We start from the raw sequence: 72,089 nt of genomic DNA, 5'->3' as shown, positions 1-72,089 counted from the left end.
GAAATTGTGTGGAGTACCTACCTCCTGTATTTGCACATAACTTCACAATAGAACGTGGTACATCATCTTTACTGATGTCTAGCACAGGTGTCGAATTTTCTAAATATTGTGAGAAGCACTAACATTATGGCTAACGACAACTTTCAGATAAATTATTCAGAATAAAAAATTAATTGATCTGAACATTTTGGTCCTGGTCATCTTAGAATTAATGAAAACCCCAAGTCTATAAGTCGCAGCAAGTTGTCTGTCGAGAGACGTTGAATCGTGTAATTTAAACTTTACGGTAGGAACGGTACTGTAACATCACATCAATAATGGACCATAAATTGTTTCAAGACCCCTAGACTGAAAAGTTGCTTCGGTTTATAGCATTATGTTAATTCATTTACAGTGATCTCCTAAGGGCAGGTCTTTCACTGCAAACCAAGCATTCTCCAATCTTTCCTATTTAATAATAAGTAAAAATTGTCTTCTTCTCTAAGTCTTGTTTCTGTAGCAAAAACTAACTCGGTCACATTTCTTTTTTCTTGACGAATTGCTTCTATTTTTCGTAATTTACCTCTATCACAGCTTTCATAAAAAATTGAATTATGGCGTCCTCGTTTAACCTCTTCTGAACCTGAAAATTCCTCTAGGATTCTACCACTGGAAACACTCAAAAACTCGTTGAACCAACTTGCATAATTTAATGAAAAATTCTTCATGTTTTCTGCGTCAATTTTCAAGTTTATAAAATAATAATTTCCAAAAATCATCACTTATGTCCTTATTTTCTTTTCATCTTCAGGTGAAGAGTGGTTCTTAAACAATTTAATACCTAACTAATGAAATGTGTTCGTTGTTCATTTCTATCTTCAGCACATTTTTGTCGAAAAATTTCGTTCATTTCTCTCCGAAATTTTCGACATTCCATTGTGAACTCGCAAAGTTTAAAATAAAGTATGCACACTCGAAACTGCAGCATACCTCACTATTTGAATAACCAATATAAGCTAAAAAAAAATCTGCAGAAATTTACGCGTTGCCGTAGAGCCAGTGTGGGGTGCTGATTGAGGAAGTGTGGTGCCTACCTGCCTCGCAGGCCCTTGCGCTCCTGCAGACTCTCACAAAATACATCACTACACTCATGACCAAAAGTTTTTCATTTTGTCACATTCTACACACTATAAGCTTTCATTGAAACATAAGCTTATTGCTACGTTCAGTTACAATTTTTTTTTAGCTCGACGAGAATTTATTTCATCACATTTTTTGTGGAATATGTAAAAATTAAACAAAGATTATATTTACATTTTTACTATTTCTTTATGATCTAGAACGGTCATTCTTCAGAATAAAATGCATTAGTAATTAAACAACGCGTGTTAAAGTTTAGAAAAAAGTATTGTTTTCATTAGCGTGAAAATTGAAATTTTGAAACATTGAAGACGAGTTGCCTGGGTGAGGTTTTTTCGGGGATTTTCCCTCACTTCTATGGATGAATATTAGGTAACTTTATCAGGCGATTGGAATCCCACTCATCTTCGCCACTTCTTTCCCTCCCCCATCATCCCGTTTCTGGTTTTTCAGATCACTCTACAGGCGACCTCCCGGAACTACTGACTCTCTCGACCGGCCTCCGTGGAATGTAGCTAAACGACGTTGGATGCCTTCTGCAACGAGCAACTGAGGCGGACCTACTCGGGGGAGGAGTTTCGCCTCGGACCGACAGGGGGGCCTTGGGGGAATTTGCCAAAGCAGGAATGGTATATGGATTTTGTCGGCTGTAGGGACCGGTCGTTACAGAGTCATGTGGTTGGGTTGGTGCGCGTAGAGGATCTGTGGCACGCAACTCATTCCATATCGAGGGTTAGCTCAATAGATCTCAACAGGTCGCAGTGCTGGGCCATCCGTGCCCCCCTCACTTAAATTCCATTCCATTCCAATTCCAAGCTGTTCTTACCGTCATATTTATTAAATTATAAATATTTTAGTATCAAATTCAAATGGTCCAATATTTTGTTAATCAAGTAGCGTAAGCGAAAATTGTCAGTAAAAAAGTAAAAAATGAAAATGAATTCTCGCGAGGATTTTCAATTTTCGAATCATTGTGCATCGGTCCCTATCCTGAGAAAGATTAATCTAATCCCTACCATCATATCCCAACCTCTCAAATCCATTTTAATATTATCCTCCCATCTATGTCTCGGCCGCTCCAAAGATCTTTAGTCTTCATGTCTTCAAACTAACACCCTATAGGGCCTATGCATTTTTGTATTCACCCATATGTGCTACATGCCCTGCCCATCTCTAACGTCTGGATTAAATGTTCTTAATTATGTTAGGTGAAGAATAGAATGCCTGGAGTTCTGCGTTGTGTAATTTTCTCCACTCTCCTGTAACTTCATCCCTCTTACCCCAAATATTTTATAAACACCCTTATTCTCGAACATTCTTAATCTCTGCTCATGTCTGAAAATGAGAGTCCAAGTTTTACAACATACTGAAAAACCTGTATAACTGTTTTATAACTTCCAACTTTCAGCTTTTTTGAGAGCAGACTGGATGACAAAAGCTTCTCAACCGGATAGTTAATAGCAGGCATTTTCCATATTTATTCTACGTTTAATTTCCTCTAGAGTGTCATTTCTATTTGTTACTGTTGTTTCAAGGTATTCGGATATTTTCATGTTTTCAAAGGATAAATTTCCATTTTTTGTATTTCCATTTCGTACTGCGTTCTGGTCACGAGACATAATCATATACTTTGTTTTTTTTTCTGGGTTTAGTTCCAAATATATAACCTTACTTGCTTCAAGTAAAATTATCGTGTTTTTCGTAATCGTTTGTGGATTTCTCCTTGCTTTAGCCCGCAGTGATTTGGAAAAGCGTCAGACAGAAACTAACCTATACGAATTCCGCGGTACGTTTCACTGGGACACATTTTAATTAAACGAACTAGTAGTTTCTTGGGAATACCAAATTCAATAAGAATATTTTATAAAACTTGTCTCTTAACCGAGTCATATGCCTTTTTTAAATCTATGAATAACTGATGATGATGATAATGATAATAATAATAATAATAATAATAATAATAATAATAATAATAATACTTATTGGCTTTAAGGAACCCGGAGGTTCATTACCGCCCTCACATAAGCCCACCATTGGTCCCTATCCTGAGCAAGATTAATCCAGTCTCAATCATCATATTCCACCTCCCTCAAATCCATTTTAATATTATCTTCCCATCTACGTCTCGGCCTTCCCAAAGGTATTTTTCCTTCCTGCCTCCCAATTAACATTCTATATGCATTTCTGAATTCGCCCATGCGTGCTACATGCCCTGCCCATCTCAAACGTCTGGATTTAATGTTCCTAATTGTGTTAGGTGAAGAATACAATGTGTGCAGTTCTGTGTTGTGTAACTTTCTCCATTCTCCTGTAATTTCATCCCTCTTAGCCCCAAATATTTTCCTAAGCACCTTTTTCCAAGTACCAAATCTCAAAACCTTATTCCTTTGCTGTGGTCGTGCCAGAGTATCACTCCATTCCGATGCTTATTTTAAGGTTTCGTTACAAGCTGTTTTTTTTACAGTGATGGGTTGTTAGCCCTTCGCCCAACCCCCAAGCTGGAGGACCACCCCTCATCGGCTGTCCGCGACTGCTTATTCAACATATTCAGAGCTACCCTCCATATCTGGAGGCCGTCTCCTTCATCCGCAACCTGAGGACGCGCCATGCCGTGGTGATAGGGACCCACAATACATGGATAATAATAATAATAATAATAATAATAATAATAATAATAATAATAATAGTGTACAATATTACATATTATAATTCCTATTATCTATTATTTTGGTACCAAATGTGATTTTTCAGGAAAAACGAAAAACTAGTGCAGTTAGATTCCAAACGGTGATTTTACTATTAAAGTGAAGGCAGTTTAGCTCCAAACGAGCAGTTTATCACATTCCCTGCAAAATTATTAATTGAAACATGTTTTAAATCCATATATCATAATTTGGAGAAAGTGGAGTTCGATTCTAGGCGACTCATATAGGCTACACTACAATGAAACTAGTTGATGGTGGTCTTATAACTACTACTTCATAGCCTACTCTTAATACCTTGTTAAATTAAAAATATATAGGCTATGCTATTCTGTTGTTTAGTTTCAAAAATTTATTTTTTATAAATAATAAACGATTTTCTGAAATATTGACCTCCTTTACATTTATTTTATATTGGTATGGACTTTTACAAACTAAAATTTGAGAGTGTATGTCACGTTATTAGGTAGGTACTGATTTCCTAACAATCCGGAAAAATTCCCGGACGATTGGTAACCCTACTGTAAAATAATATTAAAGATAAATGAAAACTTTGCTTTTTGTATAATTACGGTAAAGACTAATATTAAAATTTAAATCTACGAATATTTTACCAAAATATTTAAGGGTAGTATTTTAAATAACCAGATGTTAGGAAAGTGTTCATTGTGTGTTACCCATTATTACGAGACCTGATGATGGCATTTCATGGCGAAAACATTCGACTCTTGCAAGTTCAAAAATATATTCAATTTTATGTCATAATTTAATGGCTTGATTGTTTATAATAAAAGATAAATAATTAGACGGAAATAAATAAATATAGATATATTCATTTGCAATATTTATACTCATCGGACCAAATATGTCTTTGAAATCTGCTTTTATAGTTACCGTATTTTACTTTTATTTTACCATTTCTGGACCATAATTTTTAACAATTTTTTTTATTTTACTTAATATAAAAGCAAAATAAATAACTAAATAAATATATATATATATATATATACACTGGGTGTTCAGTTCAAAATGTGTCATGGCTCGCTGTATGCCGTCATGTGGCTAGCCGATGAGCTTAGAGAATTCAATCTTCCTACACTTCCGCAGAGGTGTATAACCTAAGAGGCAGAGAAGTTGCCTAGCAAGTACGGCGTTCATTCTGAAGAGTACGTACCGATACGTACGGTAACGCCGGTAGTGGCAGGAATGTGAACTGTTTGGATATACGTACTGTCGGGATATGGGGAGAGGGTTAAGACGATTACTTACGTATTTGTTGACATTAACTTCGATGGTCAACATGGACACGGAGCATTTGATTTGTGTTATGGAATGTTACCGTATGCAACCGATGATAACAAATACCCTGCGTACGACTTGCCGGCGCAAAACACAGTTCGAAAGAGGTTATGGTAGCACACAGACCGTACAGACCGCCATCTGTTGCTACGACGTTCAAGTTATACCGTACACGTTCTCAAGTTCAGATTGAAGAACGCCTTAAATAATAGGCAACTTCTCTAACACATAAGCTGAAACTCGCTTCAAATCGGTGACCCAACAACAGTGACGTCATGACACACTTTGAAATGAACACCAAGTATATATATATATATATATATATATATATATATATATATATATACTGTATATGAATTTATGTTAAAAATAATTTATTTTATGATACATTTCTTGTATACCAGGATGCTGTGTTACAATATTGTATCATCTTGTTCTCATATTAGTCGGTCCAGGATGCATGTTCCAAATGATCAATTCATCTTTCCCAATGTAGAAAGGTGACTGATTGCAGTCCACTTATATTGCCGTAGAATTTGTCTTGTAACTGATCGTCATCGGCATTCTCAGCCTCATCCGCAATGATCTGAAGTAGCTACTGCATTACTCCCACGTGAAAAACTCGCGGATTGCAGGTGAGAGTTAAGAATATGTCAGGTTTGTTCTGGCAGAATCGGGAGGTGGTATGTTAGACGTAAAATGACTGGGAGGATGTCGTTCTTCGAGTGTAGCCGAGGAGCAGAGGCGGTTCTAGCCTGGGGCCCGCCCCTAGTTTTAATAAAATGATTTTAAAATTCCTTAATTATTGCTGAATAAATTGCTCATTTATTTGATACAAAATAACCTAATAAATTTAATTTCACATTAATTTTAAAGTTTTATTAGTCTATTTATAGTCCCGTCGCTCTAATTTCCGGCAGCCAATCACATTGCAGGTCGGCTACATTTAAACGTGTGCTTCTTGTGATTCGCTGATCAAGACGTTATGCATTTCCTAAGGCTCGATAAATACTTAATATAATCGCCCGCCATTTTGGCTCTTTCGTTGGCGTTCACAGAAAGCACACGAGGACGTTATTTGCCGCGCAATTTATTTGCTGAGTTACAGTGGGTTTGATTTATTATCGTAGGAGGTACGGCGAACGAGACTACCTACCTAGACTTTATAGAGCCTTCACTTCCTAAGATGTAAGCAGAGAGGAGGAGTCACGCCGGGAATAACAGCGTCGCGACTATAGTTTTCGGTCCCTTCAATTTTCATATGTTCATAATGTTATATATAAACCTCGCATTTACGTTAGCTTAATTTCAAATTTCCCGCAATTTACACTGCTATGTGCGGACACAAAATGGCGTCTCAAATGGTAGGAAGTTACATGGCACGTTTATTATCTAGCAGATGCACTTGGGTCATAAATATCAATGATACTTTTACAGCCAACGGTAATACTGATCTCATTCTATGTATGTTTTAGCGAATTTGTTATATATATGCGTTTCTGAACCTGCGTTTTTATAAGTACATATAAAAAGTTTCTGATACACTTGCGTCGTCGTACTTTTACCAGTCTAGTATATACAGCATTTCCTAAGGCTGGATAAATACTTAATATAATCGCCAGCCATTTTGGCTCTTTCGTTGGCGTTCGCAGAAAGCACACGAGGGCGTTATTTGCCGCTCAATTATTTGCTGAATTACAATGCGTTTGATTTATTATCATAGGAGCTACGACATGATAATATTTAACGGTGTGGCAAATAGATCCCTCGTCTGGTAGCTCGGCAACGAAAGAACAAAAATGGCGAACGATACTACCTACCTAGACTTTATAGAGCCTTGACTCCCTAAGACGTAAGCAAAGAGGAGGTGTCACGCCAGGAATAACAGCGTCGCGACTATAGGATCGCCACCTTAACACCAAAACCTCGCAACTCGCTCCGATATCGATCTCCACTTTTTGCGCGTTTTGAAAGTGTATTCACAGAGAAAAATTAAGTGGTTTCATAGTTGCCCAATATTAACGGTAGTATTTTAAATTAAGCTTCACGGCTTTGTCAGTAGATGATCTGTGGATATGCTATTAAAAAACGCGCAAAAAGTGAAAATCGACATTCGAGGTAGTTACGAGGTTTTGAAAATAAAATAGCGATATGCTGCTTTTAACATAGTTTATTTATTGTTTAAAAAATATAACAATTAATTAAATAAAGTTTAAACGTAATATTTTTAACATGCATAATACATCCAGTACATGCACACCACAATCAACATTTTTCAGACAGTTCTATATTCCTAACCAACAATGCTGTCTGCATTCAAAATATGGTATATCTGACAGTGTCGACTGTCGGTTATTCTAACAATCACAGAAAGAATTCGTCGTTTCGCAACAGTTTTTATAGTCCCGATGCTGTTATTTCCGGCGTGACTCCTCCTCTTTGCTTACGTCTTAGAAAGTGAAGGCTCTATAAAGTCTAGGTAGGTAGTAGGCTATCGTTCGTCATTTTTGTTCTTACGTTGCCGAGCTACCATACGAAGAATCTATTTGCCACACCGTTAAACATTATCATGTCGTAGCTCCTATGATAATAAATCAAACGCAGTGTAATTCAGCAAATAATTGAGCGGCAAATAAAGTCGTGTGCTTTCTGCGAACGCCAACGAAAGAGCTAAAATGGCGGGCGATTATATTAAGTATTTATCGAGCCTTAAGAAATTAATAACGTCTTCCTCAGCGAATCACAAGACGCACACGTTTCAATGTAGCCGACCTGCAACGCGATTGGCTGCCGGAAATTAGAGCGACGGGACTTATTGTATTGTATTGTATTTATTAATATTCCATGGTATTCATACATGCTTACAGCTAGAATATGGAACAAGTCAAAAAACTTAATAGACCTACTAATATAAAATCTTAATTTATAGTCACAGTCTAGATGAAATATATACAGACAGGATTTACAATATAGTCTACTAGTACAACACAAAGTTTTATAGTAGCAAAGGATTAATCGCTGATGCTAGTAGTAGTATATCCTTTCACTCCTTATGTGGAGCATAGAGCCTCAGTGAGAACCTTCCAACAGACACGATTTGCTGCCGTAGCCTTCACTTCTCTCCAGACTTTCCCACCTCTTCATTAACCGTTCTTCTCCATGTCCCTCTTGGTCGCCCCACCTTCCTAGCTCCTTGGGGATTCCATTCCAATGCTTGTCTTTCTATAGCCTCATTAGGTTTTCTCAGAGTATGTGCTATCCACCTCCATTTCCGTCGTTTAATTTGAATCTCTATTGGTTCTTCTTCTGTTAGTCTCCATAAATTTTCGTTACTTATCATTGGCCAGTAGATATTTAAAATCTTCCTCAGACACCTGTTCATAAAGGATTGCAACTTTATTATAATTGTACTGTTTGATAGCCAGGTTTCAAATCCAAATAGGACAGCTTTAATATTACTCCTGAAGATTTTCAATTTTATGTGGTTAGAAATGTTATTTCTCCAAACCGGATACAATTGAGTGAATATCGAATTTGCTTCCTTAATCCTGGATCTGATATCGTCAATGGCCCCTCCAGTTGTGGAGACTAGACTTCCCAGATAGTTACATGTTTCAATTTGTTCTATAATTTGATTTTCCATCATCAGAGATCTCAGTGTTTTAGAGCTTATGCGTAATTCTTTAGTTTTCTTTATATTTACTGTTAAACCTGCAGGTTTACGCTGATGCTAGTAGTGTTCTTACTGTATATTAGTTGCGTTTTGTCTAAATAATGTAATATTTTGAAGTTTTCCCCCCGTGATAAGCACAAGTACGATGAAAGTGTTTTTGAACCCAGTGAACCGAAATATCTTAAAACTCTCCCTCCAACTTTGTGACTTAAATGCAAGTTCAAATGTTTTTAATATAGACAAACTTCCATGTGGTATAAAATTATAAATGCATCGATATCTCAACTCCGTGAAGTAAAGTTGAGTGAAAATGTTTCTAATATAGACGAACCATTTGATATCAGTGTACAGTGCAATTACAGTCTACTATAAACAGTCACGAAGCTTGAGATTTGAGGGTGCTATAAACAATAGACTGTGACGGTACTATTTTGCATTGCCTGTAATGAGGCGATATTAGCGACCCTAGTGGTGAGCAACTACCTAATGTTTGCATATTTACTACGTATTGAGCTTCGCGACTGTATATACTAGACTGTGGTACAATGGTCCATGCAAACCACGTAAATCAGTTTACAAACAAACGTTATTGTACAGGGTGCGTCAGAAATACCTCACGGTTTTTGCAATGCAATACAAATCACACTCGCTGAATGCCGCTGCTGTAGGCTTAATGTGTGTCCTTGCGTTGTGTACGTTTTGGAGTTTAGTTGAGATGGAACGTTGGTCTACTGAACACCGTATTGCTGCGGTAGAGTTGTTCATAAAAAAAGTCCGTTACTGCTACGCAGCATGGGTTTCGATTTCAGTTTCATACACGCCCAGGGCTGGGCAAAATACTGACATCCAAGTATTTCAAATACAAATACAAAATACTTCAAATAATTGTATTTGAAATACAAATACAAAATACTTTAAAAAAATTAACCAAAATACATTTGTATTTCAAATACTCGATACAATATATAGCCCTAAAGAAATAAGAATATTACTGAAAATCTAAAATATTATATTAACGTTAAAAGTATTTTTACCTCGAAGTTTTATATAAACACTGTAACTGAACTTCTTCCTTTTCCCAGTCAGCAATGAAATTATGCTACATATAAATAATTACTGCTCCCTTTGAAAACAACCAGTTCCTGAAATGTTCATAAGATAAGTATCCCCTTGCTTGTGAATGAATAAATCCTGCAAAACAGAATAGTCTTTCTACAGGCGTAGAGGAACACAAACTTGTATTATATTTATAAAAGCTTGTTTCACTGTTGGGTAATTCTCTAGAGTGCACACGGTTGTCCCTTTGCCATTGAAGAATTGTAATGAGCTCATACTCCACATCAGACAAGTTCTTTTCTTTTTGCTTTTCAAAGTCTGTTGTACTTGAGTTGAAAACATAAAAATTGTTTTCGTCTTCATCGTCTAAACTGACCAAAGATGTAGCAGACAACTGCTCAGCTGATTTCACACACATATTGTGTCCTCTTCTTATCACTTAGTGAGGAAATGTCGGGTAGCCATCTCATCTTCAATGATGGGTGGAGCAAGCTGCCAAAATAGCTCAATTTTTTTCTGGGAGCAGATCAAACATCACTTTAATCTTGATGAAAGTGAACTTATTAGGACTGGAGTTACTTGGAATAGATGGCGTAGATTACTACGTAACAGAATATGTAATCTGTCTTTAAGGGAAATTAATGTAGACAAAAGTTGGCCGTAATAGCACGACTTCTCATTTTGCATTAAATTAAGGGCTAAGGCAATGGGATTCAGAACTGCACAATATTCTTCAAGGTACTGAAACTCAACATCTTTGAAGGTTGGCAATCCCAGTTTTTCACATACACTGTTTATATCATGTTTGAATTGCAATATTTGAGAGATTGAGTCATAAAGAGAATTCCATCGAGTTGGGCAAGGAAACTTTAATGAATATTTCAAGACATCTGATACAATTTCTGAGGATTTGAGTCTCGTAGACGCATTCCATAATGCTAAACATTCAGCAAGTGTTGGGTGATGGATCCTTGATGCTGTTGGAGATTTCTTCATGGTATTCAGGAAATCAGCTATTGTATTTAAATACATAAAATTGATGTATTTTGAGTATTTAAAATACAAAATATTTTGGAAAATCCTTACAAATTACAAAATAAAAATGTATTTCAAATACGTATTTGAAATACTGCCCAGCCCTGCGCCATGCACCTAGTCGCAATACCTTGGTATTGTGGATAGCAAAATGGCGTACAGAGGGGTTAATAAAGGATACCAAGCCCTTGGACGTCCTCGTTCGGCTTGTACACCTGCAAATGTGGAATGAGTTATGAAAGCAGTGCGTCGTAGTCCCAGGCAGTCAACTAGGCGACATGCTGTTGCTCTTCATTTGCATGAAAATCTTCTAAGAATGGCCATGGAGATCCTAGATGTGTGAGCTGTTGCTCCATCTTGCTGGAACCACCACTCACGATGACCACGGATGAAATTCGGAAGAAGAGTTTCCAGCATGTTCACGTAACACTCGGAGTTTAGTAACTGTTTCTCCTTCCTCATTCTCAAAGAAATAAGGCTCAATGATGCCATCCGAACAAATTCTGCATCAGACTGTCACCCTTTCACTGTGCAGCGGGCGTTCATGCAGTTCCTGAGGATTGTTGGGAGCCCAGTATCAGTAATTCTGCGTGTTGACATATCCACAGATATGGAAGCGTGCTTCATCGGATATGATTAGTACCTACAATACCAAGGTATTGTGACTAGGTGCATGACGTGTATCAAACTGCAGTTGAAACTAGTGATGAGCAGAAAATCACAGTGATCGAAAAATCACGATCACACCTGTGATTAAATAGCTCTTTAAATAGTGACCACAGTTCGGGGCTAAACTGGTCACCAGCTGAGACAGTCCATGTTCTTTACGTACTGTGTGCGTTGCGCTGCTGTGCTAATGCTATCTAGTGACAAAACTGGGAACTACGTCTGCGAACTATGCTTTTAAAATGAATACTAGTCTGTGTAGCTCTACTGATGAATTGTATATACTGTAAATTGAATGGTAGTCTGTATAGCTCAATTGATGAATTGTATATGCTTGTAAATTATATAGTAGTCTGTATAGCTCAACTGATGAATTGTTTATGATTATAAATTGAATTAATCTACTTGATATTAATTGCACAAATTTGTATAGCTTAATGAAAGTATGCTTGTAAATTGAATTAATCTGCTTACTTTGTATTGTATATGTTTTGGCCGATGAATTTTATATGCTTTAAGTTTACACAATAAGGTCAAATTCAACAGTGTTCATAAATGAGATATTAAGCATACAGAGAAATAATTTATTACAGTTGTATGAACACTTTTTGATAATTAAATTAAAATTAATATAATCAGTTAAAAACCAGACGTTTCGGAGGAATGCTCCTCCATCTTCAGTGGCAATACCACGACTGCAAAGAGAAAATGAATATGTAAAAAGATCGTATATAATATTAAAAATTACAAAATGTTTGACCTATATATGTGGCATCGCATTCTGGGAACTGACATTGTAATTTATATACGCCTGAAGAATTAAATTTATCGAAGTTGCTAGAAGGAAATTTATTAAACAAACTTTACCTATAGAGTTGTTTGTTTTATAAGCAATATTGAAATTTAGTTTTTTAAAAATGGAAGCAATATTATGAATGTATGGGTTCGAATAAACGAAACTAACATAATCTTTTCGCTCTTTGTTGTTTGACAGATGGGTGAAATTTTTTAATTGTTTTTACCGATTCATCTGATAAATAATCCTGTCTACCAATTTCGTGTTATAGCCATTGTCTAATGCTATAGTGTAAATTATGCCTAGTTCTTATCATAATCTGATTTGGACATGGGGATATTAAGTAATCTATTAATTAAACTATAGAACCCTGCTTTTTTGTGTTGAATGGGGTGGTTCGAATGAATAGGAATTAGGTGTGTAGTCTGGGTTGGTTTCCTATATATTTTGTAACCAAATTTGTTATCTTTCCTTTCTATTGTCAAATCAAGGAAATGCAAAGAATTGTTAATTTCATCTTCTGTAGTGAACTGAATATTGGGGTGTATGGAGTTTATATTGTTTAGTAAATTCTGAGAACTGATGTTTTGGTATATTAGAAAGGTGTCATCAACGTAACGTACCCATTTAACAATATTCTGAGTATTAGAGTCAATAAATTTATTTTCTAAATCGTTGAGAAAAATTTCAGCCAAAATACCTGACAATGGAGAGCCCATAGGAAGACCGTCAGTTTGTTTGTAAAATTTATTGTTAAAAGTGAAATAGTTTTGATCAGTGCAAATACGTAATAATCTGGTTATCTCATCAATCTCTATTTGGCTAATATTTTGTTCCTTTAAATAGTGTCTTTGATAGGAATATTGGTGTACATGTTTGTGACATCGAAAGAAGAAATTTTGCATTTATCAGTAATTTGTTGACTCTCTAATATATCAACCAACTCTCTGGTATTCTTAATACTGTGATTGTAGCGGAATTTAAAATTATTCTTCAAATAAGTTTGCAAAAATTTGGCAGTGTTGTATGTGGGAGCTGTGCGAAAATTAACAACTGGTCTAATGGGGATGTCTGGTTTGTGTATTTTAGGTAGTGATCTCATAGTAGGAGCTTTTGAGTTCATTAAAACTAAAGAACGTTTTTCTTTGCTCGTAACAGTGAATTCTATGGATTTCAAAGTATCTTTTAAATTTCTTTGATAGTGGGTGGTAGGATCCTTCTTTAGAATTTCAAAGTTATTGTTGGAAATGACAAATTCTGTTTTTTCAATGTAATGGGATTTGTCTAAAATTACGGTTTTTAACTGATTATATTAATTTTAATTTAATTATCAAAAAGTGTTCATACAACTGTAATAAATTATTTCTCTGTATGCTTAATATTTATATGCTTTAAATTGAATAGCAATCTGTATAGCTCTATTGATAAATTGTTTGTGTTTGTAATTTGAAGTAGTTTACATGATATGTATTATCAATTTCTGTATATCACAACTGATTGAATTGTTTATGCCTTAAATTTAATTAACTTACTTGTTTTGTATTATACATATAGCTCAACTGATGAATGATCGTTTGTGTTTGTAAATTTAATAATCTGATTGGCTATGTATTGTATATTTTTAGTAGAGCCATCGATGTAGCTCAGTTGGCAGACTCGCTGGGCTGCTGATCCGGAGCTGCGTTCGGGCTTGGGTTGGATCCTCCTTTGGTCTCATTGAATGGTTTCTTCCGAGGTTTTCCCCAGCTGTGGGACTGAAGCCGGATGGTCTATGGCGAGTCCTCAGCATCAACTCCTTTGATTTGATTACCTGGTTGGGTTTTTCCGAGGTTTTTCCCAACCAAAAGGCAAATGCCGGGTAATCTTTTGGCGAATCCTCGGACTTCACCTCATCTCACTCTCAAAATATTGTAAAAAATTGCACAAAATTGTAAAAATTGTAGAAAATTACTAAATTGTAAAACTGTAAAAATTGTAATTGTAATATTGTAAAATTTTGACTTGTTCCACATCTTAAAGCTTCATTGCTCATGTAAGATCTAAGGAATAAAATAAATGAATGAATGAGCAGTGACCTCTATACTGAGCTCACTGACTGTGAGCGTCCGATTCAATGTAGCCATCTCAATAGATTTCAGGCTGATCCTGGCAGATTTCAATTTCTTACAGCCAGAGAATAAACTATTGTCGGCCGACAGCCAAAAATATGGCAGTATTTTACATTGCTTAATTGACTCCAGTGTTTTAAGCAGTAAAGTGTCTACGGCTTAGTAAATCATGTAAACGTGATATAGGTGTATCATAGGAGACGATTTTAGGTCCTGTCTTGTTTTTAATAAATGACAACAATTTACTTAAAATTAACGTTGAGAAATATTCTGGTACTCTGTATTCTTATGGTGATGATACTATGGTTATATTTAATGGTTCGAGCTGGAATGAAACTTATCAAAATTCTAACAATGATGCTCACTTACTTTCTTTGAACGTTTCTAAAATAAAATTAATATAATTTTCATTAACGTCACATGGCCTTGAACAACTAAAAATAATTAATAATAGAAATATAACAATACATGATTGTAACCTACCTACTTGTTCGTGTCATGTGTAGCTCAATGGTGAGAGTGCTTGGTACATAGAACCAAGGACCTGGGTTCGTCTCCGGCACCGAAGCGAATTTTTCTCCTCTAATATTAATTGTTACCATAACAGATATATTTTGTAGGACCAAAAAAAAAATCTTTAGTGTAAAATAATGCCCAATAACGCCATCGCAGTGCGAAAGAGGAACAACTTCATGAACACAACTAGAAAAAATACATTAATTTTAATAAATTGCCTTTCCTTGTAAGTCTTATAACGTATCTTCAAATATATATTGAGACAAATAAAAATCTGTTCCACGCAGAAATTAGTACATACAACCTATTTTCATACCTTTTTACTCGATATAAATCGAGGTTGTTAAGCTACATAATGTAAAATAATGTTAAATGGATGAAAGACCAAGTTCCAAAGTACGGCTGAAGACAATTAAATTATTTTTTTTTTCCATAAAAGTTCTGTAAAATACAGCGCAAGTTAGCAATTTACTCCTCCTTCGTAATATCCACTGATTACTATGGTTGACCTAAAATTGGCCATTTCACTGAAAATATTTTTTTGTGATCTTCATCAAGCTGTTGAAGAAATTACTTACTCCACTTCTGCTTTCATCAGCTTAAATATAATTAGATAATTTTAAAAGAAAAACTGTGATTATGCTCGATGCATTTTAGGATATTAGCCTCATAAAGGTCCTCCTTTAATGACAGTACATCTTTCATAATTGTGTCCCTTACATTGTGCTCCATGTCCTCGTTTTTCTCTTTTACTTTCAGTCCTGGTCTTGGTCTTTCCCCCTCTTTCTAGTGCATTGGTCCTTATCTCTCTGTCACGTCTTAGTCTTTCTCCTTCTGTCTCTCTTGTCATGTCCTAGTCTTTCTCTGATGTCCTGCTATTTATCACTCTCAAATTTCGTGTCATCCTTTCTTTCTCTCTCTCTCTGACATGTCCTGGTATTTGTCTCTCAATATCATTTCATATTTTTTCTCTCTATCGTGTCTTGGTCTCTGTCTGACGTGTCCTAGTATTTTTCTCTCTCTCAATTTCATGTCATAGTATTCTTTTTCTCTCTCGTGTGCTGGCCTTTCTCTCTTGATCACTCTCTTTCTCTGTCATGTCCCGGTCTTTGTCCTTCTCTGTCGTATTCTAGTTTCTCTCTCTCTCACTGACGTGTCTGGTCTTTTTCTCTCCCTTTTTCGTGTCTTGGTCTTTCTCTCACCGTGATTACAATCCAAAACACAACAATATGGCATGATGTTGACTGCTGAGACATGTTCCTCTTATTACTGAATACTGTACTGCAAGGCTGGCTGTGAAGGTGCTTGGTGGATATGACATCACCAATCCTAGTTGAGCTGGATAAACCAAAGTGTGACTCGAGAACATCAACTGATATCAAACTTGGACTTTTTCATAGACCTTTAATTAAACCCCACACTGATTTGTATCGGAGAGGGATTTTAAGAGAAAAGAGTCATTTTTTAAATAAATTTATTACAGTAAGTAAACATTCAACAAAACTTTAACTTTATAATCGGGCACAAGTTGTAGGTACTTTGCTATCATCGATGTTGTGTTATGTATGGCTATAGACAGTAGCCATGTATGCCACACATTTTAATTAATCATCGTCAAATTTTATTTTCTTTCCTTGGAAGGCAAATATAGCATGTTGTTGATCTTTCAACTTCTTTTTTGCTTCCCATGATGGATGAACTGGGCCATCATTACCTGCAATAAAACCTATTTTGAGAAAATGATAATCCAAATTTCTTAGAAGATTCATGCAAAGCTGTTAGTGTAACATGCAAAGGTCAGTGGAAACCAGACAGCATAGAAGTAACCAGCAAAAACCTGTGCAATAAGTGTCAGTTATAAGCCATTATCTTGTGAAACCTACATGTGCATGAGGGGAACCAGAAGGTGGGCTGAGAGACTTCCCTCTCTCGTTATGCTTTTATTTGCAGCTATGGCTAGCTCACATACCCCCACCATAAGGTTCTTACTATAAGCTACAGTGCACACAACCATTTGGTTTCACAAGATAATCAATCAATCAATCAATCTTCTTAATGTATCCAGCTGTTTGCTGACACCATAAAGTCCACTATAGTCTATTCAGTTGTTTTTCACGAGAAATGATCGAGAAATGATCGATGTTCATTATAGGACCTGAGTCTTTCATGTTTGCTGATGATTTAGCCGTTAATACTATTCACAAAAATAGTGACATATTGTCTATGGAACTTGCTGATGTATCAAGTAGGGTTGTTGATTGGTGTAGTGCGAATAACCTTATGATTGATTCTAACAAAACTGTTAAATTAAACTTTGGTATTAATCGTCTTACTACTGTTAGTAATACTGCTGTTAGGTTTCTGGGCATCTTTCTTGAGCCTAGAATGGGATGGAAAACTCATGTTGACTATGTTGCTAAGAAAATAAGTAAAGGCCTATATATGTTAAGGTTGTTAAGGAATAATTTACCTAACAAGGCATTGTTTATAATATTTCATAGCCATATACAAAGTCATTTAAATTATGGTATTATTCTTTGGGGTCACCCATACTTCTGCTCAAGATCTTTTCATATTACAAAAGAAAGCTTTAAGATTAATTCATGGAGTATCAAATACAACTCATTGTAAACCTCTTTTTATAAGGTCACAAATTTTGACATTGCCGTCTATGTATGTATTGGCCTGTCTCCTTTACATTCGGAATAACATTAATAATTACATAGCATGTACTTCTGTTCATAAATATTCTACAAGAAATAATACAAATTTATATATTGACAAATGTAAATACAGTATTACTCAAAACAGTTTTCTATTCTTTGCTTTCAAATTATTTAATAGTCTACCTGTTATATAAGGAATCTTCCATTCCGAGTGTTTAGGCACGAATTAGGACTATATTATTGGCAAATCCATTGTATGATGTCGATGAGTTTTTTAATATTCATGTATCTTAATTTGTATCCATTGTATGATATCACGTATTTTAAATTGTATATGACGATGCCATACATGTTCCACATGTTTTTGCAAAATAAACTATTTATCTCGTCTATCTATCTATTTCTCTATCTATAACTGGTTCACTTGCAAGGCTAAGTCGTGAATGGGAAATGCAGTAGTTTAATGAAACCAATATCAAGTTGAGTAGATTCACAAGTTATTGGCAGGGCTGAGTGTTTCTGATATTGGCAATGAACGTGAAAAGTGACTTGCAATGTACCAAAAACATGTGTAGGTTTAACCTTCAATGTAATTAATTTAAGACAAATTTCTCTTGGTTGCTTCTGAGAAAAATCTTCATACCTGCTATAAACGCAAACATATAGATTTCTAAAACCGTACTTTAAAAATATTACTTATGCCTTATAGTGTGATCACTAACAATAGAGACGTCACAGGGACAGCACAATAAACTGTCTTTGCTTCATTCCTCCCTTCCATTCAACTCCAGCACACATGCATCTATCAATGGCGGGTTACCTGCTTAGATTTAAATTGCTTCTTTCTCAAAACCTTCGTGTGTTTAACGGGTTCAGTACAGCTTAAAGGAGTAACATTTTGGAAATGTTTAACATTTTTTTCCTCCATTACTGTATCTTCTACAATAATGAAAATTAGTATGTATAAAACACTGTCCTTCTGCTATATGATAAACATATTTTTACGATTTAAAAAAAATATTTATATTTTTTTCAAAATTAAAAATTCACTGTGCAATGATGAAGCGTTTCCCTCATAACTTAGAAAGTATCGAACATTCTGTGATGAAATTTTTTGTGTGTATTTATGCATGTCATATCTACAATATGATGCAAAATCACTTCTCTATGTTTGATAGATTATCTGATAAAAAATAAATTCATTTTAAAAAATGGTCAAATATCAGTATTTTCTTCTAACACAAAATAAAAAATATATATTATTTATTAAGGAATGTAGTTGAAAGAGCATGATATTGTAAACATGAGTTTCAGCAATAAAATAAAAGAGAGACAACATGAAAAAGTTAATAAGTTTAAGAGTTATAAGGGAAATGCTTCATCACTGCACAGTAACTGCCCCGTTTTGAATTTATTTATTTATATATATATATATATATAGCAAAAGGACAGTGTTTTACAAATACCAATTTCCATTATTGTACAAGATACAGTAATGGAGGAAAAAATTGTTGAATATTTCCAAAAATTTTACTGCTGTAAGCTGTACCTAACCCCTTAAGGAAGACTGAGAGGAACAGTATTTGTTGTGCATATGGTGACAATGTAGATGTCTCTTGTGTTCTAAAATTTCCAAACATCGAGAGACATTACAACACATGTCATAATGATTATCACGAAATTAGGGAAGCATGAACATATCCAATGTAATTTATAGATGAAAATGTATACAGTAAAAAATAAGGATAAAATTAATTTTCTTTTCGTAGAGCTGAATGGGGTGAAGCAATTAAAACATAAAAAAAAAAAACAAATTTAAATAATAGTTTCAGTGCTAAAATATTGTGACGGCAGACCGAATAATCTCGGCGCTTTGGGGAACTTTGTGCGCGGCTGGCAGAAGCAAGCTCCGTGGAGTGCTGAGGGGAGATGAAACGCTGGTCCCTACGGTGTGGCACGATGTAAGGGGGATGACAGCACGCTGTTCCGCGCAGAGAGGGGGAAGTAATGCGCCTGCAACTGAGGGGAGAAATCCAGAGGAGCCTAGAAAGGCGCCATATTCTCGGCATCTGTAGAAATCGTACTTTCTGGAAACTATGGTTTAGTTATAAATAAGAGAGCAGTGAGCAGTGATTAGTTGCAGTTGCAGTCGTCAGTTTTGGTCAACCAGTCAGTGTAGCAGTGAAGCCAGCTTCGAGACTGGAGTTCGACTTGTGTGAGTGCAGTGGACCGCAGTTGGGGGACCTGAGTTCGAAGTTCAGTGGACTGTCTCTGAAGGTCTGGGGTTCGAGATACTGTGAACCCGAGTGACTGAGCTAGAAGAACTGTGAACTGAGAACTGACTATGTTGTAAATAGTGCTTTGTGAACATTAGTTAAGATTAGCAGTACATTGTTGTTCTCAATAGTCCAAGTAAATTGTCATTGTCGTCTGTGGAGTGCAATAACGAATACTGTGTTACTGTGTGGAGTGGAAATCCCATTGTTCACGGGAGTGTTTACATTCAAGTATAGAAAGTGGTTATTGTTCTTTTGAATAAAAGTTACAGTCTTGTTTTGTATAAAAGTTACAATATGATGAAACCAGATATGAGTGAAAGGAACTCCAGGCAAGTTATGTTATTGCTTTGGAAATAGCAAAAATCATTGAAGTGCTATAATGAAAGAGAATTCAATAAAGTTGCTAACATTATTTATCCCAAATAATCTGATGTTTTTAACAGTATGAAATTATACACACAGACACTACAAAGAAGGAGAAGGGATATTGAAACACTAACTGAACGAGAAATAAAATCAAAGATGCATCAAGTTCTGGTCTAATCTCTCACTTTAGGTGGAAACAAAGATTTGATACAGCAGAATTGGTAATTTTCACCCGTGGAGTTACGAAGGATCTCTCTCTGTGTAAGAATATTTGCTCGATGTCATTGTACTTAAAGGAAATACAACAGGAGAAGAGTTATTCCAAGCATGAAGAAAATATATAGAAGAAATTAATATGAACTAAAAGCAACAGATGGGACTCAAAATATGACTTTAAAAAAGACTACTAGGTGGACCAATGTGTTATTAAGAGAGGTGGAAATAAGTGAGGACATAAAATGTTGCCATTGTATAACACACAAGACTGGCTTAGTTTATTTAAAATGCTCTTCATATAAAAATATTGTATAGTCCTATCTTAGGTCGCCTGCTGCTACTATTTAACTCTACATTCAGTACATTTCCGAACAATTGTTTTTTGAATGAAAACTTGTAAAATCTAAACAAAGATCGTGACTAACAGATGAAAATTTACGAGTTGTATTAAGAGTGGTAAATTGTGACGTATTTTCCTACCTTGTTGTGACACAGTAAAAATTAAGGTGAAATAAAATATAATCTGTCCATCTATAAATCATTAACGTGTAGTCCAAGTCAGATGGTTGGGTTGAGAGTCCGCCACCGGAATCTGAACAGAGTGCTCTATACTCCTCAATTGATATTACCTCATATGTATTGCAACTTGCGTCCAGTGATGTCATCGGGAGTACAAATTTCACGATAACTGCCTTATAGGAATGTTAACTGCATGAAAATCAGGACTGCCAGAAAGACAAATCATTCAGGAAGGTAGCTTGGAATTCTATTATTCTCTTTCATAATAAATAAGTGGTTTCATTTTGCCATTAATGCTGCAAATAAGAGCTTATTCCTAATTGAAGCTTATCGATAAATCATTATAAATAAATAAGGAAATGCACTGGTGATTGAACCAACAGTCTGTTTCAATGATGACTGTGATCATGCGAAGGAAGTGGACAGAGAAAAATAAGAAACATTATACTCTGTTGCCAATACCCAAGAGAAAAATATAAAATCATTACATACAAGGCGATAGGATTATTTGCAGTTCAAGGAATCATTTCCAAATTCTATGTTAACTGCCTTCAATTTTTTGGCACAATCTCTCCAACAGTACTATAAAATGTTTATGTATAGGCCTAAATATCCTTCGAGATTATCTCCATATTGTACATAATCATTTGCATAGTATTGAGTAAACCCTCACTATTTCGGAGTAATACGGGCAAGACCTGGTTCGAATTATAAAATGTTTTCTAAAATAGTTCTCCAAAGTTATAACAAAGGATATAACAGCGCATGTGTGTACCCTAATGGTTAAATAAAAGCTAGATGAGCATATTATCTGAAATGCTGTACAGTATATTTAATATAAAAACAACAAATGTTATCGACAGTAATCTCACTAGAGGTTTGATTTATCTAGAGAAAATCAAAACTCGAGTGGAATTTAATTGACTATTCCACGATTAGAAGAAAGTATATAAAGATCAGTAGTAATGAAGTACTCCAATACAATAAAATATTAATTGACTTACGAAAATACAACTGTCTTCAAATGTATTATTGTACCATCTCAACATTACAAATATTACACTAGATGGTAGTAATGTGTTATGATTAGCTGTTTTCTTGTTATCAGTTGTGCCAACTATAGAATCTTCATTGAACTCTGTGGACGGTTACTAGTCAAGAAGTCTTTGTTGATTCAGTTATGTTTTTATGAAAACAGTTACATTCCACTTCAATTATCCGGATCCCAGTAATCAACATCACTTGACAGATGATTTTCAATAAATCTTAGTATTAAACAATCTCTAATAAGTGACTATTCATAATATCATATAGCAGAAGCTATAACATAATCTAAATAATATAAACAAGTGTTAGAAAAGTTTTAATTAAGGATGATAAAATAAAAAATAAACATGAATAATTTTAAAAGGAACAATTATTGAAAATACAATTTTCAAATTTGAATGTTTTAGTGGTTGTTGGTTCAGTTCATGTTATATTGGACGTGTGCGTAAAAGAAGTGGAACTCGATGTACATGGTGTATTCCTCAACTTATTCAGGATTTGCGAATGGTGCTCTTAATTTATTTGTAAATAGGATTTCAGGGAAGATGCATAGCTATGACCAGTGATCTTTATTAATTCTTGTTCTTGAATGCCAATGTGAGTCATGTTTGAAACTGCTGTGCATCGACTGGAGTGCTTTATAATTTTTTTTTTTTTTTGACGTCCAGACCAGTGCAGTTTCAAATGTTGACAAACAAAGAAACAAATGCTAGGATAGTGATAAAAATAAACAAATGCTAGGGAAGCAATAAAATTAAACAAATGCTAGGGACGCGATAAAATCGTGTGATAAGCAGCCATGATTGATTGAAAGACGTCCTTTTGTACCGTTTGATTGGTCAAAAGTAGTATGACGTAGTAAAAGTGTAATAGTCAAAATAAAATAGGATTAAACAGATTAAAGATGTAATATTCAAAGCTACAACACTTGATGATAAACTACTGTACTATACATATATATTTTTTTTAGTTGGTTATTTAACGACGCTGTATCAACTACTAGGTTATTTAGCATCGATGAGATTGATGATAGTGAGATGATATTTGGCGAGATGAGGCCGAGGATTCACCATAGATTACCTTGCATTCACATTATGGTTGGGGAAAACCTCGGAAAAAACCCAACCAAGTAATCAGCCCAAGCAGGGATCGAACCCACGCCCGAACGCAACTTCAGACCGGAGGCAAGCACCTTAACTGAGTGAGCTACACCGGTGGCTCATACATATCTTAAAAATGAAAAAGTCTATACTGGAACTTCATACATTTAGAATGATACTGTGCCACTTATTTATTGCTGTTATCTGAATCCACATTACTATATCCACAGCAGTCCAAGAGACGGCACTGCCTTGATTGAAGCCAAGGCAATATTGTCATCCCCAACATTTGTTGGTAATGGTTTCAAGAAGAAACTTATTTTTGGTTGAGATACTTTTCTGCACTGTTCTTTTATCACTTGCCGACACATCTCTTTTAATGTAAGATAATACTTTGGAGAGAGTGCATTCGATATTACATGTGCAATAAATAGCCTTGACGTGAAATGTAATACTACCTCTCATTCTAACATGTATTCAGTGTTCGTAGATAATACATGGCACAATTTCAAACACAAAATCTTCAAAACGAAATGTCACTACCTAATAATTTAATGTCTATGTAATGCATACAAAGAAAATAACAAAGTGTCTAGTTCAGAATAAATTCTTATAGCCTACAGCAGCAGTGACCAAAACTCGAGCTGCAGTGATTACATGCGACAGACAGCCTGTGAAGTAAGGATACGGAGGAAAAGTACTTGGCATGAAAACTACAACCAGTGGTGGTTCCTGTACTGACATCTTGATCAATCCCGCGGATAAAAATCTCAAGCTTTGCTGTATCAGTAATGTCACTGCTGTCATCAAGAGCCAGTGAATGATATACGATTTTTCTTGCTTCTTTTTTTAATCTTCCTCTTGAATATAAGCAGGAATTTTCTAAATTCTTCTCTCGATACTTGGTCGAGAAATTCGTAGTTTTTCAAAATAAAAACTTATTAAGCTATTTTAATCATTACTCTTTTGAGAAATTTTGTTGTATTAAAAGGCTTTAGAGCACGAGATATTTCAAACTCCATTAGGTAGCTGACTTCCTTACATTTATTTATCTCATCTTTCTCTTCCTGGCTATGATTTAAGACATGTCAATTCCTGGTGTTTAACAGTTCATTGGCACGTAATACTGAATCAGTTTTTCTAATATATCATTATTAAATGAATAACTAATAAATAGTTACCCTCATCTAAAGATTAAGAAGATTAAAACCTAAAATTTTATCCTTCTAGGGAGAAGATCTAAAAATATCAATATTCATGCACGTACAGAATAATTATAGAAACACATACTTAGTGAGCAGCAGCAGCAGGAGTAGTAGTAGTAGTAGTAGTAGTAGTAGTAGTAGTAGTAGTAGTAGTAGTAATAATAATAATAATAATAATAATAATAATAATACATTATTCAATGTGGCAATTAATATTTCTATATACTCCTAATTGAACTGTTGAGCAAACATATTACATTTTGTCCGACAGAACAACAAAACAGTTCTCCTCCTCATTCTTTACGAAACCACCCCTTACTGCTTGTAGAGACAGAGTTTGTAGAGCGACATGATACCACCACTGCTTGCCTTCAGTATGTGAATGAAACACACAGCAATGTACAGGAAACTCCTCGTACCTGTTTGAATGTCTGTGATTACACGATGTAATCACGACACCCGCTTTGGTCACCACTGGCCTACAGTCTCAAATATTTGTCGAATTATGACGATTCATTCCATGTAAATTAAAGCCTGGCACAATACTGTGATGTTTTACTACGCAATGAAAAACAATCTGAATTATCACGAATTCTGAGTTAATTAAGTCCGAAATAGTGAGGTTTTACTATATTTCAACTAAATCAAACCCTAAAGAGGTAGTTGCCTGTTTTAACATGCTTATAAAATTGTAATGATTTAAGATTACATTATAGTCACTATATTTTAAATAAATAATAGTACCTATTATAAAATATAATATATTGTCGCTGTGCCCCTAAATTTCACTGTGTTTTTAATAAGATTTTGCAGCCGAATGAAAAAAAAAATCATTGTCACTCTTAAGTCCCTTGATTTTCAAATCTACTATCGGTATAATTTCAAGCATTACATGATAAATGACGAAAATTTAGAGAAAATAGCTTAGAATATCAAGGGAATTAAAAGTAACAAAGCTTTTTCTTCCTCCTGCAAAATATTTAAAAAGCATGTAGCAAATTTTGGAGACGCAGCGACAATATTTACTTTATAACATTTTTCACTGAATTAATCAATGAGGCTGTATTAACTGGCATCTCTTCAAAAAGGGCAACTATCCTCTTAGGATTTTCTCTCTAAATATTATTAAATACCTGCTTTGGAGATCTGCTTCTCACGGCCATCCTCCTTCGTCTTTTTCACAAAGACTGGCTGTTTTCTCTTTTCTCCAGAATTATATTTAAACACTGAAGTTCTCTGCTGGAAACTTCTGAAATTTGGATTTTTAGGTTTATATTCACGCATTTTTCTTCTTTCCATTCGATTTTCCTGTTTATCATCGTTCTTATTCCACGAGAAGTGTTTTTGTACTTTAGTTTTATTTTGTTTGTTAGTTTCATCACTCTCCCTAGTTTCTACTTTGATATTAGTCAAGTATTCAGTTTCACCATCTACACACACAAAGAAGGGATCTACAGTGGTGCCTTCTGCAGGAGGAAATGTAGATTCAACATTTTCATCCGATTCAGTATTTTCATCGCAGCTGTTCACAGCTGCCAAATGTTCAGTGAACTTCTTCACCTCTGCTGAGCTTTTCTTTGCAATTATGATCCCTGCTTCACTATCCAGTACGCCTACTTTAATTGATCCTTTTTTACTTTCTTTCTTTGTCATGTTTTTTGCAACTTTCTGTATTTCGGCAGAAGAATCTTCTTCACTGTCTTCACACAAATTAACAGATGTTTGTGGGTTGACGTTTTCACCATCAGAAACATTACAGCTTCCCTGCACGTTTGTTTCTTTGGAAGGTTTCGTAATTGTTTTCTTGTCACTTTCGCTTCCTTTCGAATTTTTGCTTTTCTTCTTCTTCTTTTTTCCAAGGCTCAAAAGTATTTGTGGTAGTGTAAGATTCCATGTTGGAAACTTACTATGAAACTGACTGACATGTGTTGACACATTTGGGTGACTGGACAGTCTTGCCAAAGCTTTGTTATGTAACGATTCTCCAGGCTGAAAAGAAAATATTACTGAATACATATCACTGCTATAAATACAGTATCATATTTTATAAGTGCAACTTTTGAACATATAAAATTAAGACAGAAAAACATAATAGAATTGAGTAGCGTAATATCAAAGACGGACATCTGTTGTCTTCATAGTTTTTATCTAGACGCAATTTTTTAATTCACAGTGTTCTTTGTAATATTTAACACAATTTATTTTATAAATGTAGTGTTAGAGTTTGCATATGGTTTCACTATAACTGGAAAGAGCATGAAAAATTGTATAAAATCCACAGCTATCTAAATTTCAATTGAGGTCAGATGTCCGTCTTTGATATTAAGCTACTCAATTTCTCATTATAGGCCCTACATGTTACACAGTAACTAAAATAACAAAGACTTAAAAAAATCATATCACCTCTTGCTCCATCTTCACAATAGTTAACTTTACATTACTTATTGTAAGTAATTCACAGCCATCTTTCTGCTTATAGAAGTTATCGATTTGGGATGTAATTCTGTAAATAAGAATTACTGCTATGAACCAAAGACTTCTGGAGACTTATGTTGTTTCATTTGGCTCCATTTGATAAGGTTGCCAGATTTGTTTTAGAAAAAAATGGAAGACTTTCACAAAAAATAAGGAAGATGTATGCGAACTTCCAGGGATTAGCATATAATTTATTGTTTAAGGTGTAAACACAGTCTAGTATACACAGTCAAGAAGCTCAATATGTAGTAAATATGCAGCCATAGATAGCTGCTCACCACTAGGATCACTATTATCGCCTCAATACAGACAATGCGAAATAGTACCAGCACAGTCTATTGTTCCTAGCACCCTCACAACTCAAGCTTCGTGACTGTATATACTAGGCTGTGGTGTATGGTCGTTATCATTCTTAACACTATTTTAGACATTTCGTTGGCTTGGAATGACAAGATTAAAAAAAAATGATTTCATGTGTAAATTGGCCTTATCTTAGGATGATCTTCTATATGTAACAATGTAGCTGCCATTTGTTGATCAGTATGCAAAACAGAAGAATGTCGAGATTGTATCAAGATAACTAAGATAGTAAAAACTTTCAGGCAGTTTTTCTCGAAACAAGTAGTTAGTCAATTAGAACCTTGTCATTCTAATGCAATGATTTAACATTATAAAATAAGTCGACTCCTGATAAATCACTTTATGGGTAAATCACAATCAATTTTTTTGGGGGGAAGGCGACTAAGTGACGTCATTTTTGTTTTTACTCGATTTATGTTCTCTATCTCCCTCTAACAAAATTTGAGATCTGAAATCAGAAAAAATGAAGTTAAGAAACCAAAAAAGTAAAAAAGTTTACATTACTTTTGTTAAACTAGTGTCTTATGATATTTTGTAAAACTTGTGTTTCTTGTTTTAAGATTCTATCCCACTGCAGTACTGCATACCTCCTATTATAATATATATTATTTTAATGTACCGAAGTACATATGAGGAATCTTCTCTGCCACATCAATAAATTTAAAAATGCAGTTATATTGTCAGACTCCAAAGCAGCTATTCTATCAATAGTCTCTAGACACACACCTTCATCTCAAATAGCAGAAATAAATAAAATGCTCTCTCAACTAATAACACTCAATAAAAGAATTGTATTCCAATGGATACCATCCCATTGTGGAATCCTGGGAAACGAGAATGCGGATGCTTTAGCAAAGAAGGGCAGCACTGCTACTTACAGACCTGTTACTAAATCTACGTATTACTCTCTACATACTTAGACTTCAACAAACAAAATTTGATAACACAATCTCAAGAGAAAAATGGAACTCTCTGCATCATAATCCACAGTTGATTCCCGATTTACCATGCAAATCGTCTGTAGCTGCATTTAGATTGGCAACAGGCCATGACTGTTTGGCCAAGCATCTGCATAGAATTGGAATATATCAGTCTCCTAACTGTCCATTGTGCAACTCAAATCAAGAAATGGATTCAGAACATCTCAAAATCTGTGCTTCAGTGGCTAACCATGACAATATCTTTGAAAAATATTGGAGTGCAAGAGGTCAAATGACTTTATTGTCAAATGCCTGGCATTAGAAAACAACAACAGCAATTTACATGCAGATATTCTGCATCATCGTATGATGAAAGAGTAGTGGAACGGAGAAAATTCTCTCCGGCACCGGGATCTGAACCCAGGTTTTCAGCTCTACGTGCTGATGCTTTATCCACTAAGCCACACAGGATTCCCATCCTGGTGTCAGATCGAATCCTCTCAGTTTAAGTTCCACCTCTTGGGTTCCCTTTAGTGACCTGCCCTCTGCACTACGTCAGAGATATCTATGAACGTAGGACAATGTCCACATATGTGCGGAGGTGCACTCATATGAGTGATTGATTGGCCGGGATCTGATGGAATATGCGCCGTCTTAAATCACAAAGTGATTTACGCATATCATATATATTATTTTAATGTACTGAAGTACATATGATATTTCCATGCAGATATTCTGCGTCATCATACGATGAAAGAGTAGTGGAACGGAGAAAAATTCTCTCCTATTATAATGTTTCAAAATGTTTTGCTCTGATTCACATTTTGCACTTGATTTTTAAGTGTATTTTAATAAATGAACCTGTCAGAGTAACTTTTACTAGACTTCATATAATACAGTGCGTCTGGGCCATATGTCCGTGATGACTGACCGGCCACGTGCCCGGTGGGAGACTCACTTCTTCTGCTAAGACGACATGTATGCTGGCACAGCTAGTCAAGACATTCCAATTCATATCAACACTACGACATCTATAAGTAAAACAGTTTATCTGTAACTTGATCTCTGGCAGTATTCATTTAGCTGAGATGGAGAGCAGACCATTTTATTGTGGTAAACAGATATTCATTAAGGGAACATATTTACATATACAACATGCACTTAAAGAATAGAAAATCGTGTGCTTCAACGAGGCGAAAATTCAGACTTAAATTTCCCGACAGGCCAGTACCCTCTAAAATAACAATATTAAGACTATTTAATATATTCATGAAACACGTTCTCTAATGACAGAAAAAGATGATAAAAATGCTGTGTTCTTACGGAGGAAAAACTGGATGAAATTGGTGCAGCATTAGAGCGTGGCCCACGCAAGTCTCTGAGATGTTTAGCACATCAAACAGGGATTTCTGGGGGAGTGGCAACAAAATTATTGAAACTAAAACCCTATAGAATTCCATCTTGTCATGAATTACAGTCCCAAAGTTACAATCCCAGAGTTAATTTTTGTAACTGGGTGTTACAAAAAGTAAATAATGAAGAACTAGAGTGTGTGTGTGTGTGTGTGTGTGAATGACATTTTCATAAGAAGGTGTGAAATATCCGTACAAGAAAATGGACATCACAAACAGTATCTTCTGTGAGCAGAGTGAGTACCAAATGATGATGTGTTATGTATACCTAAGTTCTAACGAGTTAAGTTGCACAAGTGCACTTGCCATCTCAGTGGCAGAAGTGCGGCTGGTCAATCATTGCGGACATATGGCCAAACACATTGTAATAAAAAAAATTTGCGAAAAAAAATCGCTACTCTCGATATTTCACAGAAGTTTGTGCATTAATTACTGTGAATTATCGGGAGTCAACTATATATTTACAGAACATGTACATTAAGCTTACATATATTTGCAGTGTAAGTGTAATTACACCATTCATAGCTAGAAAAACATGACGCACTACTGACAGCACTCATATTTAACAGATGATCAGCCTTAAGTAATTTTGTATTATTTTTATTCTCCAAGATAAATTCTCTGAATGACTGGTTTGAAGTTGAGAAATGTAATAGTTCAGCCTTTATCAAGTCCACAGAACACTTATTTTTTGACCACTTAAACTTCACTAAATAGAAAAACTAAAACATAGGCACTAAAGCCTGATATTCTGAACGGGAAAACTTCCGCATTATTTGTTATATTCACTTCAGAAAGAAGGTAAACCTACTTTTCAACAACACTGATTTCCTTCTCCATTTAATTATCTAGCCAATTGTTCTTTTTATTCATAAAAATCTTCATATAATTCATCAGGGTTAACAAAATTCTGCAAATGAATGAGACCTACATCAATTTCAAAGTCAGAATATTGGATTTTATCTCTGCATGTAGACCTATTAGACTCATTCATTCATTAATTTAGTGTTCTGCCCAAGAGCAGGTCTTTCACTACAAATCCAGCTTTCTTCAATCTTTCCTATTTTCCGCTTTCTCCTTTGTCTCCTCATATGATCCATATATCTTAATGTTGTCTATCATCTGATATCTTCTTCTGCCCTGAACTTATCTCCCGTTCACCATTCCTTCCAGTGGATCTTTCAGAAGGCAGTAACCCAACCAGTTCCTTTTCCTCTTCCTGATCAGTTTCAGAATCATTCTTTCTTCACCCACTCTTTCCAACACAGTTTCATTTCTTATTCTGTCTGTCCACTTCACACATTCCATTCTTCTCTATATCCACATTTCAAATGCTTCTATTCGCTTCTCTTCACTTCGTCGTAATATCCATGTTTCTGCCCCATACAATGTCACACTCCACACAAAGCACTTCACTAGTCTCTTCCTTAGTTCTTTTTCCAGAGGTCCGCAGAAGATGCTCCTTTTTCTATTAAAAGCTTCCTTGGCCATTGCTATTCACCTTTTGACTTCCTGGCAGCAGCTCATGTTACTGCTTATAGTACACCCCAAGTATTTGAAGCTGTCCACTTGCTCTACTGCCTCATTTAGAATTCGCAAGTTTATCTTCTGTATTTTTCTCCCTACGACCATGCTCTTCGTCTTATTTGCATTTATCTTCATCCCATACTGCTCACAGCTGTTATTTAGCTCCAGTAGCATATCCTTTAGTACCATTTCCTCTTCTGCTAACAACGCTATATCATCAGCAAATCTTATGCAATTTATTCTTCTTCCTCCTACTATCACTCCTCCCATGTTCTAAAAACAAATTCTCCAAGTAGATGTTGAACAGGGTAAGTGATAAAGGACATCCTTATCGTACTCCTCTCCCTATTTTACTTCCTTCTGACATTTCTTCTCCTATTCTGACTTTCACTCGTTGTTTCATATAAAGATTACTGAACAGTCTCCTCTCTTTCCAATCCACGCCAATTTTCTTTAGGATTCTCATTAGTTTATTCCAATCCATTCTGTTAAAAGCCTTTTCTAGGTCCACAAATACTACATACACTTCTTCATTCTTCTCTAGGTATCTTTCGCCAATTGTCCGTAGCAGTCCAATTGCATCTCTCGTATCTTTTCCCTTCCTGAAGCCAAATTGCTCTTCTTCCAATCTTTCTTCAATCTTGGAATATAAACGTCGATTCAGTATTTGCAACAGAATCTTTGCAGAGTGTGATATTATGATATTAGACTGATAGTCCTGAACTCCATACATTTATTGGCATTATTTTTCTTCAGTACTGGAATCAACACTGTCTCCGTAAAATCTTCGCCTTTCTCATATAGGCTATTTCGTTGCATAATGATAGAATTTGCTTCTTGTCTTCACCCAAGCATTTCACTAATTCAGTGGGAATTCCATCAATTCCTGTTGCTTTTGCATTCCTTATTTCCTTAAGTGCTAGTTCAACTTCTTCACTTAAAATAAAAAATCCTTTTTCTTCTTTTAATACAGCTTCTTCGTCTTCTACAGCACATAAAAGAATTCTGTTTCTGAATGAAAGCACTCCAGCTAAAATTTAAGATAGCTAAGATATCCTAAAGGGGATGCCATGAAGACGCATGAGTCAAGAGGTAGAACTTTATGTTTTCATAACCTTGGCACTAGAATGAGATAGTATGGTCAGCATCACACTCTGAATGCATTTTATTCTCAAGACCCAGTCTGCCGATTTAACGATAGTCTGAGTGGACCCCGGGTTTGTTCTGGAAGTGCAGTAATAAGTGAAATTCTACCACCACCTGGGACTGAACTCAGAAACTTACAGTCCACAGTCGGTTGTTCTACCAACTGAGCTAACCAGCCACCCAGGCAAAATTTAACCCTATTAGTCGTCATTTTCGCCTATTAGCCTGTTATCAGGGCTAATAAATCCTACCCAACAGTTATCTGCAACTCAGACAGACTAACAAAGTCAAAGAAGGTCCTAATCGATCCTGTCTGGAGATCTTAACAGTAAGTGATCTGAACAGTTTTTCAAAATAAACTTACATTGTTGCTGTCAATGATATAGGTTTAACTGAAATTAAAATCATTGTTGTGTACAAAACTAAGTTAAAAGGTCGCTAGAAGCAACAATGCATCTCAATGTTTTCATTAATAGCCTAGTACTATTTCGAAGGAAATACATTGCTGAAAGGTACTTACATCACTCAGTATTTCACTTGCTGGTCTAGTATTACAGAGTGCAAATTTTGATATTTCATCATCCTTCAGCTTCTGTAAAAGTGAAGAGAAAAACAGGTTATGTGATGTAGACCTCGGACTTTTAGGTCCTAAAAATCTTAAATTAGGTACCTAAAATTGGTTCTATCACAAATCAAAATAGGTTCTAAAATTACAAAAATAGGTGAACAAAAAATGACATTTCATTTCCCATTACAAATTAGCCGAAACATTTGACATTATTTCATTGTACATGTCCATAATTAGAGCCAGAGTAAACAACTAACACCTTTTCTGAGTTTTGCATTGAGAAACTGCATCGCTTCTCAGATAACACCATCTTATATGCCGAAAATGAGCATTCCACATCAACTGATGACACCAGAGCATATTTAAATGTTGGTATTAGATGCAAGGGAACAGCACATTCATGTTCAGGTGTTTCGCCAGCCAAGATGTCAGCAACTGTGCAGAGAACTGTCAGTCCTGGGTTTTTTTGAAGCACTGATTTGAGTTTTTCAGAAACTTTTTCACCAACATAACCAGGAACCAAGTTGATTTTTTCTGTCACCTCTTCTATCAATCCCAGTTGCGTGTAGACCAGTTTGCCTGAAGACTCTAGAGCATTAATAATGGGGACCAGGAATACATAATGTGATTTGATGAATGCAATATCCCGGGCAATTTTTGGGTCCTGCAGAAGTTTTTTAGCTGAAGTAATGCTCACTGCATCCTCCCCCAGTTTCAAAACAAAGTTCTTAATGTCCTCCAAATACTTGCTGTAATATTCCACGGCCTGTAACCATGTTCCCCATCGGGTAAGAATAGGTTCTGGTGGAAGTGGCACATTGGGAAGTTGCTCTCGAAATAACTGAATCCTCGTAGGTGTTTTAATAAAAATCTTTTTAATTGTGGAAACCAGCTTATTCACTTGTGGATATTCAAGCCGTATAGTCTCAGCTACGCGATTCATGGCATGGGCAAGACAAGTAATATGGAGCAAGGCAGAGTAAAATACTTTAAGTAATTTAATGGCAGCAATCATGTACGGGGCTGCATCAGTGTAGATTACTAGCTGCAATTGTTATCAAGGCACGATTGGCATACAGAATTACACAGCGTTTCCATATTACCAACTGTAGAAATTGGAAAATGTAAAATTAGGTAAAAATAGTTTCTAACGTGAAATTAGGTATTTTTAGGTTGTATAGGACCACCATTTTCGAACATATATTTCCATAATTCGTATATATACAACTTCTCTTTTGTATATATCATGAGGAACAAAATAGGTTTTTACCTAAAATCCGAAGTCTAGTGATAAAAATGCTTCGTATTTAACATTTACTATTACTTGCTTATGTGTCTTCATATACAGCATATACAGAGTACCATATCAATTCACTTCTCCTCCCTATCAATGCCTATCAACATTTCGACTCATTTCATATTGGAGTGGTTAAATGGCAAGTTGTAGCCGATTTAAGTGAACACCATATTTTAATGTTTTGGTGGCTACTTCATCCACACATAACCCCCAGAATATCTGGAGGACCACACCTGCTGTTGGTCGATGGGTCTACTAGACCTAGTTGGGAGATCTTGTTGATCACCAGCTTTCCCTCTTAAGTCACTGGAGGACGATTTTAGTGCCATAGCAGATTCCAAAGCAGGTATTCTATCAATATAGACACGCACATTCACCTCAAACAGCAGAAATAACTAAAATGCTCTCTCAATTAATAACACTCAATAAAAGAATTGTATTCCAATGGATACCATCCCATTGTGGAATCCTGGGAAACGAGAATGCGGATGGTTTAGCAAAGAAGGGCAACATTGCTACTTACAGACCTATTACTAAATCTACGTATTACTCTGTGAAAAGATTTATTAAATCTACATACTTAGACTTCAACAAACAAAATTTGATAACACAATCTCAAGGGGAAAAAATGGAACTCTCTACATCAAAATCCACACTTAATTCCCAATTTACCACGCAAATCATCTGTTAGCTGCATTTAGACTGGCAACAGGCCATGACTGTTTGGCCAAGCACCTGCATAGAATTGGAATATATCAATCTCCTAACTACCCATTGTGCAATTCAAATCAAGAAATGGATTCGGAACACCTCAAAATCTGTGCTTCAGTGACTGACTATGACAATATCTTTGAAAAATATTGGAGTGCAAGAGGTCAAATGACTTTATTGTCAAACGCCTGGCATTAGAAAACAACAACATTTCGACTTGCTTCTCATTAAAACAGCACAACATAGCCTACGAAAATATTTCAGTTTGATAACATTCAGCTCTAAATATTGTGATTCTTTGTATCAGAAATAAAGTTAAGTCTACACTCTTAATTTAGACCTAAATTAAGTTTATTTGGCCAATGAAATGAAAGAGTAAGGATGCCTCATTGTACAAGTAATGAATTTAAGTCATGCTGGAACAAGGATTTTCAGGGCTGAGAGTCATTGCTCTACTAGTGGTGTTGCTAATAGATGTTCCGTCTACTACTGCAGCAAACATCTTCAGTGTCGAGGCACATGTGAGCAAAATGATCTTCTCAGCATATCCAGGGTAACTGATACTGCAGGTGGAGGAGGGGGGATGGGGTTTATTATTGCGTGTGTGGTCTGTGCTTTATGGTCCAATGTTCTCATTCAGGGCAATGGCGTTAGGTTGTGGGTGATCAGGTTTTGTTTGTGTACATCTCAAGACTGGGTACCAAAAATTTACTAAGTTTCTAACCTTCTTCCTTTCTGTTGAAACTGTTCAGGTGTTCCTGAATTTCAATAGCTTCCTGATGTAGCAAGGGGAAAAAATGTGAAGTGTTACTGAGGACGTTTGTGTCCTCGAAACGAATGTCATGTTCACCTTCTTGGAACACATGTTATACCACTGCCGATTTATCTATCTGTCCCAACTGACAGTTTCTTCTGTGTTCTGTATGACGAATCCTGACACTCTGTTGTGTCATACCAATGTACAGTTGTCAAAAAAAAAAAAGTGGCCGCATTCGTGAAGAGTGAATATTTTCTAAGTCCACTTCAGGTCGCGGCGATATTACACGATGCATGTGCTTGTACAAGCAGTTCCGGAACTATGAAAGTGTTCCATATCTGTGCCTCGTAGACCAGCAGTAGAGTACTTGCTTAATGATTTGAAGGTTGTGGGTTCGGATCTTCAAGGTTCCATTTTATTTTTTAATCGTTCTTTAGTGATTTAAATAATATTCAAATTATCGTTTACATTCTGTTATCGTTCTTTATCGATATCAAGTTATTTATATTTTGTTATTGTTCTTTAGAGATATGAATAAAATTCAAGTCATCATTTGTATTCTGTTATCGTTTTATAACGATATGAATAATATTCACGTTTTTTATATTCTGTTCTCGTTCTTTAGCGATATAAATAATATTCAAGTTATCATTTATATTCTGTTTTCCTTCATTAGCATTATAAATAATATTCAAGTTATTTATATTGTTATTGTTCTTTCGCGATATAAATAATCTGTATTTTATGTAAGTAATTATAATAATAAAAATAACCATTTTTCTTTGTAAATAGGTTATTTTATTTGGATAATTAAATACGTATTATATAATATCTTATATTAATTAAACAAACTGATATTTATCATTTATAGTCTGTTATCGTTCTTTAGTGATAATGTATAAATAATATTAAAGTTATTTAGCCTATATTGTAATCGTTCTTTAGCGACATAAATAATATTCAAGTTATAATTTATACTCAGTTATCGTTCTTTAGCGATATAAATAACATAAATTTAATATTAGGTTTGGAACAATACAGTTGCATAATACTGATGTTAGTTTTTCTTTTTGTATTATTATATTATACTATCTTGAACTAAAATAAAATGAAAAGGAGTGACGAGGAATTGAACCTGAGACACTGACATCTCCGACGTTCTTCCGCTGAGCTACAAGGGCAAAAGTTTGGAAACATTGGCCCAATCATGCTCTAAGATTTTCTGATGATTTGTAAAAGCTAGTCCAGGATGCGTGGGGCAAAGGCTAATTGGGATTTCCCAGTCTCAAATCGGGTCAAACATTCTGATAGAACTATTTAACCCTTGCGGTAAATTTCGGTGAAGTCCGGAGGACCCAATTAGTCAAATCCACTCTCCTCATCTCCACGCCTGGGCCCCTGGAATCTAATAAGATGCGAAAGAGATAGTGGTGTGCAGAAAGCAATGGGAAGTTACCGCATTTATCCTTCCCAAGAAAAACTGCAAACATGAACAAAGGAAGCTTTTAATAGAAGAAGAAGGATCTTCTGCGGATCTATGGAAAAAGAACTAAGGAAGAGACTAGTGAAGTGCTTTATGTGGAGTGTGGCATTGTATGGGGAGGGACATTACGACGAAATGAAGAGAAACGAATTGAAGCATTTGAAATGTGGATGTGGAGAAGAACGGAGCGTGTGAAGTGGACAGATCAGAATAAGAAATAAAGTTGTGTTTGAAAAATTGGGTGAAGAAAGAATGATGCTGAAACTGATTAGAAAGAGAAAAAGGAATTGGTTGGGTCTCTGGTTGAAAAGAATAATAGACGACATTAGGATATGTGGATCATATGCAGAGACTAAGAGGAAGGCAGAAAATAGGAAAGATTGGAGAATGCTGAGTTTGCAATGAAAGACCTGTCCATGGGCAGAACACTTATGTATGTATGTTCAGAATGCCTGGAATATCATGTCTAAGAACAGTCGTTATTTGCAAAGACTAGTCGATTCCATGTCCACTCGACTGCAAGATGATCGAGATAAGGGGAAGATAGACTAAATATTGAATTGTGGCTTTTTGTTTTGTTTTTTGAACGCTTAATTGTTTGAATGTTCTAAGGCCGACGCCAGTAAATTTGTTTTGTTTATGCCACGAAAGATATTTTTATTGAGAATAAAATCTTTTTTCTTTCCATTTGCAGCCACAATGTCATAATGATAAAGTCATGGCATAATATATTAATGAACCTGATGTTAATTACTAAAATAATCGTAAAAGAGAAAGGAGCAATATTTTCTCTCTCTCTTAAAAACAAAACAAAAAAGAACATAAAAAGCACGAGGTTGTATTTGAACTCAAGACCTCACGAATAAGAGGCCGGAACGCTACCATTATGCTATCGAATAACACGCAGACTACTTCAATTATAACTGTAGATATCAGGCAACGTGGTCCAACAACATGTAACATCGCCTGTCTCCGAATTGTAGCGAAGATACCCGAAGGGAACTTTGTTTCAAGAGAGCGGCCACTTTTTCTTTTGATAACTGTACATAGTACCTCATGAGCATGGAATCCTGCATGCTGTCTCGTTTGTCCTTTGCTGATCCTTTTTTTTATACACATCTAATGCAACTTATAACTTTACCAATGGCTATTCTCTTAAAACATACAACGAGCAAAGATTTGAAATAATAACAGTGACAAGTACCGATTGTACGCTTAAAATGTTATACCGCAAAGACAACGTGCCTTATCTGCATGACCTCGCTGTACCTTACGGCTAGTATTGGTCGTCTTGAGGCAGTGACTCACTCGCTTCGATATGCGTCAGTCCGTCTCTTCATTACAGATCGCTTAATGTGAAATATCGTGTGTGCGTGCTTTTTCAGTGCAGTGTAAATTTATAATTGGTTTCTTCAATACAGTTCGGGTAACGTGAAATATCGTGTGTGCATGCTTTATAATTCGACACTGTCTTCTGCTTTGGCTCAATTGATAACTTTTCTGCGGATTCAGGTTCGATTCCCAGTAGGAATGTGATGTTATATGGACTTTCCAGTCCCACAAAGGGTATTTATAAATAATGCATTTGTGAAATATTCATCTTGGAGAAGGTGTCGTCACAAATTTGTAAGACAGTTTCCAGGAGTTCATCCTCCAAGTAAACATACAATTTATAAAATTGCTAAGAAATTTCGCGAAACAGGGTCTATATTAAATAAGAAACCTGAAAAAAAAAAAATGCCGTATTCTAACGGAGGAGAAATTAGAGGCTAGCCCTAGAAAATCTTTAAGACGTCTTGCTGCACAGTGTGGAATATCTGAAACAGCAACTCATACTGCAACCTAACTGTTAAAATTAAAGCCTTATAAGATTAGGAATGTGCACAATTTAGAACCTCCAGACAGTCAAGCAAGATCAGAATTCTGCAGGTGGTTTCAACAATCAGTTCATGATGGTTCTCTCGATCCAGGACTTACATTTTTTACAGATGAAGCTTGGTTCACATTACGAGGGCGTGTAAATAGTCAAAACACAGGTATTGGAGTCAAGAAAATCCACACGATTTTCATGAACTTCCTTTACATGACAGTAAAATCGGAGTGTGGTGTGCGATCATTGCGAACAAAATTATAGGACCAATCTTTTATGAAGAAACAATTAATTCAGACCAGTATGTTCGAGTAATCCTGACACCATTCTTCGAGCAACTGACTGAAGAAGAAGGTGTCAGGCTTATATTCGCGCCGAGGGACAACACTTCGAAAACTAAGGTAGGTGCTTATAGCATCAAACACACATGAAATTTCCCAGAGTGTGTTGGTTATCTCCTGCATCTCGCTTCCGTGCTAGCGCCCGGGAACTCGCTGAGCGAAGACCCTGTATTAAAAAAAAAAAGTATTAGGAAGACAGTTTTGCACGTGCTTCCCAATATTGGTCTTAGTTGTTTGTAGAGCAGAATGCAAGGTAGTTGGCCTATTGCAAATCTACTTTGTTGGCAAGAAGATCATCTCTCCATTGTGATGTTTCAGGATCTTACTGATGCAGTCCGTCACATGCCTGTGGTACGGAAAGAAAGCAGTATTTTTCTTAGAGGTATGATCTTGAGTCTGATTTGCTGTTGTTTTTCTTGAGGTATTCTGGTGGATATATAGGTTATACTTTGTTTTCCTCGAAAACGGAAAATGTTTTTACATTATCGTTTGGGGTATTTCATTGTCATATAGTATTTGAGTATTTGTATTTTTAATGTGATTTCGTCACTACTCCTGTATGGTACAATATTCACTTACTTACTTACTGGCTTTTAAGGAACCCGGAGGTTCATTGCCACCCACACATAAGCCTGCCATTGGTCCCTATCCTGAGCAAGATTAATCCAGTCTCTACCATCATATCCCACCTCCCTCAAATCCATATTAATATTATCTTCCCACCTACGTCTCGGCCTTCTTAAAGGTCTTTTTCCCTCCGGCCTCCCAACTAACACTCTATATCCATTTCTGGATTCGCCCATATGTGCTTCATGCCCTGCCCATCTCAAACGTCTTGATTTAATGTTCCTAATTATGTCAGGTGAAGAACACAATGCGTGCAGTTCTGTGTTGTGTAATTTTCTCCATTCTCCTGTAACTTCATCCCTCTTAGTCCTAAATATTTTCCTAAGCACCTTATTCACAAATACCCTTAACCTATGTTCCTCTCTCAAAGTGAGAGTCCAAGTTTCACAACCATACAGAACAACCGGTAATATAACTGTTTTATAAATTCTAACTTTCAGATTTTTCGACAGCAGACTGGATGATAAAAGCTTCTCAACCGAATAATAACAGGCATTTCCCATATTTATCCTGTGTTTAATTTCCTCCCAAGTACCATTTATATTTGTTACTGTTGCTCCCAGATATTTGAACTTCTCCACTTCTTCAGAAGATAAATTTCCAATTATTATATTTCCATTTCGTACAATATTCTCGTCTCGAGACATAATCGTATACTTTGTCTTTTCGGGATTTACTTCCAAACCTATCTCTTTACTTGCTTCCAGTAAAATTCCCGTGTTTTCCCTAATTGTTTGTGGATTTTCTCCTAACATATTCACGTCATCTGCACAGACAAGCAGCTGATGTAACCCGTTCAATTCCAAACCCTCTGTGTTATCCTGGACTTTCCTAATGGCATACTCTAGAGCAAAGTTAAAAAGTAAAGGTGATAGTGCATCTCCTTGCTTTAGCCCACAGTGAATTGGAAACGCATCTGACAGAAACTGACCTATACGGACTCTGCTGTACGTGGTACAATATTCACTTATTTATATATTACAATATTCACTTATTTGTATATGTTTAAGTAACACTTTGTTATTTTCCTCTAAAACTGTTCAGAATGGAACCAGAATGTCACAGTAACGTTCACTGTGGACCACGAAACAGTAGCTCAGCTGTACTCCATTTCGAGTGAAAGTGTTCATTGTTGGGCTTCATTTTAATCTAGTATACTAGTCACGACGTGTCAATTGCATTGAAATAAATGTAATAATACAGTAAGTCTAGTTATACATCATCCACTTGCTCATAATTTCTGTCTGGGGTCCACTCTCTACATGAAATGTTATTGCATTGCATGTTATAATGGTGTATAAAGTTTCAGTGGGTTTAACAAGCTACTGTACTCGTGAAACAATCAATCTATAACTCCAGCTCACATATATAACAGAGTGCTCAATCTTATATGCTTTGACGGCAACAACTTTTATCAATTTCACTATGCTGCAATTTAGCTACTGCATAAGAAGTCATGTTATAGTTATAACTCTCTTTGAATTGCATGGTCGTTTTCAATTAACAGTGACGATCCTGGTGGTTGTTCTATTCCACATGTTACCGATTTCAACATGGAGATGATCAATTTGTTATATATGTGATCAGGGCTACCTAACTTAATCATTATAATCACTGTTCGCACCATCCTCTGGATAAGAAGTATACAGCAACACATACGAATCACCCACACTATATTCCTGGTCAATATACTAACCTTAATTATAAAAACTTCTTCCATAAACCTTTCAGCTTTTCTTTCGTTCTTTTTCTTTTGTTCTTCTGAACCATTTTTGTTCTTCAGTTTCTTTGATTCTCGAACCAACTTATTAATTACATGTACTCTAGCTCTTCTTACTTCACGTCGCATTGAAACAATCTGAAATTACATTAAGCTACAATTTTTACACAGTAAGTAATTAAATATATAGAAAAATAATTCAAGAGCAGAACAAATACTACTACCGATAAGTAAATAATTACAAATGTATATCAAAAGCAATTTTTTTAATATCACATATACAAAAATGAATTTGTGTATTTTTAATTCAAGAAAGATGAGCCAACAGTAACTTATATACTTACTTGTAAGTAAGTACCACTTTTACACTAAACCTAACCTTAGTGTATACAACGTATACTAAAACACTAACCTAACCAAACGTAACCTGTCACAGATTAAGGAAAAGGTTAGGTTAGTTTAAGGTTTTAGTATATTTTGCAAAAACAAATTTTAGGAACATAATTAGGAACATTAAATCCAGACGTTTGAGATGGGCAGGGCATGTAGCACGTATGGGCGAATCCTGAAATGCATATAGAGTGTCAGTTGGGAGACCGAAGGGAGGTCGAGACGTAGATGGGAGGATACGGTAATATTAAAATGGATTTGAGGGCGGTGGATTATGATGATATAGCCATTTGTAAGTAAGCAAGGTAATTTGCTAGGAGACGTCGTTGCATATAGACCACTTTCACACTAAACCTAAAATTTGTTTCTGCAAAATATACTAACACCCTAAACTAACCTAACCTTTTCCTTAATCTGTGACAGGTTACGTTAGGTTAGGTTAGTGTTTTAGTATACGTTGTATACTAAAACGTGTAAAAGTGGTCTATATGCAACGACGTCTCCTAACAAATTACCTCAACATTTTTTAACAATCTTGGCTAGTAAGTAAAAAAACTGTTTTATTCTTAACACTCGACATTCATGTCAGTTGTTGACACATCGTGAGAAAAAACCATGCTTACCTGTGTATTCACAGTCAGTTTATCCATTTCTCGGCCTAAATCGAATTTTACATTCTTCCGTATAACGTAAATTGCCAGTACGTGTATAGTTACCCACGTGGTTACAAATAAATATATGAATTCGTCATTAAATTATCTCTTCCACATGTCCATATCGCCATATGTACAAAAGCAGAATTGCAAACCTTGACAACAAAACTTATTGGGAATTTCTCCTATGTTGCCATGACTGTTTCGAGTAAGAAATATCGCCAAAAAGAACAAAAAAAATCGATTGCAAGGCGCAAAGAGTACTGAATATGTTCGTTGGTCTCTATCTGAGAGGATAAAAAAGGTCTCTATGTTATCGTCAAGTTGACCGTGCAATGATGGACGTAGTTCATGGCTTCGCCGTCAGTCACATCGACGTGATACATATTCCACGCGGGAGTTTGAACCAATTTGAACTTGTGGTTTATTTCCTGAAACTGTGTCTAGTCCATGGCTGGACACCGGGAGCGAATCCAAACTCTAAACGGGGACCCATAATATTTATCCGTTACGGCATCGACGCTGCGCGGTGTTCGGCGGGGAGAAAGGGGTTGAAGAGAAGTCATATGGCTCTCTGTGTGAGAGAGAATTTGCTCTTGGTGCCCAGCCCTGGTCTAGTCACATCGTAAACGTGATACATATTCCACGTGGGAGTTTGAGCTTGTGGTCCATTTCCTTAAACTGTCTAAAAGTTAAAACCTGTAACACAGAAGTTCTTCCAACTACAAGTTCCAATATCTTCTGTTTCATAAACAAAAAACATACAAATCCTCAATTAGCTTTTGGTGCGAAATCACTGTTTTTTGTTGTTATTTAGTAAACTGTCCGAAGATATGTCTGAACCTCACGTGACAAAAAAAGGCGCACCTTGGGAATGCACCTAGCTTGAGAATTAGCGCAATAGATCTTGTCAGGTTGTAGTGCTGGATCATAGTGCCCACATTCCGAAATTCCATTCCATTATATGCAGGGAAAATAAGTATAAGTATTACACATGGCTGAAAGTTCATTATATGTTCGTGAGAAATTATCATAAACATCTCACAAATAATGGTCATTTTTAGGCACTTATAATACATGGTGATTCCAAAAGGACCATACAACTTCGTAAGCTTATAGAAATTTATTAGAAAACATACAGATTTGGTTTTAATGCCATGTAAAAGCCAAGTTTTCACTCAATGTGGTTCAATGTGACTTCCCTTGGTCATGCGGCAGACATCCCACCTCATCTCAATTTCTACCGAACTCGCTGCAACATATCTGGCATCACTAACTCAACTGCGGCAGTGATTCGGTTTCTGAGCTCAGCGAGATGGGCAGGTAAGGGTGGAACGTACATTTGATCTTTAAGGAACTCTCATAAGAAGAAATCAAGCGGTGTCAAGTCGGGGAACCGAGGTGGCAATGATGTCGATCCCCCACAACCAATCCACCGACCAGGAAACCTTAAGTCGAGAAAATCAAGAACGTTTTGGAGGTAGTGTGGAGGTGCACCATCCTGCTGAAATTGGATTTCCCCTTCTTCATCATCTTCACCTATTGGCAGGATGAGAAAATTTTGTAGCATGTCCAGATAGACAAAACCATTGATAGTTTTTTCCTGGAAGAAGGGGCCGTACACTTTAATTTTACTTAAGGCACAAAATACATTCACTTTTGGGCTGTCACGAACATGTTGCAGATGGAGATGTGGAGGTTCAGAACCCCAGATCCTGCAGTTATGGGTATTTACTTTACCAGTGATGTGGAATGTCAACTCGTCACTAAAGACCATGTGGTTCAATAACATCTCATCTTCTTCAATCCTACCAAGCATTTCTACACAGAAATCCCATCAACCCAACTTATCTTCATCACTAATGTGTTGCACCATTGTAAATCGATATTGTTTAAGTCCAAATGTCTCCTTAAAATGCGCCAAACAGTTGGTTGTGGAATCCCAGTCCCACGAGAAGCATTGCTGCATTGATTTTCTATGACTTCGAACAAAACTTTCCCTCATTTGTTCGACTACAGCATCAGCCACACGTGGATGTCCGGGAGATTTGGCATGTGTAATGTAACAGCCAATCTCAACAAAAGTACGGTGCCAAGAATAAATTGTTGCCCTGGTAGGAGGATCCTTGCCATACTGGATATGAAATCTATGCTGAACCACTGTCGCAGATTTTGTTTTTTCAAATAAAAACACACAGCGAGCTTGCTCTACACGTGTGAAAGCAGTCATTTTGAAATGAACTACCTTAGTGCATGTGGTGACAAAACTCCTATACTACAAAACTATGTCAGTGAAAACTTGAGTTTTGCTATCAGATAGCATTGCAACCAGCTTCCTATGTTTTCTAAATAAATTTTTGTAAGCTTACAAAGTTGTATAATCCTTTCAGAATCACTGTGTATAACTATTACAGTTAATAAATAAATCTCAACTGAATTTTTTTTTTTTTTTTTTTTTTTTTTTTTACTGGCACGCATGCTAATATGAAACTGAATATTTACTATAAAAAGTAGGGTTCAAGATTTTGAGTGTGGGGGGAAGGGACAGAGAAGGAGTTGACAAATGTGTGGCCCTCTAATTAAAATATTCTAATCCTATCCTGACAATAAAACTCACTATTGTGAAAAGGTTAACTGAAAATATAATACACAATTCTTGACAAGACATTTTTATTCATTAAAAGTTACATATTGTAAGTCAAATCTTGGTTTACAATGTCACACAGGCACAAACATGAAAAAAACCGTTAAATTGGATATTATCTGATTTGTTCAACATATAATCCTCTTCTGGTTATTTCTTCTCTTCTAAAGTTTTAATTTTAAAAGTAATTTCTACCATAACATTCCAATTGCCTCTGTTAAAAATGTCAGTAACAAACATAATCCCTCTCTGTAGCTGGAGAATCTGCTAGTAATGCAGTCTTTCAACTTGAAATGCAACATAATTAAAATATAATATATATTTTGTCATATAATCACAGCTTTAAACTCTCTTATAAAAGCAAACTGTAGCTACAATTTTTTGTGATGAAACACTACCTACATTCGCTTAGTACCCATAATACCTTTCTCTCTTTACATGAAAGCATTCCTTTATCAGTTTATCTTTCAACACTCTTTGGTAGCCCTGTCGAAACTGTTCTCTTGTAGTTGTGACAACCAGATTTAATTCATACATACTGTAAAACACTTGATATCATTTGTAAGTTTTTTTTTGTTCTAAATTCTTCCATCCATTCCTGATTTGGTGTAAATTATTATTGCTATTATTTGTTAGTATTCGATATTTTAAAGTATACTTTTGATATGAAGTTTGTTGTAATTAACTTTTAAAGGGGCAGGGAATATAATCTCGGAAATATGAAATAGAATTAGAATTAATGTTATCTAAATGTAATGCAGCTTTCTGCAAAAATCTTAGTATTCTTTTATGGTGCCTATGTTAACATTAATATCTATGCCATTTGTCATTAAATTTTGTAGCCATAAATAATTTAAACTTAAACTTTGCTTCAATGACACACAAGCATCATCATCGAACCAGCTATTAGTGACTGCAGATATTACCTTTTACAAGAAAGACATTTAAAATAAAAAGGGTATACTTTGTTTTGTTTTATTGTAACAACACTATCTTTTGCTTCACAACTGATAGTGTTTCTTAGATTCTGAGGGATCCATTTTCCTGAGTGAACAATGCTGCCTGTGGATGTACCATTCATATGTAAATCGCGAAATTTCACCAATTTTAATTTCCACTAAACCCTGAAGTGGACATGATACCTCGTTTCCTACTAACAGCATAATATTTTTACTTATACTATTACGAAACTCTATAGCACCATCTATCATTTTCACAGTGAAAATATGATTAATGTGTTTGTCATAGAAGATGGGACTGACACTAAGACTGGCATCCAAGATGACGGCCGATTGAGGACTTTTCGTAGATTGCATTGGCCTATATGTATTTATATATGAACACTGGCAGTTGACCATTTTAATCACCTGTAAAATCCAAGTTTGAGAGGAAATGAGTTATTTGTCCAAATTGTACATACAGAAGTTTTCTTAAATAGGAAGATTGCGTCACTGTTAATATCTTACTTGAATGCACAAAATGGTATGTCCCAAGGAAAGAATAAAAAATACAGATGCCCAAACCAAGTCTGCAATGAATACCTCGGCTGTGTGGGTAATGCTGGTCTTGTTCAAACTTCAGTTTATTCTGATGTTTTTTATTAAAAAATGTCTACATCAAAGTGTATTCAGAAAGCAACTTAATAAAATAGACAACTTTTCCTTAGTGTCCATATCTTCAAATTTAAAAGATTTAAAATGATTTAACAGGCAATTAAATTTGGTTCATTTGTCACATGTTTCTTCTAAACTTAGATGCAGACATCACAAACTTCTTGTTGAGAAGGCTCATGTTGTCATGAAAAACCTGGACTTCGACATTTGTCATGAGCAACAACAGTAGCAACATTCGCTGTGGTCTTTTCTTTTCTGTGGCAAATGTTTAGTTAAATATGGGAGGGTAGATTTTCAAAAATTGTTGATATGCTCCTTCTTGAAGTTTTCAACTTTTTTCTAGGCAGTTATAAACGAACTATCTGCACATGGAAATTTATCTTCCCTGATAAAAAAATCAGAATCAAAATGTTTTATACACACTAGTGAGTTATTTGCTAGGGTAAAATGTTCACGATGGACGCTTCTTGTCCACTTAGCACTTAAATCTTTATCTTTTGGAAACAAAAATACATGTACAAACGGATTTTATCATAATTCGATTTACAACTTGGAATACTGCAAGTGCGAGGCATTTTAAGGTTAAGTTTGGTAACTACATATGTATATTGCAAATGACACTTTCAAGCTTTGTTCACTTAGAAAATAATTATATCACACAATTAAAATATCATAACTCTCTTACAAGAAGGTCCTGGTAAAGGTCCAAACAGACGACATTTAATTAAAATTTTCGATTATATAAGAGGTGGCAACATTAAAGACTTTCCAGCTCTAGATTGGTGATATATTAATTATATTTTTACACTTTATCTCACTCTGGCAAGAGATACTCACTAAAAATGACCATGTAAGTAATATTCTTTGATGTATTCAACAAAATAGTACAGTGATAAAACAATAACGAGGCAAGTGGAATCCTAACATTAACTTAAACTCTAATTTTTGTACAATACTTTCAAATTAAGTAGTGTTGATATGGTAAAATAAGATTTAAGCTTTCATATGTTACTAAATACCAGCTTGTCCTTCCAGAAGCTGTTCATGACTTGTTCCACTCTTCCTAATTCTTCACGAAGTAACACAGTTCTTTTCTATGATTGTGGAAGGATGTTATGCTGAAGAGTTGCTGGAGTTGATGGCCATGTTGTTAGGAAATGCGCCAGTCAGGAATTACTACTAGGAAGCAGCAAATCTCCATTTTTGACAGCTCCAGCTTTCCAACCACTTTCAGCAACCTATGTGTCATGGAAATACATTCAATGTCATGCACTAAGAATTTCAATAAAAAGAACAAAAATTAACTTCGATTAAAACCTTACAGAAATTTCAGTTTCTGAACAGGTAACAGTATTCACTATTATATTAGTCATATTTGCGTCATTATAAAAATCCACTGTGTCAGCTGGTGGATTTTTTAGTAGGTTATTTTACGACACTGTATAAACATCTCAGGTTATTTAGTGTCCGAATTAAATGAAGGTAATAATGCCGGTGAAATGAGCACCAATAGTTACCCAGCATTTGCTCATATTGGGTTGAAGGAAAACCCTGGAGAAAACCTCAACCAAGTAACTTGCTCCGACTGAGATTCGAACCCGGGCCACCTGGTTTCGCGGCCAGATACACTGTTACTCCACAGGTGTGGACTCAGCTGGTGGAAAAACTGAACTGAAGCTGAAGTGCACATTAGCATCAGTAAATATAATATGTAATTACAATTGAACGTGTCAATTCATTTAACTATTTAGGTTGTAATTTATTTTATATTACTGATGAAGATAGGGCAAGCACTCTAAAAAAATCACTGGAACAATTAACCTTTTTGCTACTTAGGTCGTCAGAGTAATGGCGGATAAATTATGTATGCAATAGAAACGAGGCTTCCAAAGCACAGAATGGACACATTTTAAAATGGATCATCTGCAATGATGTATATCATTACTGGTGAGTGTTTAATCATTTTTGCATTAATCTTTGCATGGTATTATATATTTCTAAAATATTTTTAAATTGTTAAAAGATTTCAGCAAGGAGAGTTTGGCAGGTTGCAAAAAAATCACCAGGTAAAAGGTTAACACAGTCTTCAAACATTCCCAAGTTCAAAAACATACGAGGCTAAAAGTCTATAAAACACTAGCTCTCATTTATGGCAGTGAGGCATGAATAATCAGAAAAGCTGATGAGAAAAGGCTAACAGTGGCTGAAATGAGGTTTATGAGATGGACAGCAGAATGTTCATTGCTCGAATACCATAAAAATGAAGACATACTGAAAGAACTAAAAACAGATCCTACAGTTCATTTTGTTATAAACATCAGTGGAAGGAAGATGTCGAAAGGATGGATCACACTAGATGGTCTAGACAAATTCTTGCCTATGTACCAAGAGAAAGGAGAAATTTAGCGAGACCACGAAAATGCTGGTATGAGACTGTAATGGATCTACTAGGGTCTAACACAGGGATGCAAAACTGTCACGTCACAAGCTGGAACAGGTATCTCATCCCTTCCCTTCAACCCTCGCGTCATTGTGGGGTAGGGGGAGAAGTGATATGTATTCAGTATGCTTTCCAAACGTCACAGATACGTCACTGAAGGCTCCAGCCTTGTGGATGGGGAAACAAACTCTTTCTCCATGCTTCCACCCCTCTCTTCCCCAGTGCTACATTCCTGGTCTAACACGTGATGATGATGATGATGATGATGATGGATGATGATGGACGTATCAGAATACACATGCCATTGAATTTATGCATATCTTATTTTTCCACTATTGCAGTTTATAATGAAATAATTCTGGGATATTTCTCCATTGTACACCTATAGTTCTGTTATTTTACAATACATTACTAACACCCACACATTGCTGAAACAGGAAAAGGAAAGCTTGCCAGATTTACTATGTATTAAATATTAAAATGACAAAACAGTTATACTTCCTCGTACAAATAGGAAAATATGCAAGCAAAATGTTTCTTTCACAGAAACATACAGGCTATTCCATCTCAAATCAACCGAAATATAGAGAAAATTGACTTTGCAATTTTTAAATACAATGAAATTTTTTCTGTCCGTAGACAACTGTGATATAATGCTTTGTACAAAGTTTGAGGCAACAGAACTTAATGGTGTTTAAATTAATAATATTTAAATTTATCATATTTTCATAAAATTAGCAACTTTAAACTATTGTGGCTCCGAAACCCTTTCACCCAATGATCAAAATCATGGTTTATTTTGATGCTGAGAAGTCAAAGTTTATATTAACATGTAAACAGTTTTTCTTACTTTCTATGGAAATGGAGAAATTTAGATTTTTCTTCAATAAGATGCCTTTAGCCACGAAAAAATATTTTTTAAATATATGGTTAGATTCCGCATTGAAAGTACAAATAAACACATATTTTTTTTACTGGTGGTACGTTGATAAGAAAGTATTGAAAATATCAAATAAAGAGAATAAATAGTACGCGCGTGAACTAACCAGCTGACTGTGAGATGGGAGGTAGTCGAGACAAGCAAGGCCAGGAGACAAACATGTGATGTGTTGTCTAGCAGTCATAAGTGTGCTAGCTTTATCACAGGTTTTCATAAACATAGGAGTAAAATGATGCCCAATGCTCACTTATCTTCAGCTCTCGGCCAGTGCGTGCGGTACTGGGTCGTTCAAGTCTAGGCATGTGAAAATCTATTTAATACCCTCAAAACTTATTGCCGAGCCACTAAGCAAACAATGCTGAATCCCTCTTAATAATGCAAGGTTTTTTCTCAATATTTTTTTACATTTTTACAAATGGTCAAAAAGCCTAAAAGCAAGTAAAATCAGATTATCTGTCTCTCTGTGTACTATAAAAATAAGAATTACTTCTTAACATAACCTACCAAATGTCAGTTTCAAAATGAGCTCTCGTTCAATGTTCTGCAGTAAATGGTTCCAGAGTTCTGAGGGCTGAAAGAGGCTTGTTTTTATAAAATACGCTAAATTTGTCACTCAATAATATGAAAACCGTTTGACTTTCGATAGTATATTTTTGAAAATGCACTCCCCTCAGCACCTTGTATAAGTAGGGAAAAAATTAGAGTATAAAAAAATGAGAGGCTTTTTACTGATCGATTTCCTATGGAATAGCCCATACACTTATATGCACAATAACATAAATGTAGAATCGTTGATCAAGACAATTCTAAATCAATATCACTTCTGTACATGTTTCAGAACATTACATGCAATATACACAGTATATAAATTGGGATGCTAGTAATTTAACACTTGCTAGAAAACCAACAGATAAAAATGTGAAGTTTACCAAGTCAACATACCTGTCTTCCTTGGCCATGTATCAATTCCCAGTAGCCCACCTGACAAAGCAGCTGGGCCCCAGGGCAAATCAGAGTCTCTTACGGGTCATAGTTGAACTCCAATGACTGCGAGATCACGTGTTCAACATCCTCGTGCAACTGAAAACAAAATAAAGTAAGCTGATAACACAAGAATACCGAATGCTAAAATTACCATGGAGATGAGAAGTCGCTACCTAAGATGCTATTATTTTCCAACATATCTAGGTTATAGGCATAGTGAGAAGCTATTTTTTTAAGGGGAGTCGTCAAGACCCAAAATGAAAAAGAATTCACATTTTAATTTTTTTTTTTTTTTACACTTTATGAAAGTATGGTTCATTCTGCTTAATTTGATGTTTGGTTTATTAAAATATTAGAATATTTAATACTTCAAATATATTTAAAAACATTAATGTATTCATGTTTTGGAGAAAAAATTTACCACTTTTCACAAAAAATTATCTCAGGAACTAATTGTCTTAGAAGGCTGAGGTTTGGCTTGTTTTGTAGTAAAATTAAAGACTGTGTTTTAAGATCCGGCCCATCCTGATTTACTAAAAATTGTTTGAGAGGAAGAACTCTGAAAACTAATGAATCATTCAATATCATTGTTTGCTATTGAGTCCCAAAAAAAAAAAAAGTGTTTATTGGTTTGTCAAGGTTGGAACTTGAAGTACTAGATGCTGTACTCGCATTTAATGATGAATATATTGCAAGGATACAGGTGTTGAAGGATCTAGGTATTCAAATAGGATATGTGTGTGTATCTAATGCCTACCCATTTCACTTGCGTGATTCGGGTTCTGCATATTGCAGAAAGATGGCAGCACTATAACCCATTTTCAATTTGTACACTATTTTGGCAGGCCACACTGTAGGCTACATAATGTGTACCTGTGATGAGTTATGTCGTGTAATAGGGTGATTGTAAGTGTATGTGTTCGTTTAAGTGTAGTGCAGGGAATGGATGAGAATGACGATGAAGATGCGGAAGGGAGAAGGTAAACCCAGTGCTGGCACATAGCCTACTCCTGTTGAATAGCACCAAGGGGGCTGCCAGGCTTAATGTCACTATCAACAGTGACATATCTGGCAAAACATGGCGAACTTGAGCACATTGAAAATACAGAAGACAGAGATCGCACTAACAAACACAACAAAAGAGGCAAAATCCAAGAGAAGGAGGGGAGCATTAGGCGAGTAGGATAAGGAGGAGACGAGGACTACCAACCAGGAAGGCTTTAAAACTTTTTTTCTGTAATAAGTATGTTTTTGTGGAAAATTATGTTTTAAATGTGATTTACTTAAAGCTACATTTTTCAACATAAATGACCTGTTTCTCAGAGACTATTAGGTCTATCTGCATGTAAATTTTACCACACATTTCAGATAATACTGTGATGATGTGGAATTCCTTTGAGTTTGCTGTAATAGTTTATTTAAAAAAGAAGTCTTATTTTTTTGTGAAAATTTTAGTTTTTATAAAAAAATCTTTTTTTTTTTTCTATTAGATATTTCATCATCAAAACGAATCAGTGCACTCTGAAGGAATGCATAAACATCCTGTATAACTATCACAGTTCTATACCTAGTATGTTCTGAGATAACAGGTCATGAATATAGCTGTTTTAACATTAGTGAGATAGGATGCAAGGGATAGTGAAGTGCATTCCATAACCTCTCCTATCCAAAACCCAACCTCAACCTGCTCGTGGTGCAACCTGCTTTTACAAATGAGGCTCTGGGGACCGAGTAATGGTGGTATAACCACACCATCAGAAATAGAGGAAATGCTATTTCATCTCTTACACTGGCCTGCCACGGCGCAGAAATGTTCCACAAGTGGTGCTTGTGAGGAAGGTCGGTGGACTCTAAAACTCCTCCCGGCCAGGTCCGATGGACCCATTAACCAACGACAGGTGTGGCCCTCCAGTCATACTGGGGGTTTACGTGAGTGGGTGATGTAACCACCATTACAAACAAAAAATTGGTGCCCACTTAAAAAACGGTTACACTTATGCTAATTAACATTGCCCTCTATGCAACAAAGAAGAAGAAATGACTGAAGATCATCTACAAACCTATGAAGTTCTACCTGATGAATCCACTACAGAGAAATATTGGATAGCAAGAAGCTAATGGCTTCGTTGCCAAAGCCCGGCATTAGATAACAACACATTAGTGAGATAGGGCTTGACGACTCCACTTAAATTGCATGATGTGTTATTAGTTTTCTTCACCTTGTACACCAGCAAAGGGTTTAGCCGAGTGGTTGACATCGCAGATGAGATCCTGAGTTCGAATCCCCATACCATTACATTATTAAATTTCACACATGTATGTTTGAACACAATAGATCTCCTTGCAGAATTTCATGACAGGACACCTTGCTCATTAACCCTAACCTTATATTATGAATGTCTTAATGATAAGTCTGTCTGAAGTAGGGTCTAAATCAAGTTGATACATGAGGCACTCTGAACTGTATGTTTTGTGTTATTAATAAGAACGACGAAGTTACCTTGCGAAAATAATGCAAATTTGCTTCCAGGTTAACTTGACTCCATACTAAATATACCGAAAAGTGGAAAAATACTTGTCGATAGTGAAATATAATTTTCCTATTCTATTCAAGACTTTCTTTAGAACATCAATCACAATTCTAATGAATAACCCTGATGAGAATAAATCATACCAAATGTCTGAGTATAGATTCCCTTACTGCTGGGTTTCGACAAAAGTCCATTAAATACTACTATGGGATCCAACGAGTGAATACCCCAGCCATGCACACAAGGTCACAAATGTTGTGGGAAGAAGTGATGAGGAATCCTGCCAGCAGCCAACATTCTAGTTCAGTGAAGTGGAGGATATATTAGTCGCGTGTTGTGTTTATTTGACATTATATGTGTGTTTGGCAAATAAAGAAACTGAAATGGTTTTCATTGTAGCTCAAACAATTTTTATTGTGAAGATTTAATGAGAAAGAAAGGTTACAAGAAACTGAAATGACATTTCAGACAGGTCCAGAAACACATATTCCTTCACAATCATACACTTATAAATTTCTTCATTGATACCATCCCATTGTGGAATCCTGGGAAACGAAAATGCAGATGCTTTAGCAAAGAAGGGCAGCACTGCTACTTACAGACCTGTTACTAAATCTATATACTTAGACTTCAACAAACACAATCTCAAGGGAAAAAATGGAATTCTCTCCATCATAATCCGCAGTTAATTCCCGATTTACCACGAAAATCGTCTGTAGCTGCATTTAGATTGGCAATAGGCCATGACTGTTTGGCCAAACACCTGCATAGAATTGGAATATATCAGTCCCCTAACTGCTCATTGTGCAACTGAAACCAAGCAATGGATTCGGAACACCTCAAAATCTATGCTTCAGTGGCTGACCATGATAATATCTTTGTAAAATATTGGAGTGCAAGAGGTCAAATGACTTTACTGTCAAATGCCTGGCATTAGAAAACAACAACTTTCTTTCAAAATATAAGCTACAAACCATTCCACATTTTCCTTTGCGAATCTAAACAAATTGCAGTGATCTTCTTCTCCCCTAGTCTTGACTAGTTCCTTGTACATTTTATCCCTCTTACTCTCATAAAAGCTGTCATCATTGAGGTATTACAGTTACTTTAAAACATAAGTATGGTCTGTACCAAACTCGAAAATTCTATAGTACTTACTGGCATAAACAAATACGTTTAGTCACATATTAAGTAAGTACTGGTTAAACTCAGTGACTGCTAATTATACCAGTACTTTCTTGAAACAGTACAACAGTAGTTGATATTGAAATGCTTTATCACTAACCAGCAGTAACAATATTTAATATTTTTTTATTCACTCCACCCAATATCACACTCTTCTACTCGACAGTCAACTCAAACTGTCTTGCACCCTTACTACATATTAGGGGGAGAGTAGAACCTTGTTTGACAAGTAGGTTATTAAAGTGGCGCCAGAGTTGGTATCTCGACATTTGCTGACCATGTAATTTAACTTATTTCAGCTTCTATGCATCAGGAGCTTTGGAAAATACTATGTGCTGCAATGTCAGTTACTGTCTCATGAACCTGGATTTTGTGTCCAAGTACAGAAAATATGAATGATTTTCCTACACATCTTCCTATTCACTATGCTACGCAATAACTCATATTGCAAGTACACTATTATGTAATACCGTATTTACCCATGTAACAGACGCACTTTTTATTTTTCGATTTTTATAACAAAAAAACTAGGGTGCGTCCTTTATGCGAGGGAAAAAAAAAAACGTATTAAAGGTGCGCCAGCTTGAATGCTGAGATAATCATCAGAATACGTAACGATATATGGGCCGTGACTAATTTATGAGGGCTATTCAGAAATCAACTTCCGATAGGCACAAAAAAAAAATGATACAAACTAATTATTGCCTGGAAAACATTCCTGGATAATGGCACTATTTTTCAACATAGTCGCCATACAAATTCAAGCATTTGTCATAGTGTGGGACTAGCTTGTGTATTCCTTCTTCATAAAAGGATGCCGCCTGTGTATTCAGCCAGGTTTTCAATCCGTCCATGAGCTCCCCATTTTCAGAGAGTTTAGAAATTGTGAAACGATGTCTTTCACACAGAATTTGTTCAATTTGTTGAACGAGTTCATCAGTCACAATTGAATGTCGATCATGACCTCCCTCATTGTGCTCATCTCCATGCATATTCTTAAATTTTCTGCACCAGTCCTGTATAGCACTATTGCTCATAATGTTGCCATAAACACGACTCAGCAGCATTAACTCTGATTGAAGAAATTGAATAACCGAACGGACCTCACAACTCGCGGGACAAGTAATAATCGCGTCCATTATCAATAGCTGTTTCTCACAGACTACTGAACAGAAATGAGTGCACGATGCAAGGGAGCATTATTACGTCTTTACTTGTGGCTACTGTGCAAGTGCCATCTTCCTGCAACGATCTAGCAATCCACAATTGACAATCGGAAGTTGATTTCTGAATAGCCCTCATATATATATGGATTGCGTCGCACTTAAGACAATTGCTAGTTAGCAGCAGTTGTATAAACAGATGAATACAGCAACAATATGACACACTTTATTGTTATTATTAACACTAGCCTTACTACTTCAATCACTGTCAAGTTCAGAATCATACTATAATTTGTCACAGATTCACATTTCCCCCATCAATTGTGGAAACACAATTTTATGAACACTGCAGATATCCTAAGAATATTGGATTATTAACTGGAGAATACCTACATTTTGCACGTGTAGAAAAATAACCAACTTATATTTTGCATATGTAGCAGAAAAATAACCAATCATGGTTGCAGTGATACTATGCATTAGTGTTTAAAAACTTGAATTTAAACATAAGCAGTGCATCCAATCTTATAATTTTCGATATTATTAAAACGATCTTTGTTTAAAATGAGATGCATCTATTATGTAGGATTTTTTTTTTTTTTTTTTTAAATTTTAACGGGAAAAATTGGGATGTGCGTCCATTATGGAGGTAAATATAGCAATTCTTATCGGGTTCTCAACCAGGTGAATTGGATAATTGCTTCCAAGCTTGAAAAGGACTAGCTCTGCCATCTTCTTCAAGGATTGAAGTTTCGTTGGGACCATGTCTAGCTGGTATATAAGCTGTTACTAAGGTTTCCCCATGCAGGCCAATCAGGAACTAGTCCTGACTGCCTGTTGTGTTTTGGTTGGTCGAAGCATGTTGATAGCATGTTTCCACGTTGTGCTCAGCTGAAAACCCCATCTCTTGAAATTATTGCCATTTACCTGGATTTCGATGGCTTCCTTGATGACCAGCCTGTTGAAATCCAGCTAGATGGCAATAATTTCAACAGAGACAGGGGCCTTCAGCTGACAGCGTGAAAATGTTCTATCAACACACTTTGACAAATCAGAACACAGCAGGTGGTTGGGACTACAAACTAGCTCTTGATTGGGTTGCAGTGGGAAGCCCTACTGAATGCTTATATATACCAGCTAGACATGGTCCCACGGCACTTCATTCCCTGAAGAAGATGGTAGAGCTAGTCACTGAAAGCTTGGAAGCAACTATCCAACTCACTTGGCTGAGAACCTGAGAATAATTATTCCACATCCAATACAGGGAAAGCCTGAAGTCCTAGTTTAAAGATTTGGAAATGATGACTTCTTCTCTCAGGGATCAACTCTGGCTAGCCTCACTCTAGTCACTAAATATTCGATATACTCACCTCTTGTATCAATGTCTGTGTTCCCCAATGCAATATGGTGTGTTGGCAAAAAGCCCAAGGGCAGGTTCTAATGACCCTGCATGGTGTAACTGAACTAACGTCACTCATCTACAGAAGGTCTTTCCACAGGTTTGCATGATAGGTATATAGATTTCAAAAATCTTTAGAACCCTACCATACTGCCTGATGCTGTTACATCCCTGCAACAAAAATCGTTTAAAGGCAAGCACATAATGCCATCCTACAATATACAAGCCTGAGATAATTACGTGAATATTAATATATACCTACCTTCTGCTATTTCCAGACCCACGATTCTGCCTTTAGTTGTCCAAGGTTCTCGAATCTGGGTCATGTTAATTTCTCTGCAGTTGATTGCTTGCAGAGCTGTGATGAAGGTTTATTTGTAAAACCTTCATTTGGATTCCGGTGGTCTTGATAGAACTCTGAAGGTTGCCCGACCCATTCCTAGGAATGGTTTGAAGTCAATGGCCTCCAGAGCTTTGAAGGATTGTTCGTTTATTGCAAGGACAAGAGTTACGCCATCTGGCACCTCTTTCCTTGTTACAACTTTCCAATCCTCTGTTTTAAGGTTCTTATTCTGGTTCTGAAGTAACTCCAGGATTCGGGAAGCTTCCTTCTTCTTGTACAACTTTGGAACCCAAAACAACACCTTAGCTCTACGCATTAAGATATTGCCAGGCTTTACTTCCAGATCGGCATCTTCCCATGGCTGAATCTCAGATATTACATTCTCTAGCCAGGCTTTCGTCCAACTGTTTGCACAGACGACAATCAGGGCTCCATCTCTCATTTGTGTGGAGAGAAACTGGGCAACTTCCCCATCTTCTGATGGTGTAATCCTCTCCAACAGAGCATCCTGCAGGAGTTCACTCTGTTCTTCTGTCAGTGTTTTCTCTGGAAAGTCCTTCGGAACCACAGCTAACTTCATGATGGATTGTTGCTCCTTGGAGGATTGGGAAGTTCCAGCTACTGCGTGCTCCTTTTCTTCATCAAGTTCAGTAAACATTTTATCGCCACTTTCTTGTACCCGTTCTGTTTTTAGTGCAGTCTGTGATGCTGCTCCAAATTCTGGATTTCCAGCAGATCTAAACTTGCTCATGATTTCTCGGTAGGTTTGTCTAACCCCCTTCTTCTGGCAGCGTTCACTTCTAGGTAACACACGCACTCCAGCTGCTATTGCTTGCTGTATTCTCAATTTGCGTCTCTGTGCACCAGACAGTCTTTTCTCTCGAAAGGGTGTGTGGCCCAATGATGATGAGGTACCTTGGCACATATCTTCAGAGCTACCCTGTTCTGCAAGGTCTGACAAGTCTCTCTCAGCAGCTGGTAGGCAGTGTGTCCCCATTATTCTGGGAGTTACTTCTGAGTGTGGTCCCTGCATACGCTCATTTTCTAGGTAGTGTGTTCTCGACATTCTGGGAGTTATCTCTGACTGAGGTCCCTGCATCCGCTCATGTTCTAGGTAGTGTGTTCCCAGCATTCTGGGAGGTATCTCTGACTGAGGTCCCTGCATACGCTCACGTTCTAGGTAATGTGTCCCCATCATTCTGGGAATTACCTCTAACTGAGGTCCCTGCATACGCTCACGTTCTAACACCCAGGTTCCTTCTGTACGAAAACCCCTGGGGTCTGGTTTATTTATAAAGTTAAAATTTCTGTTCTCAATCTTGATCCCACGAGTACGGGGGATGAAAGTGACCACAACTGCAAGACCCCCTGTGCAGATGCTAGGGTAAATTACTCCCAGAGGTCCCCAGGTATCCGAGAGGCCCCGTTCACGACGGATGACCCATCCGCCACTCAGCCATCGGCACGGATGCAAACACCTTGGTTTGGGAGTTGTTGGTCCAGGGCTCCCTATTTAAATTCAGGAGCAATCCAGCTTCAGCAAGCTTACACTGGACCTCAACAGCGCCACCTGCTGATCTGTCTGGTAGCTGTCAACTTCAGCCCCATGTGGGTTGCTTCTTAGTCTGGCTTCTCATCAACAACCAACCCGGTATGGGTGACCCTTTCCGGTACAGCTTGTTAAGATCACTGAAGCACACAAGCCCCGCCACCACGTCAAGGTCACGCAACCCAAGGCGGGGATAGTCTTCCTTTGTTCTACATATAAAACATATTTAACAATAATGAAATCAAAATTAAACACTATTGTGAGCATATTAAAAGAAGAGTACATGTAGTTTGGTTCTCTAAAGATAGTTTCTGCATAGGTGTAACATTTTCAATAAACAATATACAAATAATATGCACACCATTAGCTAAATGGCTAAGGCATCAGCTTTACACGCTATCTATGGAAGTATATTCCTTACGTATTGAGCTTCGTGACTGTATGTATATACTAGACTGGTAAAAGTACGACGACGCAAGTGTATCAGAAATTTTTTATATGTACTTATAAAAACGCTGGTTCAGAAACGCATATATATAACAAATTCGCTAAAACATACATAGAATGAAATCAGTATTACCGTTGGCTGTAAAAGTATCATTGATATTTATGATCCAAGTGCATCTGCTAGATAATAAACGTGCCATGTAACTTCCTACCATTTGAGACGCCATTTTGTGTCCGCACATAGCAGTGTAAATTGCGGGACATTTGAAATTAAGGTACCGTAAATGCGAGGTTTATATATAACATTATGAACATATGAAAATTGAAGGGGCCGAAAACTATAGTCGCGACGCTGTTATTCCCGGCGTGACTCCTCCTCTTTGCTTACATCTTAGGAAGTGAAGGCTCTATAAAGTCTAGGTAGGTAGTCTCGTTCGCCGTACCTCCTACGATAATAAATCAAACCCACTGTAACTCAGAAAATAAATTGAGCGGCAAATAACGTCCTCGTGTGCTTTCTGTGAACGCCAACGAAAGAGCCAAAATGGTGGGCGATTATATTAAGTATTTATCGAGCCTTAGGAAATGCATAACGTTTTCATCAGCGAATCACATGACGCACACATTTAAATGTAGCCAACCTGCAACGTGATTGGCTGCCACAAATTAGAGTGACGGGACTATAATAGTGTAAATGACTGAAAACAAATAGCAGGAACATGAAAGCAAGGTTCTACTGTATATATTTTTTTGTCTAATGGTAGGGCCCTTAATCTGTCGTTATTTGTCCCAGCTCTGAGTGGGCTCTCAGATGTCGCTAGTACCGAGAAGTATAGATCACCTAGTTCGTCAAAGACTATTCAGAGTGCACCACTGGTGGTGAGCCCACATTACACTCGTAATGATGATGGAGAAATATTGTTAGGATGCTACTGGGCAGGTGAACAAGAGGACTTGAAGAAAACCCCTCTGTTGCCTGGACCACAGGCTTGCCCAACACAAGTTACAAATTCAAGACAGAACAGAATTGAACCCAGGCCCTGTGGCTTATAAGGCCAGCACTCTAACACTGAACCACCATGGTGATTAAAAAAATATTTCACATATAATTTCAAAAGATTATTATGGCTGACTAGACTGGCGGTACCTGGTGTTCAGTGGTAATCATTCTTCTAGCGATCACACCGCAAAAAAAAAATATATATATATATATATATATATATATAGATGTATTCATACAAAAAACCACGATACTTATCATTACACATATGCAGAAACTAAATCACTACGGTATTTTAAGTAAATGTTTACACAAAATTACTTACTTCACATGTTTTCCTTCTGAAAGTCACAATCCCAGTGTAGTTCTCTCATACCATCATGACTGGCTTTACAGCCCAAGAAGATCTACAACACACAACAAAAAGTTCCATTACACAGCTGCCAAAAATCTGAGCTGTGTTACACTTCCCTTTTCCACAGCAGAGCTCTTCCATAACCTTATTGATGTGACAACTTCTGTAGTTGCAAAATTAGCATATGTGTTGTGAGTAAATGTGAGTTACAGGTACTTATGTTAGTTTTTATCTACACCTATTTCGTAAACAAATAATTTTGCCTTAATGTTCATGTGGGTACTTTTCAAGCCATAAAATTGTGTACAAACATGATTTCAATATCAGGTGTAAGATAACAATAATTGCTACTAAGTTAACAATGATTTTTTGGAGGGAGTCTATATGGTTTTATTGGCGGTCACAAAAGTCGTATTGTGTCGACTGTGCTTACTTTTTTGACTAGAATTTCAAATCAAAATGTTCTGTTTACGGGAGAAAAAAAATTATATAGGTTCAGAGAATACTTTCCAAATCAAATCAAATTCACATTATTTCATAGGACAAAAGTTTTGTGAGCCAGTGTACAGATGTTCACAAAATCTTACCTAGATAAAAAGGGAGTAAATATATCAATATTCAGTAACAATGTACCAGGCACTGACTGAACCCGAGGCTTCATCAAACGCCACAGGACCCTCATTGCACAAAGAATTTCACAGAATATTTCGCACGATAGAGCAAATGTTTCCGAAGATTCTATCACGGAATATTTCGCCAAATTGACGCAAACACTCGAAAATGTGCCACCAACACATATTTTTAACTACGGTGAGATTAACTCAAATGATGATTCTGGAAAGAAGTTAACTCTACAGGAGAGGAATAAAGTACCTGGAAAAAATTATGAACCACAGATAATCTTCAACCACCATCATGGTATGTGAAAAAATTATGAACCACAGATAATCTTCAGCCACCATCATGGTATGTGGTTCATTTTGACAGAACCAAAAGCCGAACAAAGTGGTGATATATTTAGATACACATTTGAAAAGAAAATCGATGAGAGAGAAAACTGAACTCCAGCCTAAGACTTGGCAGCCTAGACTGGATTTCAAGTATTACAATTTATGTTACTGTTAAGGTTCAGAGTGCTAATTCTCCATAAAACACATTCTGTTTATATTCACATACGAGCAGCTATCAAAGTCAGCCCACAGATCTAATAAGTTTAACATGTTATAATATGAGAATGGCTTGGCAGATTTTACTGTGGGGTGAGATTGATACATTGGCTATCTTTTTCTTCAATTCTATGCATTTTAAAGTGGTATATCAAAGGCATCCCATAAGATGGGGTGAATTTTATATACCATAAATTATTTTTTTTCTAAGATTTTGTTACATTTTTATTGACATTTCAATAGGTTATAGAGAATCTAGAGAGTCACCTGGTTGTGTAGGAATTTTAATCATTTTATAACATAATTTTCTTGGAAACCACATCACATTAAAGAAAAAAACCCTATCAAAGTCACCTCAGTTTATGATACATCTAAGTTATATTGACAGAATAATGGAAAAAGAAAGTAGGATTCTCCAGAGAAGCTACACGTAAAAAAGGCGCTTCTTTTCCTTCATTGACGTCTGTGAGATGTAAGTATATAATGATGAACACGTGGTTTTAGTTTGTAACCACAAATACAATATAAAAATCTTCTGATACTTTCTGCAGGCCTATATTACAATGCACTGTTGTAGCCCTCCATTTGTTACGAATATAACACTCAAGACGTCCTGGACGCATTATTATGGAAACTTGCCATTCCCTAGCAATTTGTCCTAGATCTCTCGCATGTTAAGTTGCTAATTAGTAACAAATAGGGGGTGGGAGCCTACAACAGTATAATATGCAGGTATCAAACGATTTTTATGTTTAGGATATGTGTGCGAACTAAAACCACATGTTTATCACTAGGCATATATATATGGCCTACTTTTATAGAAACCAGTGAAGCAAAAGAAAATTGTGCCTTCTTGGGTGTAGCTTCCCTGGAGAATTAGGGGTTTTCTACAGCACGCGACGCTAAAGTTTTTTTTCCAACAAAAAAAAAAAAAAAATTGAAAATCGTCTAATTTTCAGAGGGAAGGTAGTTTGAATGTGAGCAATTAATATAGAATATCTGTTTGCTTGAAAACACCAGAAAAATTGGAAAGAACTGACGAGTGTAGGTAATCTAAAAGTAATTATTTAACACGTGAAATAAAGAGGTAGAACACTTCAAAATGAACGCGAAGTGCACATTTCACTTCACTTAATATATACAAGGCTTACCAACTAACTAACCTAATATGTCACAAATTCGTATATGCAAGGCTTACGAAAACCTAAACTAACCTCTCATAACTAATCGTCACAGATTCCCTCACCATAGAACTTAGAAAAATGCAAGCTCGACGTTTCAGTGTCGCGTGCTATAGCAAAGCTAAGGTTTTTATTAATTTAATTTAATATTAATAACAAGCCTAGTCCTGTATTGGTACATTAGTTTTCCAAGGCCAAGAGCTGGGCTATTTTCTTAAAAGCAGGCAACAATGTCATGTAGCTCAACATAAGTCTACCTTTTTGAAATGTGAAGCTGTGCAAAAACTTATTCAAACTACTCTAAAAACAACATTTACTTTACAGATTAAGATATACTTAGGCCTATTCATTTTAAAATGCAGCACATTTACCAGAAAACAAAGAACATTAGCTAACAAGTACAATAATTAATAGTATATAGGCTACACATCACGTTGACAAAGCAATGTTCACGAACTACCATCACATACAAAACTAGGCCTATTATTAATTGCATTATGATATGCTAGTATTTCGTAACACCAAGAAGTTTTCTATAATGTCATCACTTACGTATCTAAGCAATTTTACGTAATTTACATTTACCTCTATGTCCAGTCCAGTCCATTCCATACTTCAAATATCAGCATCAAATCATCATGGAATCATGGCGAAAGCGGAAGTAAACCATGATGCTAACGCCGCGCGCGGAAGCCAGTAGGATTAACCGGAAAGAAAATGTGGAGAGAAAATAAGTTTTACCTCCTGTTAAAGAATTTCCCTTTAAAGATAAGGGTAATTATGCATAACTACAGAAGCGATTTTAAATTTTATTCTTTCATAAAACCCTACATTTTTACCCCCTTTTTCAAAAACACTTGATAACAAAAGTAGGAAAACAACGTAAACTGCAAAAACTTAATGTAATATTTTTTTATCAAAAACCTTAATTTTCACTCCTTGTCAAGAGGACAAATATAAGCAGCAATAATCTAAACTAACCTAACCTAACCAAAATAGCCACACAAAGACAATCAATTTCACAAATTCGTCAAACAATGTCAAACATGATCAACCTTACCTTAATAATTCGTAGGATACAGCCAATCGTAGGATGCAGCTGCTCTTAAGAATGCACACATTCTCTCTTCCATTAGATATTTACACTTTAACATATATTCTCCCAAATATCCAATGACGCAACCAAACGAAAAACGTCCACAACACTAAGTTTACTACGTGCCAGAAAGGTACCAGAACGACCAACTTTCTTCCGTTTCGCATACTTCCGGTATAATCTCCCGCAACGGAAGTTCAAATCCGTCTTACTTACTCTCAATTCATGGCAACACACTTCGAAAATCATGCAATCCTTAATAATACAGTGATTCACGAAGTAGTCTACAATATCCTCCTCTCTCAACTCTATACAGACAAAAAACGAAATTCTACATCCATTACAATTCACAGCGATAGAGCACCTACAAGAGGAGACTAATACATGCACCAACTACGAAAAACTACAATCATACAGCCAACGACTTAGAGAAATTCTCTCGTAACATACAGCTATCACTTAATCACAACCATCCAATCATACCGAAAAAATCATTACCCAATAACACACAACGCTTTATGAATTAATCACAACCATCCAATCATACCGGAAGGCACATCACCCAATAAGAACACACAACACTTCAGCCAATCAAATCATAATACATTAAAAGTTATGCCCTCAACAACATAGTCTTCTAAACACGAGAAAAAAAAAACCAAGTTCAATTCTACTTCATATTTAAAAAAATCTACTCTACCTCAACCGTAAGTGACCTACGCATAATATACACATACTAATAAACGAAATTCAATACTAAACACTACCAGACCACCAAAAATAACAAAATTGCTTCTGTGGTTGTTCTGCATAATTACCAAGATAAGTTTCCTCGTCGGTCATGGGAGGGCTCATTGTAATCCATTCTGAGGTTATTGTAAGTTTTTTTCTGATAAAAAGAACCGTCCGGGTTGAAGCTACGTCTGAACCGTAAATTTTACGTAATATGTCACGCACACGAGTTGAATGTTGGCGATATTTTTCGAAAAATTTTTTTACGTAGAATTACGTCTATCTCTATTCGAATAGTTCCTCAGAGGTGACATTTCGGAGCTAAATGAAAGATATGCAACGCAGAAATATCATTGTCCCCGAGTCAGACGAAATGGAAGCTGCGAACGTCATATACAATTGGAAAAAGGAAGGATGTGGGTACACGACTGTGACAGTTACGTTCGTGCACTGTGCTTCTATTGCGGAAGTGATGGGAGGCGCACTTTGGGTACATACAAAAACCGTGCACGCGATCACAGCGAACCAATTTGGGGGGGGGGGGGAATCTTAAATATAAATGAAGCATGGCGAGAGAAAGTGATCTAAGTGCCAAAACTTCGGAAAATAGTTTCTTTCACTCAAAGTATTTTAAATGCATCGCCAATGCCAAACTATATGATTTATGTCGATTTCAGTGCACCTTACAGTTGAAAAATGCGTATGCTAAATCAGTATGTTCCAACAGGGTTCACAAGACATTGCTTTCCTTTTATCCGTCAAACAACTTTTAGGCACTTAGATCACTTTGCCCCGCCACGCTTCAAATATGTCTTACCGTTAATGTTTATATAATTTAAATTATATATTATTTTTAATATGTATATACTCCATATTTACTGTATTATGGTACTCTTTGTCTATAGCTAACTATAGTGGTTACAGGAAGAAAATAAAATCAATAATAATGATTTTTATATGAGTATATAATTAATTCGAACTTACGTATTATATTTTATAGCAAATTCTTGTTAACATTACTGTACATATATTTATATCTGTCTGCTCCTTATTGTGAGCTTGGGATCTCTCTTTTTATGAATTAAAAATAGTATAATATTGTTTCTCCATCGTGTTTGATACCACTTTCATATACTGTTTCAGTTTTCCACAGTTATTTAATAACCTAATTTGCAATTTTACTCATTCTTAGTAAGTCTAAATAAATCATTTAGTAAATTCCAAGGGTTTCTATACTTTACGATCTTAAGAGTTTCACTTATGTATTTCAAAATTAGTTTAAATTATTGCATTATGCGGTTTTCATTTTATTTCCGAATTTATATTTCTTCAAAAATTCAGTTTTACACAATCATCAGTTTTGTCTATTTTATGTCAAATTATGGCTAGCCTTAATAAACGTAATAAAAACAAAACTTTTCCCATTCCACATATTTATTTCCAGAGTTAATTTGAAATTCTACATCATACCACACAAACTATTACTACTAAATAAATGAATATCTGTCAATTGATTAGTGGAAGTAATAATTTAATAATAGTTTCATAAATTACATAGGTACCATTATCTCTCTCGCAAAAGTTAAAACAAACTCATCGTTGCCAATCCAATGAGTCTCAATAATTACACTTGGTTGTCGTCCCAATTTGTCTCGTTGAATCGTCTTAATGTCTGCATGATTATTTACGAGTAGAATCTTTCTTCCGTTAATCAAATGAAGCAGTAAGTAGGAAATATAATCCTTTCAACATAAAACAGTTAATTTTGCCAAGCTTTAGATTATGGCACTGCAGGCAAATTAAACTTCGTCAGCTTCCATGCGTGCGGTCATACATCGATTATTTTACATGGGTTCTCCCCGTTCTTTACCACAGATTTCAATTGATTGCGATAGTTGAATTTTGAACTTGCGATCTTAGGCTAGTTATGTTGACCACTCATTATTGCTGACATGTCTTAGATCGCACAGCTATCAAAACTCGACTTCTCCCTTGTGACAAGTATACATCAGGATAAAAAAGATAAATCAAAAGTGGCATATGACGCATAAAAATTCGGTCAATAAGGAGTTAACATATTTCACTAGTAGCCAATCTCATTATTGCATTATTTGGTGTTTATCTGTTCTCTTATTTCTTGTCTTCTACCCTCAGACTTTTATGCTCGTTTGATTTTTCTACAGCAAGCTTCCGGTCATCGAAATTCTCTGTGCAGAAATAGGCTTTGCCTCAGTTTTCTTTTAAGAGCTTCATTCGTGGAATAAAATGACGTCACTAGATGCTACTTAGAAGAACCTAAGCCTCTGGGGATTTCCTCTATGCTCCCCTCCCGCAAATATTTTCAGACGTATCAAAATCGTCGAGCTTTGTTTTGAACATCTATTCAAGAACGGACAATGTTGTAGGTGTTGTCTGTCCATTTACTCTTCCTGGGCTCTGATAATAATAGTAATAATAATAATAATAATAATAATAATAATAATAATAAATACATAAATAAATTATTATGAGGTAATAAATAAATAAATAAATAAATAAATAAATAAATATCGGGGCACGATCCACGGTGCTGGCCGAACTCCTCTCATTGTAGGCCTATTGTGTTATCAATAGCCTGCTACCTGCATTTAAGACATTCAAGCCATGTATGCAGGAGCGCATATTTAAATGACTTTATAGCCATTTTCAACAACAGTTTATGAGTTACTGTTAACATTGATTCAACGTGCAAAGCTGAGAGGTCCCGGGTTTGATTTCCGGTGCCGGAACGAATTTTTCTAAAATTAATAGATATACATTGTCCCGCGTCGTGGTCTAAGGCATTCTGCCTAGGACTCGCGTTACGGAATGCGCGTTGGTTCGAGTCCTCATGGGTGAAGAAATTGTATCATGAAATTTCGGCCAGTGTACGGAACCGGTGCCCACCCAGCATCGTGCTGCACTTGGGGAGCTATGATAGGTAGCGAAAATCCAGTTTCGCAAACCAGCTATAACAGCTGGGGGGATCATCGTGCTAACCATTCTGGTTGGATGATCGTCCACCTCTGCTTCGGCATGTGGACGTGAGGCCAGCAGCCGGGTGGTCGGTCTTGGCTCTTCATGGACTGTAGCGCCATGGATTTGAATAGATATAAATTTGTTATAATTCTATTCTTGGGCCTAAATTACTAAATTAATTTGAGTGAGAATATTGAAAATGCATGTGTTTTAGAGATTTGTATTTCATCTGTCTTAATTTTAATGCAGAAACATTAGCTTTCGTTCTTTTTGTCGGATTGCCGTTCGAAGTCCTGTCTAACTGCAACCTTAATGTCTACTGCACTTGACTGATACTCTAGGAAGAAAGGGATAAGCTGAATGAACTAGGTTGGATTTCCAGACTCAGAAGCACCACAGAAGCAGTTTCAATTTCTTAGCAATTACCAGAAACAAAGATCATCTTGAGATGAGGAAACCAATCTCACCCTAGGCGTCTCGGACATTCCAGTCGATGGTCTTCAGCACCTACAGAGAGAGTAATATCACCCTCCAACACAAATCTACGTCGAAAGATATGGATTTTAGGAATGGTAAAGAAAATTGTGTGGGTAAAATTTAGGCTATCAGAACATCTTCAAGTTAATAAGTTACGCTATACTATTGCTCGTAGAGATAGAATGTACTAGGCGGTTCAATAAGTAATGCACGTCATTTTCTTTTCATTCAAAGTTTGTTTTATTACAAATCCAAATATACCACATTGTTCCCCAATTAATTGGCTACAAATATCTGTTTTTCCACGTAGTCTCCATTCAAATGTGTGGCTCTACCCCACCTAGATGTTAGAGCCTGTACCATTCAGCTGGTCTTCCTCTCAATCACGTCCTGACGTCTCCTATTACCTGCTCATCATAGTCATATCGCTTCCCACGAATCGAATCCTTCAGGGGACCAAACAAATGATACCAGATCTGGACTGTAGGGCAGGGGAGGAAGGACAGTCCACCCAAGTTCTGTGATTTCTTGACGAGTGCGCACGCTGTGTATAGTCTCGCATTGTCATGGAGGAGAATTTTGTTGACATCTTTATGGGCACGGACACGCCTAAATTGACTCTTCAACTACTTCAGAGTCTACAGCCGCCACTATGGCCTCGCGGGAACAGCGCTGGATTTATAATCCAGTCGACCCGGTTCGATTCCCGATGTATCCCCGATTTATAACTTGTGTTGGGCAAGCCCGTGGTCCAGGTAACACAGTTTTTTTCCGGGAAGCTCCGGTTCCCCTGTGGCATCCCAACAAATCTCCATGATCATCTCATCATAGGTGTAGTGTAAACCAACCTCCTATGGCACACCCTGGGCAACGAATTTTGTCGGTAAATTGGTCTAAATAACTGATTTCATATGGGTGAATGATGTCAGTCAAGTACGCGCCAATAGTTAAAAAACATACTTCTTCAGAGTCTTGATGTAAACCTAATCTGTGCGTTCAACTGTCTCCGGCGTTACAACAGCATGTGATCGTCCCGAGCTTGGAAAATTTGGCAGTCTCACTTTACCTCGTTCTGTCGCTGACAATCTGCTAACCCAACGATGACAGTACTCCTATCCACTGCTTGATCGCCATAGACATACTGTAAGCGCTTGTGAATGTTTGCAATGATTTCCTGCTCTATAAAGAGAAATTCAACACAACTCTCTCCTTTGTACGTGTTTCACGTGCAGTCGCCATTAAGAGTAAACTATATCACAACCAGCTAACAGAAAACGGCGAAACTATATGAAGAAATGCAGGAAGCTTAAAAAATGGTGTGTATAAAATTTTGTTATTTTCCAATGAAAGGCAGCCGCGAAAAAAAAAAATGATATGCATTATTTACCGAACCGCCCACGTAAATATACTATTACACTGCTTGCGTACAAATTGTATTTTGCCATAAACAGAAAAAATACATTAATACAAGGCTGGAATGTTTGTAAGTTTAAACGTTAGTCACATATATTTTTGTTTTTTAATTTCTTTAGTCAGATTTCATATACCGTAGTACTTCTAAAGTAGGATTCAATAATACACAGTAACAGTTAAGATCTACTTATAACATTAAAATAATAAGCGTCTTGATATCTGTAGTGTAGAAACAGGTTTTATCTTCTGTCAGTTTATGTAGCCACTAAAATCTTTTACAAAACCCATGTAGACAGCAATAAAGTATACACGTGTTCTGTGTCAGTACTCGGTTTTAATCGTCCAGGAGATGGACGGGTCACGACTGTATTAATTGACGCACCAAGCAAGCATTTTGTAGCGAGCCGAAGCACACATACGAAGTATTGCACAGCAGATCTCAGACTTGGCACTTCTACCGCCATCATTTCCACTTATCACATCTTCCATTGATAGTCATTCTTACAGTAATAGCACTGTCTTTAGAAAATTTAAATTTCAAGACAAACATATCACCCATATGTTTTACTAACAAGATAAATTGACTATTTTGGACATAATGCTACAATGGAAATATGTTTTAAATTTTCTATTGTTTTATTTAACTACATCAACACTTTATTTTCGGCGACTGTTAAATTCTGTCACAAATCTATGCTCGGTTCTTTACTTGCTATCATATCCTATTATTACATAATATTTGATATGCATTCCTTTGGACTAATCTCACTTAAGCAACTCAGAAATTCAAGGAATAATCTAGGGACTGTGCGAATTCAGTCAATTTTACTACAATATTTTGGACAAAAGCACAATTTTAATGTAATATGAGAATGTAAGATGTACTATGCAAATTTACAATTTGACTTCTACGTACATTAGCTTAAAAAGTAATACAAATACATTTAAAGTATACTGTAAACTACAAATTACACTAATACAGTTTTATTTTTTGGCTAGAGAATGAAGGGAATATTCCAAAAAGGAAAATAATATTTTTTATTTCAAAATAAACACTTGCTTAATTGTTGGAGCTTTACCTCCTTGCGCTCCAAGCACCTTCATGGTGTGTATAAGGGATACCCTTACCTGCCTAATTATTTGGACGACGCCAAAATCATTTATAGAACAAGTGTCATTCAGTTTCACCTAGTTAAAAAAGTTTATCGTGCTTATATTGAGCAAGTTTCCTTTTATTAATGGTTACAGCATGTGAGATTAATGCATGATTTGGGTAAACATTTTGTCAGACTGGATGATTTATTCTTAAAAAGCGGAGGAATGGAAGGGGAACAAAGACGAATAGCACAGAGGTGAATAAATGGAAAAGACCTTCAGAATTATGCATTGATTTAAAATAATCTATGTCATGAAGGATAGGAAAAAAAAGAAATATCATAGGTTTTCTTCTATAACCCCGTAAGTCCGATTTTTCCTGAAAGTTCAAATCTGTGTCCCTATATTTTGAAAGTGTGTCTTTTGATAAAACCTCGTAAATCTATAAATGTTTATGTATTTTACAAATAACAAATGTATAACAGTTTTTAGCCGGGGTAAAGTTATTTTGATCTCCTATACAATTCCCTCAATCGCAGTTACGAGATTTTAGAAGTAATCCAACGATATACAGGATGTATCAAAAGATCAGGTCAATCCTTAAGGAGGTGATTCAGGATCTTATTTGCAACAAAAAATCCTAATACACTTTTTCAATATTCACCCCCGTTTCCGAGTTACACAAATATCACGTACTGTATCTATCCCCATTTG

The 72,089-nt window shown here is 36.1% G+C and overlaps 2 protein-coding genes across 5 annotated transcripts; both read right to left on the bottom strand.

Annotated features, from left to right (window-relative positions):
* Window positions 1-16,427: 16,427 nt before the first annotated feature.
* On the bottom strand, window positions 16,428-42,790 carry Rlb1. Of its 2 annotated transcripts, XM_069831392.1 has the most exons (5): window positions 42,596-42,789; window positions 41,559-41,720; window positions 32,729-32,800; window positions 25,502-26,357; window positions 16,428-16,684 (listed from the first exon to the last, which is right to left on the bottom strand). In XM_069831392.1, exons 1-5 carry the CDS (start codon window positions 42,620-42,622, stop codon window positions 16,575-16,577), a joined length of 1,227 nt encoding a protein of 408 aa, XP_069687493.1. In that variant the 5' UTR covers window positions 42,623-42,789; the 3' UTR covers window positions 16,428-16,574. The 2 variants fall into 2 exon arrangements, with proteins under 2 accessions (XP_069687493.1, XP_069687494.1); XM_069831393.1 differs by lacking the exon at window positions 32,729-32,800 and having other exon boundaries at window positions 42,596-42,790.
* A 2,488-nt stretch (window positions 42,791-45,278) lies between these two features.
* Window positions 45,279-59,625, bottom strand: LOC138703489 (uncharacterized). 3 transcript variants are annotated; one of them, XM_069831391.1, is made up of 4 exons: window positions 57,787-59,625; window positions 57,496-57,695; window positions 51,192-51,342; window positions 45,279-48,120 (listed from the first exon to the last, which is right to left on the bottom strand). In XM_069831391.1, exon 1 carries the CDS (start codon window positions 59,096-59,098, stop codon window positions 57,911-57,913), a length of 1,188 nt encoding a protein of 395 aa, XP_069687492.1. In that variant the 5' UTR covers window positions 59,099-59,625; the 3' UTR covers window positions 45,279-48,120; window positions 51,192-51,342; window positions 57,496-57,695; window positions 57,787-57,910. The 3 variants fall into 3 exon arrangements, with proteins under 3 accessions (XP_069687492.1, XP_069687490.1, XP_069687491.1); XM_069831389.1 differs by having other exon boundaries at window positions 51,205-51,342; XM_069831390.1 differs by lacking the exon at window positions 57,496-57,695 and having other exon boundaries at window positions 51,205-51,342.
* Between the last annotated feature and the right edge of the window lie 12,464 nt (window positions 59,626-72,089).

This window comes from Periplaneta americana, chromosome 7 (assembly GCF_040183065.1).
Source record: "Periplaneta americana isolate PAMFEO1 chromosome 7, P.americana_PAMFEO1_priV1, whole genome shotgun sequence".
Lineage (NCBI taxonomy): Eukaryota > Metazoa > Arthropoda > Insecta > Blattodea > Blattidae > Periplaneta > Periplaneta americana.
The sequence above is the reverse complement of the archived record's forward strand: the minus strand, read 5'-3'. Positions and strand labels throughout refer to the sequence as shown.

Bases quoted from the DNA above. Each gene is read 5' to 3' on its own strand.
- Rlb1 (XM_069831392.1), bottom strand. From the start codon at position 42,622: ATGGATAAACTGACTGTGAATACACAG. The intron at 41,721-42,595 runs GTAAGCATGGTT...ATGTAATTTCAG, and splicing joins AACTGACTGTGAATACACAG to ATTGTTTCAATGCGACGTGA. The intron at 16,685-25,501 runs GTATTTAATAAT...GTTTTATTGCAG, and splicing joins GAAGCAGATCTCCAAAGCAG to GTAATGATGGCCCAGTTCAT.
- LOC138703489 (XM_069831391.1), bottom strand. From the start codon at position 59,098: ATGCAGGGACCTCAGTTAGAGGTAATTCCCAGAATGATGGGGACACAT.